General features: G+C 32.7%; 2 protein-coding genes and 2 long non-coding RNA genes across 6 annotated transcripts; 1 reads left to right on the forward strand and 3 right to left on the reverse strand.

Moving 5' to 3' along the window:
- Positions 1–2,578: 2,578 nt before the first annotated feature.
- LOC114756377 (uncharacterized) lies at positions 2,579–3,856 on the reverse strand. The gene is made up of 2 exons (XR_003741444.1): positions 3,627–3,856; positions 2,579–3,111 (listed from the first exon to the last, which is right to left on the reverse strand). It is a non-coding gene; the product is annotated as an uncharacterized LOC114756377 (long non-coding RNA).
- Positions 3,857–19,561: 15,705 nt separating this feature from the next.
- On the reverse strand, positions 19,562–37,218 carry LOC114756376 (uncharacterized). The gene is made up of 3 exons (XR_003741443.1): positions 36,784–37,218; positions 31,803–31,805; positions 19,562–19,572 (listed from the first exon to the last, which is right to left on the reverse strand). It is a non-coding gene; the product is annotated as an uncharacterized LOC114756376 (long non-coding RNA).
- Positions 36,785–40,036, forward strand: LOC114756375 (ethylene-responsive transcription factor ERF096-like). 3 transcript variants are annotated; one of them, XM_028945317.1, is made up of 3 exons: positions 36,786–36,861; positions 38,570–38,629; positions 39,602–40,036. In XM_028945317.1, the coding sequence occupies exons 1-3, from the start codon at positions 36,859–36,861 to the stop codon at positions 39,911–39,913; spliced, it is 375 nt and encodes a 124-aa protein (XP_028801150.1). In that variant the 5' UTR covers positions 36,786–36,858; the 3' UTR covers positions 39,914–40,036. The 3 variants fall into 3 exon arrangements, 2 of the variants coding, with proteins under 2 accessions (XP_028801151.1, XP_028801150.1); XM_028945318.1 differs by lacking the exon at positions 38,570–38,629 and having other exon boundaries at positions 36,785–36,861; XR_003741442.1 differs by lacking the exons at positions 36,786–36,861; positions 39,602–40,036 and adding an exon at positions 39,414–39,595 and having other exon boundaries at positions 37,739–38,629.
- Positions 40,037–61,595: 21,559 nt separating this feature from the next.
- On the reverse strand, positions 61,596–62,168 carry LOC114756365 (protein NDR1-like). The gene has a single exon (XM_028945308.1). The coding sequence runs from the start codon at positions 62,166–62,168 to the stop codon at positions 61,596–61,598; it is 573 nt and encodes a 190-aa protein (XP_028801141.1).
- Positions 62,169–72,089: the final 9,921 nt, after the last annotated feature.

The following is a 72,089-nucleotide window of genomic DNA, read 5'->3' on the forward strand; positions in this document are numbered from 1 at the left end:
TCTTCATTCTCTTTTCAGTTTCTTTTCCTTACAAACTCTCTCACACCAGTGAAGGGGGAAGGACAAAAAAAAAAAAAGACTTCGTATTTGCAGGCAAATGCATGCACATGATTCGCAATTTTTTAAATATTAAACAATTATTCTATTATCAAAAAAGATTATTTGCAAAAATTCAAATGCTCCATTCAGAAACGCGTTCTGTGCTTCATAGTAAATGGGAGGTACTTCCTGAGCAATCTGGGTTTCTATAACATGTTAGTCACTAGTCCCCTGAAGGTTTCTGAGCAATCTCATTTTCCTTTCCATTTCTAAGACTCCACCACATGATTTCCTTAATTTTATGCAGCAGCATCTTAATGGTCCCATTCTTTTTTTCCTCCAAATTGCTTTCTTTGATTTAATTCTTTAACGGAGAAACAGTGAAAGATGCTTAGCATGTGTAGATGTGTGAAGGTGAAAAGATTGAAGTTTGTGAGAGGGCAGGACGTGGGTGAAACAATAAATATTTTACTGTATGATATACCTCCATATATCATTCATTGCTGGTGTATATCGAAAATAAAATAATATTTTCAATGAATAATAATTAAGTATAAATTAAAAAATCGTCATCGTTACATTTTTTTAATTCTCTATACTGTTTCTTCTGATTTTCGTCCTGCTCTTTCTTTTTACTTTTATCTGTTTTTTCACAAGCTAAGTCGTCCTGCTCTTATATTTTGGCATAGCACTGTTCGCATTTGGTGGGTCTTTCCTGGCTGGTTCCTCTTGTTGAACTTGAAGCACAAAACTTACCTAAAAGAAGCAGCCCACTACTAAGCTATGGCTTAGCCTTTTTTCTACTCTGTAGGAGAGTTCTGAGACCATTCGATAGCTCTTTATGACTCTGCATCGCTTTTTTCTTTGGTGTGATATGGGGCAGACGCCCTTCCATTAATTCCTCAAAGCAACAAGTCTCAGGCTACTGAGGCTAGTAGCGCCTTTAGAATCTCCATACGATTGCTCTTTGTTATTCTGTATCTTTATACCTCTCTTGGTTGACGAATGTTCTGGAGCTCTGGCGCCATTGTATTAAGAGATCGGGAGAACATTGAAGCTTCGAATAAAAGGTAAATTTTCCTCTTTCGAAGTTAGATTGCCTGCAATTATTTTATTGTTTTCTTATCTGTACTTGCCACGGAGTTCTGCTGGTGCTGTGCTACTTTCTTTCAAGTGCTGAGGAGCAAAGTGTTAGCTATTAAGGATAGAATCCGGAATTCCAAGTGGAAAGCAATGCCTGGTGATTTCCCTCCAGAAATTCTACTGGAAATTCTTCAGACTTCCCAACAAGTCTCTTGCGAAATTCACTTCTGTTTGCAGAGCTTGGAATTCCCTGATCACTGATCATACATTCATATTTGATCATCTCAACCGAACAATTCAAGCCAGTAATGGAAATGGTTCCCTCTTTCAGCTCTATCATCGAACTGGAAGAGGCCCCTGGGAGTTCTTCGGGTTTGAGGAATTTTACTCACTATACTCGAATAACCAACAAATCGATCACTTCTCTGTTGAGGGATTTCCACTAACTCGCCTGTCTGCATCGCGTGGTTTATTAACGGTGGTTGGCACTTGCAATGGCCTCGTTTGTATTGGTAAACGGTGGTTGGCACTTGTGAAACGCATAATTATTATGGGCGTGGCCTCAGGCGCCAAATACAAATGTATTAGCTCTTGGTAGCGATGGAAAGGCGGTGCTAAGACTTGATAACACATGACCCAATGACACATTTGGTGAAGCCTTTAACAGATGGAAAATGCTTTCATGCTTTTGTTGGATCATATGTTGAGAGTTTGGTTCTCATAAATAAAGAACCAGACGTTTTGTCTTACTAATCCATCCAGTAAAGGCATGGTTGTCACATGGGGAATTAATTTTGCTAGCTGAATTCTTGCCATAGAAGTCTGGTGTCAGATTTAAGACTAAATGTTACTAGTATTATATTTCTAGTTCTCTGCTAATCAGAACTTTCCAGTATTTACTTCAAAGGCAGATTTTATTGTCGTTTGTTGTCGAGTTTCTTAATTTACCTTTCGTATGTATGAGTTGGTTTAATTAGTAGTAATAAGAGATGTGTTCAAATGAGATTTTGATAATAAATTAGAAATTAAAGTTTAAAGATAAACAGAAGTGAAAATAAAATGGTATGAAAAATGGACATTGTTTAATATACAAAATGCCACAAGCCTTCTTACAAGGGTAGAGCTAGAAACTAAGTACATATACGAGGGGGTCGAAGTTAAAAATCATGTATAGCACAAAGGTTTTAGGGAATATCATGCAGCCGGTGGCTATACTTTCTTCTAATTTTTAATCAATCTCTAAATGCTTACTAATTAAAATGACATCTTTTATAATCAGAGAGAGCGAGCCACAACTCGTTCACGTCCACTTCGCCTTCCACACTTCGTCTCTCCGCACGCACAGTTGTGCCATTTTTGGGGAAGACTACTAAGATCTGAATAGTAGAGACGGTTTGTGTCGTTGAGATTATTGGAACAAAAGTGGTCCTGCAAGGTGGGTTTTGCTCGGTACATGTAATCTGGAAAGTGCATTATGCTCTATTAGACATAACATCAAACACTTTGTATACAATCTGTTTCCTTTCCCGTGCCCATCAGGCACGCTGATTAAACAATGACTAAAAGAAGATAAACCAAACCAAAACAAAACTCTTCTTATATGATTTTTACCCTCTGGTATAATGCAAATTGCAGAGCTAAATGTACCATCCACTTGTTTTACATGATATTCTCATCTCTGTGTGAGGAGGGGGGGGGAGAGATAGGGTGAGTGAGATTTCAATTCTTTTGAAAAGCATCTTGAAAATAAAAATCATAAATGCATCAAGTGAGTGTAGGGAGTGAAGAGTAAAGAGATTTTTATTAACTAAGATTACACTAATTTACTTGCTACTCCTCATTCTGTCATGTCCCCTTTTTATCCCTTTTCACTGTTATTTTGGCCGTGCGTAGCGTCCTTTCTTGTTTGTACATTTCAAATACTTCTGACCACTTGTTACTAGTTTAATCAAAGAAATCACAGTCGAAGTCACCGACAACCAAGCGTATCTGAAAATCAAAATGCAAATGAGAAAAAGGAATACTGTAAGCAAGTCAAAGAAAAATCAGATCTTGAAAGGAGACAGATGCGAACAAAACTAAGAATCATATGGGAATATGGGAATATAGGGGTGGAATATGGAATGTGAACAAAAATCTTCAATATGTAAAACAGAAATTTTCTGTCTGATTAAAAAAAAACAGTACCAAAAAAAGGGATTCCTCAACTAAATAGGTGGCTTTAGAATGTAGTAATTCTGAAGTAAAGCTGAGCATCGTAAGATGCATCATCGCCCAACACATTTACACAAATAAAAGTATCACTACTCATCATCGCCTGATGGAATGAAGTAATTTGGAACACAAAAGAAGAGAAGGGGAAAGAAAAAAAGAATGAGAACGCGTCACAACATGAAATCAACTTCTCATAGCATAAAGAGGAGAAAAAAGAATATGGGTATGGATGAAGAAGAAAAAAATAATAGAACAGAAGATAATTTATGAAATCGCGAAGGAAACCTAACCTTCCCATTATCTTCGTGCTTTAGAGACTTCATAGTACCTGCATTGGACGAGTGTACAGCAGGAATATATATAGAGGCAGAGGAAGAGAGAGAGAGAGAGAGAGTGTGTTTGCAATGTTAAAGTGAGGGAATAATGATAATGCTGTGCTTCATTGCCATTGGATGGTCCTTTTATAGCAATTAAATGGATCCTCATTCTTTAAAAAAAAAATGTTAAATTACAAAAGAATCACTCTTTTAAAAAAAATAATGATAAATTAGAAAAGAAAACTATTGTTATGGTCATTGATGTTAAAAAAATTAGTTAAACTAGTTATTTGTAGTAAAAGTTTTTTTGTTTTCCTAAATTACCGTCTTTTATCATGTTAATTTGAACTACCCATTAATTAGGAGCTTTCTTAATACGTGGAATCAATAAGAATATTTTAAGATATAAATTTAAGAGATAAAATAGATTAACTTATTATATTGAAGACCAAAATAAACTTTTTGTCTAACTTCTATGCATGTTTCAGACAGTAGAGAAAAACTTGGTAATTTTAACATTTCAATTATTTTTAAGTAGCTTGCGTCTGCCATCTGCATAGAATCACCAAAGTGGAGTTCACTGGTTCCCTAACAATTAATGCCAATGAGAATGCTTGAAGAGCAGTAATTTTCTATTTTATCTGCAGTTATCGGTCCATTCTACTGCGCATATAAACCATAATAGCTAGAAGATTGATAGCTTTAACAAAATAATGGTATATTAGAAAGTTTAACGACAAAAAAGAAGTGAGAATAAAATGTTGTGAAAAATGGACCTTTTTTTAATATATATAATGCTACAAGCCTCCTTACAAGGGCAAAGCTAGAAACTAAGCATATATATGAGGTGGGTGAAGTTAAAGAGCATGCATAGCACAAACTTTTTAGGGAATATCATTTAGCCTGTACCAATGCTTACTAATTAAACTGACATCCTTTAATTAAAGGGAGGGAAAGGGAAAGCCACTACTCGTTCACATGCTATACAGCGAGGCCGTTGGTGCCATCTTAACAAAACTGGGCACACCTCCACTTCTCCTTCCACATTTTATCTCGTCGCACCCGCGATTGTGTCATTTTTTGGGGAAGACTAACATCTGAGCAAAAGTGGTCCTGCAAGGTGGGTTTTGCTCGGTACACGAAACCTGATTCATTGTACAAATGAGAAAATTAAAGTGCATTATTCTTTTTTTTTTTTGGTTGCCCAGAGTATCCTCTCACATGAATAGTAAGAGACTAATCTCTCAGGATACTGTTAGGTACCGTAACAGGAACCCCTCCCAATAATATTTTTCTCCATATACACTGCCCTAAGATACCCAGGACATAATGCTTAAAGTCTCTAAGTCCTTTCCATTTGAACCTTGGTAACGTGCATTATTCTCTATTAGACATAACATCAAACACTTCGCGTACAATCTTTCTTTTCCCGAGCCCATCTTCTTGCGTACTGATTAAACAATGACTGAAAGAAGAAAAACCAAAACAAAACAAAACAAAACCCTCCTTCTATAATTTGTGATGTTCCCTTTTCAGTCCCTCTTTTCTCTTTCTCCAATTTTAGACATTTCTCGCTAACTGTTCTAGCACGTCTCTTTCCTTGGCATCTTTACTCCTTTAGTGGACAAGCTAGCTGGCTTCCATTATTGGAGTCTAGATGTGATCGCCTGTCATGTAAATATTCAAATTACTTAACTAAATTAACCCTATATAGTATACAAGTCAACCTAGTTCGTCTCTCTCTATGAGGAGCTTTGTTAAAATTTTAAAAACCTTTTTAATTAAGAAAAAGGTGATGTAGAAAAAAGAAGAGTAGGAAAGAAAATTGATTGATTTGTTTAAGAAAATAAATTGACAAAAATAAAAGAAAATAACAATAAGTAAAAGGAAGTGAAAGGAATGAAGACTTTACCAGAATGATGTACTTTCCAAGGACGTTGATGAGTGGCTATCACGGTTCAAAAGGATGAGGAGTTTGTATAAAAATAATTACTAAGTTAACAAGAAAAATCCTAGATAACATCTAAGTCGTGATTAATTAATTAATAATTATACCTAGAGAATTAGCATATAATCACCTTTCAATTAATCATTTAAAAACCACTTAGTTGTGAATTCAATTAAACAATTATATCTTGTTCCTAAAGAGACTTATCTATCGAAAACCCTAAAGCATGAACTACTTGTGCAAATCAAAACAGAAATCTATAAAGATAAATACTCATAGAATCACGAGGAAACTGAAAATATATTTATCAAAAGCTTCAAAACATAATTGTTCAATTGAAACACAAATCAAATATTAGTCTACAAAAGAAATCAAAATCCTAGCCTAGGAAATTTATAAAAGCAATGTACTAGTGGATTGAATTAAGAAAACTAACAAACTCTCTAATATAAACAAGAACTCAAGCCATGTCATCTCATCCTCAGGAACAAAGAAGACTAGCCACACATATGGCTAGATGACACCATAATGATAAAAAGAAAATGATGAAAAGAAGACAGTAAAACAGCCGGACACAAGAGGAAGCCAAGTGTATGCTCGTGTTTGTGTAGTGTAGATGGCTTTGTTGTTTCTCCAAGGCTCCCTTGATCTCCTTTTATAGTTTTTGAATCTCTCCTAGTTGGATGAGAAAACCCTTGAGTCTTCTAACTTGATCTTTTATCTTCTTTTATCTTGTAATCTTAATATAACTTTGAATTTGAATTCTCTTGATTCGGTGTGATCTTCATGGCAACCATAGTAAAAGAGCTTTTGAATTTAAATGATATTGGATAAAAGGATAATATCTCAAATTTGAATAATGATATTGTGGCTGAATGAATTAGGGTTGGGGTTTAGAAAGAGGATAAAAATGATAATGTGGATATTTGGAAAATTAAATGGATAATGGAATATGAATAAAATATTTATTCAAATTCAAAATAAGATAAAGGAACTATCCACAAAAGAAACTAATTATTCAAGCTCTTTAATTTATGGTGGAAGATAAGAGATATTATGGCTAGATATTTTAAATAATTTCTAATTAGATAATTAGAAAATCCTCTTGTAATGTCACATGGCTACCACAAATGTAGTTTTCTAAGAGGTCCATGTTTTGCTTGACAGAATATTTCCTGGAATCAAAGCAAAGATACCTTTCAAAAGGGAAATCATAAAAATATAATAAAAAAATGCACTTTTAAGCAATTAATTCATATAATTTCCTTAAATCAAAATATGAGTATCTATTGCATTTTAAACCCTTCAAACATTATAAAATCTCTTAATTATACATAAAAATATATTATAAAATAGGGATACATCAACATGTATGCCAAACTCCTTATCCCTTTGGAGTTTTGACAAAAATATGGGAAATGGTAATTAGAAGTGGCTTATTTCTCAGCATTGATAAACATAGTCACCTATATTTCTTCGATCATCGTGTTCATTTTACAAGATGACCTGTGAACGTGATTGGTAAAATTTTCTTGTGGTCCAAAATGAGCAAAGTGTTTTGGGGTCAATTATGACGATTAGGTGTGAAGGGCCTTATTGTTTTGACAAGAAGTCTTGGATTACAACGTAAAAAACTTCACCTAAATAATACTCCTCTGGTCCTTAATATAGGACTCAATTCTTGAGTTGGTTTTGGTCCTAAATATAAAACTCATTTCTCATATTTATCAATTTTCTCTAAATTACCCCTATGGATACTCCCTTAACCATAATCAAGTAGAAGAGGGAAAGGGGTATTAAGAAAGATGATTATGGTGTTTTAGGAAAAATGTGTCACTTTTCTTATAATTAACTAACTTACCTAACTTCCTTAATCTAATCAAATTAGTTAAATGGATCTTATATTAAGGACCGGAGGAGTAATAAATTTCAAGTTGAATACTTATAAAATAAACTGACGCATCATAAAATCCATTCTCAATTACTATGTAAAAATCGTATTCTTTCTTTTCAGGTTTTACTGATACTCCTGTGAGCCGTAGGTCTGAGCTCATAGATTCATTTACCAGCGTAATCCTTTTCCCCGCGTCTTTAATTTCACAGTGTTATAAACTGTGTTTGTGGGGTAATGATTCTATGCCCGTTTGGATCAGCAATTAGAAAAATAGCTTATAGAAAAAGTAGCTTATGGAAAAGTGAAGTTGGTAAAAGTTAAATTGGATAAGCTGAATTGTGTTTGGATTTGAGTTCAGAAAAGTCAATTTGCAAAAGTGAGATTGGTAAAAGCTTGTTTGGATTATAGTTGAGTAAAAGTAAGTTTGGCTGAAAAATTACCAAAATGGGTATGAGTTTTAATAAATAATAAAACATGATAAAAAATTAATTTCAAATAATACAATAAAATTAAAATAAATTAATATGAAGAAATCAAATTTAATGAGTGGATTAAATTTTAAAATTTTAAAGAAATCATAAAAAATATTTTAAATATACATTGAAACATGGAGAAAAAAACAGAACTAAGATAATATAATAAAGAAGTAAAATTTGATGAATGAATTAAAATTGAAAACTTTAGAGAAATCATAAAAAATATAGGGAGGCAGAGAGCTTTTCTCTCCAGTGGTGAAGCTCGTCTTTTCGATAGGGAGGCACGAAAGAAAGACTGGAAAAGGAGGAAGGTCACGGGCAGGGAAAAGGCAGAAAAAGAAACAAATAAAAAAATGGAGAGAGAACTGACAAAAAATAACGGTCTAGAGAGCTTTGTGATCGGGTGTTGCAATATCAAAAAGCTTCTCCACAGAGCTTAACAGATGGGGGGGTGCAATCTGAATTTTGGCGGATAAGCTGGATGGCCCAAACGCCGATCCAAACTGCCTTCAATATGCAATCAGGCTTATTATAGCTTTTCATCAGCGTTTGGCCTATAAAACGCTCTCCCAAACACGCTCTCTATTTTTGGCTGGGCCTATGACTTGTACAGTGTGTTAGACCACAATTGAAAGCCCAAATGAGCTTCTTCACAAACAAAATATCTTTTTAGGTTAAAATACTATTTGGATTCACGTTTATAAAATCTGACTTTTGAGACGAAGCTCCACCATTTTTTTTTTGGGCTTTCACAGAACAGTGCGGTGAGCCGTGAGCAAGGCCATTTGGGAGCATTAATTACGTCTTAAATTTTTTACCTGCCTATGGCTCTCTTTCCACGTGCATATTTGTCTGTATTTGTGGCTTTAAAAAAAAAAAAAAGGACAGAGATGCTGCGTCACAATTCAATGTGATTAATACTCCATGCACATATTTTAATTTACATAAGTTTTTATCCATTAAATATATTTAAATAAATACTTTAGTATTTTTTAATTTCTTCTTAATAAATTATTTTTTTAATTTTTAATAAGTTTTTTTTTAATATTTTCTTTCCAGTTGCCACGTTATATACATATAATATTATATATATTACTTAATAAAATTTATTTATTTTAGTCATTTTACATCTAAATTTACTTTTCATTAATAATTCAAACAAGTTTCAACTTCCCTAATTAGTTTTTTATAAAAACCAATCCAAACATAAATTACATCACACTATTTGACTTTTACCTAATTTGACTTTTGCAAAAGTGAAATTGAAAAAAATAATTTCTGCCACTGTTAATCCAAACACACCCATAGTAGGCTTATTAGTTGGTGATCTTTTTATGGAACGCAAGCTGTGATAGCTACTCGACCATGTTTTTTTTTTTTTTGCTAATTCAATTTTTAGTACATTTTATGAATATACATCTTAATAATTTTGTTGGGAGCAATAAATTAATTTATGTGTATAGAAAGAAAATAATAAATTTAACAATTATAAAGTCTAAACAGATTGGGATTGAAAAGTAATAAAGAACATCAGTTTATAACCAAGAAGCACTGATCGTTGAGCTGGCTTCATTTATGCTAATTTTACTTAATACTAATGCTAGCTATAGTTGATCAAACTTCAGGAGAACACATGTAAATAATATTCCTGCTCACACCCGTTGAATTCAGATTAAAGCTTTAACTCACAAGTTTAATTTAGTTTCCATCTGATAAATTCTTTGAAAAGAGAAGGAACTTCTTGCAAGTCTGATAAATCCACTTCATTAGCCCAACAAACAATATAATAGAATGTCGTTGGCTGGTTGCAAAATATAAGAATTACATAATTAATTTGAAAAAAATTAAGTAAATGAAATAAATTTATTAATTATAATAAATATGATTCAACTTGCTTAAAATACCTATGTGCACATTAAAAAGGACAACTAGGTCTCATTTTTAAGAACGTGAGATATTACTATGTGAGGCAATAAGAGGTACACTGTCCCTTCTATATTCATCTTTATATAATAGTAATATGCTTGCAGAGTTGTTCTTTTATGCACTGTAAGCTTGTACGCACGCCAAGAATAGCCTTGCTATTAATGCATGCCTGGTTACATGAAAGGGGAAGAGGTAAAAGGTGAATATCGAGAAAATTTACTGACAATATAATATATATTATGATTATATATATTTCAAAATTTTGAATTTATCTAATCATCAAAATCTGTTATTTATTAGAGGAGTAAAATATACTTTTACTCCTCTAATTTTGCACAAAGTTTTGATTTAATTTTTAACTTTAAAAGTTATACTTTATAGTTTTTTAAAGTGTATGTTTGGATTGCTGTTTCCAACGGCAAAAGTGTCTTGAAAATGGTAAAATTAAGATTGCAAACTGAGTTAGACAAAAAACATTGTTTGGCTGGGCTAACTTCTCCAACCAACTTCTGGCCTTCAACCTCAGTTGGACTTACAGAGGAAAATTTGACTTTTCAAACTGCAGTTTCAAACGATTATCATTAAAAGTGAGCATCCCAAATTTACTCTCACATTTTTTCCTCTGCTTCATCTCCTTTGTTAGTATAATGAACTTTTATTCAAACCAAATGAATTTTAATTTATATTCATGTTTGTCCGTTATATATATTTAATTAATTATCTACAATGTGTTTTCAAATTTTTCTCCATAACAAATATTTTTATTTTATAATTTTACAAATAAACTATTTATATTTTATCATAATAATTTTATGTATTTTTTTAAACTATCATCACATTAAAAACATAAAATTTCAAACATTGCTATTCAATAAAATCCATATCCTTTGCAGTCATTTTACAACTAAACTAACTTTTCTATTAATCATGCAAATAACTTTTAGTTTTTTCAACTGACTTTTTAAAAGCACCTATCCAAACATATCCTTACTGACTTTTACTTTAATTTCAATTACAAAAGTCAGTTGGGTTCGAAGTCAGTTTTGCCCAATACCAATCCAAACATACCATTAACAAAAAAATAATAATATTGATATCTTGAATGTTGATAAAATATTTTCAAATGTTAACATGTTAAGTTTAATTTTCAAATAATTATGAATGTCACAGAAAAATCATAATTTAAGACTAATAATTTTATGATCAAAGGAGTAAAACCATGCTTTTAAAATTAAGAGGCCAAACTAAAATCTTGTATAAAGTAAAGGATTAAATGTATACTTAATCTTTATTAAGAACGATCATTACCAAATCTATCTTGAATTTTATTTCCCAATCAAAAAGTATTTTCTTCGTTCTCTTGGCAATTGTAATATTAATATCATATATCTAATTAGTTAACCTTTTGAAATAATTAAAGGTATTATTTATGATTCTTAATGAACAAATAAAAATAATAAATTTAATATTAATATTTTTTAGGTATTTGAAATTTAATATTGGGAAATACCTCAGTATATGAATTATAAATACCTTCGGTAAAGTCGTTCATAAATTATAAATTTTTCCAATAAAATTACAAATGAGTCTCTAATTTGTAAATTTTAAATAATTTTCAATTTTTTGAATAAGAAATTTAAAATTGTATAATCAAAATTTTATAAATTAATAGTGGATAAATTAAGTAAAAAGGACTGAATTTTTATTTGAAATTGAGAGTCCAGACTTTGCAGATAGGAAAAAAAAATATTTTTACTATCTTTCACATTAAATTTAAAAAAATTCAGATATAAAGTTTGTTATATCGTTGAAATATTTTTATTCTTTAAAAAATTGACAAAAAAATTTAAAAAATAAAGAGAGGGGAGAGAAGAGAGAGGAAGGGATGAGAATGAGAGAGACGCTACATAGATGTGAGAGAAAGCAAGGACAAAGCGGACTCCACAAAAAGTAACCGAGGTTTATGTTAATTAATGAAAATGGCATTTGTAACATCCTCCTTTTTTTATATATATATTTAAAAAGTATACAATAATTTATGAGAAATATTATTTTTAAAATCTAGTCTACATATATGTCAATAAGATATTAGAAAGGTTGTAAATGGATATCTAATAAAATAACTTACTTAATTGATTATTTTAGACATGTAGGTGTGAGGGTTTTATCTACAAATTGAATTAAGTGATATTATATTAGACAATAATAAGTAGGAAAAAAAATTTTAAGATTTGGAAAGAAAAAAAATCATTTAGATAATATTTAAATCTAATGAGATTTATAATAGAGAAAATCCCATAAAAAGAGAGCTAAATAATCTAAATTCTTATTTAGGTCGTTAAATTTGTCAAACCCCTAATCAAGTCATATGACCCAAAGAGGAATTTTAAAATTTTATGAAATGACTTTAATACCCTTTTTATTAGAAACTAAAAAAAATTTAAATTAGCATGTTTCATTTTACAATTAACACATTTCAATTGTAAACTAAAAACTTTTTATCTTTATAATACATTTACATGAAGCCTTTAATAAAATTTTATTTATTGCAATCCAGCTTAAAAAATTAAGAAGTTTAATTACGCAGTTAACAAATTTCAATTCTAAATAATTAAAAGCTTTATATCTCCATAACACACTAACAATAAATCTTTGAATAAAACTTAATCACAATATAATCTTTAAAATTAACATGTTCTATTTCACCGTTGATATTTTTTTATTCTAAATTAACAACTTTTTATCTCCATAAAACACTTGCAATAAATTTTTGAATAAAACTTAATCACAATATAACTTTGAAAGTTAACATGTTCCAATTTATAATTAACTCGTTTCAATCTTAAATTAATAATTTTTTATCCCCATAACACACTTACAGTAACACTTGATCACAATACAATCTTGAAAATTAACACGTTCAATTACATAGTTAATAAGTCTTAGTTCTAAATTAACAGTTTTATATTTGCATAACACGTTTGTAATAAGTCTTTAAATAAAACTTGATCACAATATAACCTTGAAAATTAACACGTTCTATTTCACTGTTAATACATTTTTATTCTAAATTAACAACATTCTATCTTTATAACACACTTGCAATAAGGGAGGAAAATTTAATATAAAAACTAACTCACTACTACTTACTTGATCGATTTTTCGATTGCAATGGTATATGTCAAGTTTCTCTCATTTAGAGTTCTTAGGCAACACGAGAATGATACATATTCTTATCTCTCTAGATTTCTAATGAAAAGGGTATTAAAGTCATTTCATAAAATTTTAAAATCCCTCTTTGTGTCATGTGACCTGATTAGAAATTTAACAAATTTAACAACTCAAATAAGGATTTGAATTATTAAAGCATCTTTTTAAGGGATTTCCCCTTTATAATATGTGGATGTACAATTCAGTTTTATTTTAGAAAGTAAATAAGATACACGTTGAATAAAATAAATTAAATATTTTTAATGACTTAAAGCAAACCTAGATATGTACGTATCCTTTTCGCTTCCCTACCAATGTGTAGCGGCCTTTCCTCCTCTTTCAATCTCGCTTTCTTTCTATCATTTTTCCCATCTCATCTGCTGTGTTTTCTCATTCCCATCAACATTTACTCACCCTTTAATTTCACCTTTAATTTCCCTCTCAGCCATGTTCTCCCTCCATCTCCATCAAATAAGTATATATAATGCCTTGTAAGCCTCAATGAATCAAATACCACATGGCATCATGCCACATTGGTTGAGACGCATAATATATATACACCTCCTTGGATCTTCTTTTGTTTTGCGGCATCACCCTTAACACGCATACAAATATACTACTTCGATCTTTAATATAAGAGCTAATTACTTGATTTGTTGAATCACGTGGTAGAGATAAAATAAGAGAAAGAAACCTGAACACTCAATGCATTAATGGAAACAAAAGAGGCTATCTTTATAGGTTTACAAATAAACAAATTCAACATGAATTTAGGGACCCACTGCTGCCCACTAAGTTAGATAATAGCAACTTATTTGACTATAAGAAAAAATCTAGAATAAACCTAGATATTTGCTAATAACAACCCACTGTGTAATTGACTCTAAAAAATAGGAACAATTTAATTAATTAGAATATGACTCCAATTTATACAGTTGACCCAGTACATTTTTTGAATCATGCTTCAACATTCTCTCTTGATTCAAAAACACATACACCGAGCAAACCTCTAAAATAAAGGAACTTCTCCATTGATAATGCCTTTGTCAAAATATCAACTATCTACTCCTATGTGCTATAGTATTTCAATGTTATCTCCTTTTTTGCTACCAAGTCACGAATGAAATGATAGTGGATCTCAATATGCTTGGTTCTGCTATGAAATGTTGGCTTCTTTGTCATAGAGATAGTTGCTTTATTGTCACAAAATATCTATGTTGGTCCCTTTTGCTCTTGTTGAAGATATGCTAATATTCTTCTAAGCCCAACTACTTGACAAGCTGCTAAAGTTGCTGCAACAAATTTTGCTTCTGAGGTAGACAATGCTATTGTAGCTTGCTTTTTTGAACTCCAAGTAATCACCCTAGAACTAAGAGTGAAAACACTTGCTAAAAAACTTCATCTATCATCCAATAAACTAGCCTAATCACTATCTATGTACCCACACAATTTGATATTGGGGATTTTAGAGTAAAAAATGCTATACCCCAAAGTTCTAGTAATGTAGTGTAGGACCCTTTTTGCTGCTCCAAAATGAACTTTTGAAGGTTGTTGCATAAAACTAGATATCACACCAACTAGGAATGAAATATCAGGTCCTAGTGTGAGTAAGATAAATCAAACTCCCAAATAAGCTTCTAAACCTCCTTGCATCTGCCATCTCTTCTCCATCTTCTTGCTATAATTTTTTTTATTTATATTCACGGGGTACCTACAAGCTTGCAATTAACCATGCCAAATTTATTGAGAAGGTTCCTAGCATATTTCTTTTGTCAAAGAAATATTCCATCTCTAGCTTGATGAACTTCAAGGCTAAGAAAATAATGTGATAACCATATATTTGACATCTTAAACTCATTTATCATTTGTAATTTAAATTCATCTATAATAGCAGTAGAGGAACTAGTGCAAATGATATCATAAACATAAAGGCAAACAATGATGAAATCATTACCTTCCTCCTTTACATTTAACGTGGGCTCATTTTCACTTCTCATATACCCCTTCTTCTAAAGATATCCATCAATCCTATTGTATCATGCTTGGGGAGCTTGCTTCCAACCATACAATGCCTTTTTCAGCTTGTACACCTTTGTTTCACTACCCTTTTTTATAAAACCTTTTGGTTGTGCTACATAGACTTCTTCTTGTAAGTCTCTATAAAGGAATGTAGACTTGATATTAAATTGATAAACTAGTCATTGCAGTTGTGCAACTAATGGTAGAACTAGTGTCAGTTTCAAACCGAGCTATTGGAGAAAAGGTTTCTTCAAAAGCAACACCATATTACTATGCACAGCCTTTTGCCACAAGATGAGCTTTGTGCTTTTACAAGCTTCCATCTATAACAAACTTTGTCTTGAAAACCCATTTCAAGGTAATTGCATTTTTGCCATTTGGTAAATATACCATCTCCCATGTTTCATTTTGTTCAATGGTTTCATCTCATCCGTCATTGCTCCTTGCCATTCTTCCTTTTTAGCTGCTTCTTCATAATATAATGGATCTGAAACAATAAGAGAAAATTGATAAGTATATATGTCATCAGTGAATTTGGGATTTGGCTTTTTTACTCTTTTTGATGTCCTCAATGGAATTGGCTCAGCCGAAACCTCTTCAAGAGCAGTAGATGAAGAGTTACCGCTGCTTTGTGTTATCAATGGTGATAAGCTAACAGGAGAGCTTGTTAGAGTTTGCTTTTCTCCATCATCTAGAGGAACTTCAATAGTATCACAAAGCTCGTCCTATACCTGATTTTCATTCCAATTCCAGCTTGTATTTTCACCAAATATTACATCCCTTCTAGTTAAAATCTTGCTACTAAGAGGGTTAGACAATCTATATGCTTTAGATTTTTTATCAAGCTTTTGTTGACCTTGAGAATTTGTCAAACCATAAGAAATACATCCAAAAATTCATAAGTGACTTGCATTTAGCCTCCTTCCATACCAGTGGAGTCTTATTTATGATAGCCCTCACTGGTGAGCGATTCAACATGTAGATAGATGTTGCTACAGCTTCCACCTGAAACATATTTGAAAGTTCTTTTGCTTGTCGCATGCTTTGTGCCATATCTACAATGGTTTGATTCTTTCTTCAAGTAACACCATTTTACTCTGGAATATAAGGAGTTGCTAACTCCCTGTGGATGCCATTTTCTTCATAGAATAGATTGAATTCATTAGACATGAACTCTCCTCCTTTATCTTTGCGAAGAACTTTGATATGACTACCACTTTGATTTTCTACAAAAGCTTTAAATTTTTGAAACTTCTCAAAAGTTTCTAACTTGTTTTTTAGAAAATACAACCAACTCATATGACTATAATCATCAGTAAATAGCAAGAAATAATAATTCCCACCCAAGGACTTGGTTTGCATTGGCCTACATAAGTCAGCATGAATTAATTCTAAACATTTAGAAGCTCTCCAAGCTTTTCCAATAGGAAATGACATCCTAGTTTGTTTTCCACAAATGCAACCCTCACATAAATTAATAGAATTAATTTTTAGTAGTCTAAGAACCATACCTTTACCACTCAGCAATTTCAAGCTCTTTAAGTTAAGATGCCTATACCTCAAATGCGACAACCTAGTCTTCCTTTGCACTTGCAACAAAAGCAAAATTCTCTGTATTGGTCACGTCTAGTAGAAACATCTTGTTAGGAGCCATATGGACATGAACTTTTTTGCCTAACTTCTCATTGGTAATGACACATGCATTGTCATTAAACAGAACAGAACATCTACTTGCCATTAGTTGTCCAATGCTCAATAGATTAGATCCTAAATCAGGTACAAATTGAATATTGTCCAGCATTTTTACTTTGCCATTGGTAGTGTCAACACTAATAGTGCCTTTTCCTTCAACCTACATGTCCCTCTAGTTTCCAAGCTGTACCTTTGGTCTTTGTGACTCATCAAGCTCCTTAAATAACAATATGGTCCTTGACACGTGATTTGAACAACCATTGTCAACAAACCACAAGTCACTTGGCTTATGGTTAGTGTCAATACAAGCCATAGACAACATGTTGTCCTCCTCATTCTTTACTACAAAGTTTATATTCTAATCTTTAAACGAGCAATTAGCTTAGATATGTCCATATTTACTATAATGATAATATTGAATGTCACTTTTGGTGTAACTGTGCTCATTAGATTGCCTTCCTTTGCTTATACCATTACCACGGCCACGACCTCAGCCACCGCGGAATCCTCCCCTTCTACGACCTCTGCTTGCTGGTCTATCATTTTCTTCCTGATTAGTGGCTGTCTCTTTTACTTGGAATGCCTTCTCCTCATTCCTTTCCATCAACTCATCTACTAAAAGAACTAACAAATCCTTGGCTTCTTCTATGGCAACCACAATATGATTAAACTTTACAGTCAGGCTCCTTAAAAATTTTGCAACAATCGTCTTATCAGAAATATGTTCTTGTACGATCGCATCTGACCAACTATTGCCATTGTTCTTGCCAAAAACACAGCAATTGATTCATCATTCTTCATTAATAAGGTTTTAAAATCATGTCTTAATGATTGTAATTTCACAACAATGACCTTCGAATCACCTTGAAGCTCCTTCCGCAGAATTGATCATGCTTCTTTTAATGTGGTTGCTGATGCAATTCGTGAGACAATATTTGAAGAATGAACAGCGCCTTAGCATCTCTTTGCTTAGTTGCGTTCAACCTCTCCTCTTCTTCTTTAGTGGGTTCTAATATTTTGATGAAGCCATATTTCACCAAGTCTGACAACTCCTCCTATTTGAGCAAGGTCTTTACTTTAATGCTCCACCACTCATATTTCGCTCCATTAAAAATAGATAAGAGTGATTAAGAAGAAGAAAAACATGTGAGTGTTGCCATTTTAGTAAAACTTTGCAAAACAATAAAAGAACTCTCTCTCTCTCTCTGGTGTTTCCCAAGACTGACCCAAATGGTGCTTCTCTCAAAAACCTAATGGACCTAACCTCACTTTTTACTCTATTGCCCCCAAGATCAAAGTAGGCTTTGACACCAACTTTGTTGGATCATGTGATGGAGATAAAATAAGATAAAGAAAGCTGAATACTCAATGCATTAATTGAAACAAAAGTGTCTATATTTATAGGCTTACAAAGAAACAAATTCAACATGAATTTAGAGACCTACTACTGCCTACTAAGCTAGATAACAACAACTTATTTGACCATAAGAAAAAATCTAGAATAAACCTAGATATTTGCTAATAACAACCCCCTATGTAACTGACACGAAATAAAAATAGGAACAACTTAATTAATTAAAATATGACTCCAATTTATACGGTTGACCCAGTATGTTTTTTGAATCAGACTTCAATATAATTTGAGTATATTAAAAAAAAATTAGTTAAGTGGTTATTTGTAATAAATATGTATTGTCTTTACTAAAATATCCTTTTTAATCAAATGTATTGGCTAGAACTATCATTATTACAAGGATTATCTTAAAATAATAAATAAATATGAGAGACAAAGTAGATTGAGGTTTTATATTTGTAACCAAAATAAAAATCAAATGGTCTCTCATATTAAGGACCATATGTAGTATTAAAGTCCTCATCTTCACCTTTGGACAAGTATACATAAAGTAATTTATCTATTCAATGGGAGTGTACCTTTTTAGTTTTAAGGTAGTTTGGAGTGTTTTAGAGTAACTCTAGAATAATTTTTAGGGCTATATCTTAATGTATGTTTATATGCATGATTCTTATAAACGCTCAAAGAAACACTTTGGAGTAACTTTGTTGTAATTATCTATGAACTAGAGTAACAGATAACTTTGAAAATTCTTTTATATACATGTGGATCATATGTAATGGTATTGTGATTGACATTCTCTTGATTTTATATCGAATTGTAAAAATACATCTATCTACTAAATCTCATTTAATACTTGTTTTATTTTAATCATGATTTATACTATTGAGAAACAAACTAATTATTTCATAATAACAATAGTTAAATTTCTCTGCAATTATAATAATTAGATTGTAACAGTATTATAATTATTTATACTATTAATCTTGGGTTAGAGCTGGGAAAACGAGCCTAGTCTGTTAGGTAGTCCTGTTTAGGCACAAAAACTGTGAGGGTCGGTTTTGAAATTTTTTTCTCTGAATAAAAAAAGAGATTAAAAAGGCTGGTCCTTTTTTTGTTTTTTAAAATTTTTTTGTATAATTCTAATATTATTAATTTTTATACTGTTCATTATGTTTCGAATATTTAGTTATTATTATCATTTTGAAATTAAATTTCACAAAATAATTTGATTTATTTGATTTTAGACAATAATTTGTCTAATTAAATTGTAAAAAATGGGTTAATTTGCCCTTTCTCATCCAATTAAATTTAATTGATATTATAGGTGTTGATATTTTTAAACTATTTATATTTGATAAAAGAGTATTTTTATACTTATATAACTTATGGTTCTATAACTTGAATTAAAAATTTATGAGTTTCAATGACAATACTTCTCAAACTAAAATAAAATAAAAGCTAGACTGCAAAATTTAAAAGTGAAATTCACATAAAGAAGAAGAACTTGATATTTTTGCCACGAAAGAAGAGCATACTTATGAAGAAAAGCAATTAATTATAGTGATGATGAAGTTTTAAAAAATTAATGATAGTGTTTGTTTATTGCACATTTGCACTACTAATAAATTTTTAAATGTTGTTATCTTGTTGAGTAATGTTTTAAATGTTCTTGGATCTTGATGGATATTTATATATGATGATATTTTGTATTTGTGACTTAATTTTATTCATATTTATATCTTTTATTAATAATTTCATTGGTTTATTTTTATTTTTTGATAAAAAATGTGAGAAATATAAAAAAATAATTTTTTTTCCTTTAAATGGTCCAAAAGCCCATGCACCGACCCTGAGCCTATTAACTTATAGGCTAGCCCTAGCAAATTGGAGTGTTTTTGAAAATTCAACCCTACAGGACTGACCCTTTTAAGCTTGTTGGCGTGCAAGGCCAACGCGTATTCCCACTTCTATCTTGGATCTCTCTACAGATGGGAGTTAGATAAGAAAATATGTATGTTAGACTTGTTTTATATATGTGTGATCTCTTGTCGTTCAAAGGTCAAATTTAATACTCTAGATTAGGTAGGAGATGAGTCAACTAGAGGTCAGTCTCAAGGAGCCTTAATGTCTTCTGGAGTTAAACTAGCTAGAAGTTACAAATTAAACTAACAGAGAATGAGGTAGCTTCTGGAATTGGTTTCTGTCATGAATTGTTATTTATGAAAACTGATTTTCAAAAGGAATGAGAGAAGAATAAGATGCAGAAAAGAGTTTGAAAGAGATATCAATGAAGTGAATTCCCTTGGATCTGTGATTTCACCTTCCTTGCAACCTAAAATCAGATTTCTATTTCTCTGAGGCAATTCATCAAATAGTAGGTCTGCAATCAACTCTAATGATGTAATTAGATAATTTCCAGGATGAAGATTAACCAATTCACCTCAGATTTATCACAACAATTAAGTTTCAGACTTAACCAAATCAAAAACTGAATTGAAGCTACTCAGAAAAAGGAAATTATAACCTCAAAACACATCACAACTCAGAAGTAGCAGAACCTAATGAAATCTAATATGAGTTATATATCTGAATTTCAAACAAAGATTTATAAGAAGATCCAAATTTGAAACATAAATACAAACTCAAGAAAAACGAAATCTCCTTAACAATCAGTGCTCTGGATCCATCACAGCTCCTCAGGAATCAATGGCTTAGTTGCTCATGTTGATGGAGGAAATCTGGCCAAATCTCCTCTGAATCTCCATGGCAAAACGCAAGAGAAGAGAAGAAGATGAAGAAGATGAATCTGGAAGTTGAGAGAATCTGGAGAAGTGAAGAAAAGAAGAGAATGAATGAGAATGCTGGAATTCAGTATCAGATCTGTTTTTCTCCTGAAGCTTCTGGACGTCCAGTTTTGTTTTTAAATTTTCCCTTCGCCTTCTCACCTCATTCTCCACCATTTGAAGGCTTGTAATGTTGTATTTTGACATGTGAAACTTCCCTGCCTTTAGCTGTGCGTTTTACTAAAGCCTAAGACATGTGTCACTTTCTTGAAACTCACTAGCCATGGAGCTATGCGTTTTACTTAGAGTTTTTCCTCACAGAATGCTACACTAGACCACATATGATTCCAGCTCTTAACCAGATTCAAAACACTGCGTTTTAACTCCTAATTCAAGATTTTTGGCTACATCTTTCCAGATTTTGTCCATTCTTCACCAATACTTCCAGAATTAGAGAAAATCCCTTTCAATCCTGCAATGATACATCAAATTCTCACAGCATCATTTCTTATCAAATATTAGAAATCTAAAGTTAATTCCACATGAAAGCATTTAAATTCAATGGGAAATCACATTATTTAGTTGATCAAAATGTGGTTCATCAATGTGTTAGTCTGGAACTTTATTCAGGCACGCTTGTGTGTATTCAAATCGTTTATAATGTACCTAAAGCTTTTCAAGTATGTTTGGGTAAGTCGCAATGTATGATTTGAATTGGAATTGTTTTATAGTGCTATGATCTGGAATGATGTCATATTTTGATAACAGTTTAGTATACGAAAGTCATTGCATTTGCATACATGATGATGGGCTTAGATTAGGAGGAGCAAGTGTATATGATAATAAATTCTTTTACCACGTAGTATGCTACTACTTAGTGCATAGTAGATAGCACTTTTTAAGACTAATTCTATTATGTTTTCTTTTGGTTGGAATTATATTGGAGCTGCAAAACACGCAACATCTCCCTAGTATTATCCTTTATTTTTAAGGAGGGAGGCCATAGCTCTAACTTAAGGTCTATGCCTTTAGTAGGGTACATCTCAAGTATTGATGAGGTTAGAACTGTTCAATCACATGGATTGATTCTTATTAGATTATATGTATTAGCCTATGGCTCTAGTCAACAGTATAAAGATGGACGGTGATATAAGAGATGCATATTATATCTCTTCATATATATAATGTTTTATATGGAATGTGAGATTGTGTTATCATTACGAATTAAAAATAAGTTTGAGATAAATGTGATGTGTAATTAACATAATTATGTAAACATATAGATGATTATAAATGACTCTATATTATGCTGTGTGAGGTCTGCGTGTATATGTGAGATTTTCAATATTATTGAAATGTCGTATCTCACCCTTTATCTGAGTTAAGGGGAGGCACCAGGAGATTTAGTTCTAAAGCTTTATTGTACTCATTTAATATGTGTGTTTTTATATTTAATTGCCATGTTTAGTTTTCTATCTAATTTTTATTTTTTTTAAGAATTCAGTTGATATTTTGGGTTATTTAGTTATAACTTGTTGAGTTGGGCCGGTGTCATTTTGGGGCGTAGTCCCTGAGCCCTAATGAGATGTGGCTAATAATTGAGTGCTAAGTATGTAATGCTATTAAATCCCAAAAGCCGTCTGCCGTTGATCCGAGATCCCTTTTCAGATTAAGTGTAAACCAATCCTTCAGGGGTGCTGAAAAGAAGGAGGAGTAATGAATAGGATTTAGAATTTGTTCCCACAAGTTTCGAGCATAGACGCAGTCACACAATATATGGAGGATATCCTCATGGCTCTAATTGCAATGATCACAAATAGGAGAGGAAGCTGCCCATATACTTCTCCATGCCTTAGTAGGTAGATGATCATGATAGGCAATCCACATAAAGACTCTTATTCTTTCAATGCCTCCCTATCTCCATATGGCTTTGTAAGTAGCGTTGCGAGTAGAATCTTTGCCCTTTTCAATCAAACAGTAGGCACTTTTGATATTAAATTCACCATTTACTATTTCACTCTAGGATAAAATGTCTTCTCCAGCCGTGGGCATTGGTGGGAGCTTGGCTATTAGGTTATGCTGGACGTGTGAAGGGAGTATTGTAGAAAGTCTTACAAAATCCCAAGAACCATAGGCTACCCAATCAGCAACTTTACTCTCTTCCTCTCTTATTGATAGTGGTCTAAGACATAAGTCTTTAACCATTTCATCGTGTATTAGCCACTTATCAGTAAAGAACTTCACAGATTGGCCATTCTTGATATTCCATTTTGATCCCCTGTCAACAATATGCTTTTGCTAAGAGATAAATTTCCAGAGATGAGAGTCACCCTTCTGTGCTTCTAGCATATTGGATTCATTCCTCATCATGTTTTTGTTGAATAAAACATCAGCCCACAAGCCTTTTGCTCCTATTCTAAGCTGCCAAGCTAATTTAGCTCCAAAAGCATCATTTAGACTAGTAAGTCTTTTAAATCCGAGTCCTCCCCGGAGTTTGGGTTGAAGAACTTGCTCCCAACTAATAGGATGAAATCCATGATTTTTATTAGAGCTACCCCAAATAAAGTTTCGTTGGAGTCTTTCTACCTCCAAACAGATAGAGACTGGAATTTTAGCCACTTGCATCGGGTAAAGTGGAATGGCATTGATGACTGACTTTGCCAAAACAATTCTACCAGCTGTTGTGAGATAGTTTGCCTTCCAGGCTGACAGACGAGATCTAACATTATCAATTATATATCGAAAAGTATCTTTAGGTCTCCTCCTTCTGGTGATCGGAAGCCCAAGATATTTCCCTATCTCACAAGAAATCTTCATATTTGTGATTGAATAGATTTTTCCTCTCAAGTCAGCATGCAGTTTCGGAGAAAAGAAAACAAAGGATTTATTAATACTGATTTTTTTCCCTTGATGCTGCATAGAAAGCGTTCAAACAATTCATCATATGATGGGCTTGTCTCTTTGTAGGCTCTCCAAAGAGTAATAAGTCATCTGCAAACATGAGGTGATAGATGGCAGGCCCTTCTTTAGTAACCAGGATAGGCTTCCAAGTCCCATTACTAACAGCATCAGCAATCATATGAGAAAGCCTATCCATGCACAACACAAATAGTAAAGGAGAAATAGGATCTCCTTGTCTAAGCCAAGGTGCCATTCCACGAAACATTATAGGAGACAGAAATGACACCATCTTCAACCCAGACTTTACCAAACTAGAAGAACCAACTATCATCGTTATGAATAGTTGGAGAAATTATGTGCAGATGGCAGAGGATTATGTGAAGAGATCATGTTGGCAACCACCTGACAGGGATTGGATTAAATTAAATGTGGATTGAGTTGTATCTTCCACAGCCTTGAGAGCCGGATGTGGAGGTGCTATATGGGACCACAATGGTACTTGGCTTGCTGGCTTTAACCATTTTATAAGATCCTGTTTAGTGTTGGAGGCCAAGCAATGGGCTATTTACAAAGGATTGGAATTAGCCTGGCGCATGGGCTTTAAAAGAGTAGTATTGGAATCTGATGCTCATAATCTCATTCATGCATTATAGGGCGAGAACAATGTGATTATGGAAAATCTTTTAATGTTGCGAATTAGAAGTCTTTTGGCACTCCATTGGCAAGTTATTTTGCATTACATCCCTAGAGAGAGAAACCGGGTAGTTGATTTATTGGCGAAGGAAGGATTAAACAATTCTGCTTTTTTACATTTTTGTCCTCCTCAACTAGGCACTTTAGTTGCTACTGAGCGTATGGGATTCAATCCCCCCATGAGAAATCTAATGTAGTTTCTGGGCTTTGCCCTCTTTCGTACCCAAAAAAAGAAGTATGTAATGCTGTTGAATGGGGTATTAAGGGTGTTCCAGTGTTTGTACCTCCATTTAAAAAAATTTATATGTATTTTTATATCCAAGATTTATTTATGGTGCCTAGTGTTCTTTTTGAAAAAAAAATAAAAGGTGTTTTTCACCTTCACCCATTATTTTATATTGTAAGATTCTATTTGGGAATGGAAAAATTCCTTAAAAAGATGCTTAAATAATTCAAATCCTTACTTGTATTAAATTACTAAATTTGTCAACAACTAATTAGGTCACATGACCTAAAAAAAGATTTTAAAATTTTATGAAATGACCCTAGTGCCCTTTTCATTAGAAAATTAGAGAGATATGAGTTTTCCATCATTCCCGCATTGCTTTAGAGCTCTGAATGAAAGAAACTTAGCATTTATCATTACAAAATCAGAAAATCAATCAAGGAGGTAACTTGGAGTCAGTTTTTTATACTAAAATTTCCCCCCTTAATCTTGATAGTTTCATAGTAACAAAAAAGTTGTTAATTTTAATTGAAATGTATTAATTGCGAAATAGAACATATTAATTTTTAAGGTTTTATTGTCATAAAGTTTTATTTAGAGAAAATCGAAACCAAAAAAAAAAAGACCGTCGAAATTGAAAAGTGCACACAAGGACCTATTGACAAAAATTATTATCAAAACATCTATTATTGTTGTTAAAACCCAAATTAATGTTGTAAGGGGTCCCTATTTACAATTTTTCTATTTTGGATGTCTTTTTTGTGATTTTTTCTTTTATTAAAGACTTTTTAGAGGTGTGCTATGGAGATAAAAACTTGTTAATTTAAAATTAAAATGTGTTTAATAGTAAAATGAAACGTGTTAATTTTTCAGGTTGTATTGTGATCAAGTTTTATTAAAAAACTTATTGTAAATGTGTTTTGAAAAGAATTTAGAATTGAAATGTATTAACTGTGTAATTGAATTTTTTAATTCTCAAGATTGTATTATGATCAAGTTTTTTTTTTATAGTCTTATGCAAGGGTTACAAAGATAGAAATTTGTAAATTTGGAATTGAAATATATTAACTCCGAAATGAAATACGTTAATTTATAACTCTTGTCTTTTAGTATTCAATGAAATAGGCATTAGAATTATTTTATAAAATTTTAGAATTCTACTTTGAGTCATTTGATCTGATTAAGAGTTTAATAAATTTAATGACCCAGTTAAGAATTGGGTTGCTTAAGCGTCTTATCATAGAATTTTGCCTTTGGAAACTGGTGCGCCTTTAAACGTTAGATTATACGAAGATATACTCATTGCCATCTGTTAGGTTATATTCAAGAAAAAAGTTTATTGAAATGGATGGTGCTAGTTCAGGCAAAGAACGAAGCCTCCTACAATTTCTTGCCACAAGAAATTCCAATCCCAAAATAAGATGGAGTACGTAATGCAGCTTCAAATCGTCAATGAATCCACGGTATTGGCTAGGCCCAAAAGTCTTGAGCCAGTAAAGCCGAATCAGTAGAGCCGGGAATCAGGAGGGTCGGCGGGCTTAAAAGGGCCGGCCCTCCTAGGCTGAAATTTTAAAAATACCTCAATTTGCTAAGTCCGGCCCTTAAGCTACAGGGCCAGGGCCGGCCCGCGGGCTTTTAGCCAGTTTAAGGAAAAATACTATTTTTTTTATATTTATCAAATTTTTTTATAAAAATATAAAAATAAACCAATGAAATTATTAATAAAAGACATAAATATGAATAAAATTAAGTCACAAATATAAAATATCATCATATATAAATATTCATCAACATCTAAGAACATCTAAAACATTCATTAACAAGATAACAACATCTAAAAGTTTTATCTATAATGCAATTGTGCAATAAATAAACACTATCATTAATCTTTTGAAACTTCATCATCACTATAATTAATTACTTTTCTTCATAAGTATGCTTTTCTTTCGTAACAAAAATATCAAGTTTTTCTTCTTTATAAGAATTTTATTTTTGAATTTTGCAATCTAACTATTATTTTACTTTAATGTGAGAAACATTGTTGTTGAAACTCATGAATTTCTAATTCAAATTATAGAATCACAAGTTATATAAGTACAAAAATATTCTATTATCAAATATATATAGTTTAAAAATATCAACGCATATAATATAAATCAAATCATTATTAAAGTCCAAATTAACTGATTTTTTAAAAATTTAATTGGATAAATTATTGTCTAAAACTAAATTTAATTTTAAAATGATAATAATAACTAAATATTTGAAATATTATTAACAATGTAAAAAATTAATAACATTAATATTGTATAAAAAAATTTAAAAAATAAAAAAATTATAAAAGGGCTTAAAAGGGCCGGCCCGCGGCCCTCCAGGGTCGGCCCTTTTAAGCCCTCGGCCCTTCAGGGCTTATTTCTCATTTTAAGAGAAAAATATCAAGCCCGGCCCTCGTAATTTCAGGGCCTAAACGGGCCGACCCGATGGGCTCGGCCCGTTTTCTCGACTCTATGAACCAGTCTTCTGTCTCTAAAATTTACATATCTAAATTGCACAATCATTTCTGTGAGTACAATACATTAGCCGTCCTTGTATTTTTATCTAAATTACAAAATTTTCTCTTCTATTTTAAAAATATATATAAACCTCTCATAAAATTAAAATATATATTGCATTCAATCATTAGTTGACCGTTAAATTTGACTTTTAAATTTTTGTTTTGACAAAAATACCCCTTTTTCACATAAAAGCTATTTAAACATTTATATTTGTTATACCGTAGAAAATAATTTTGATAGATATATTTTGAAAAATTTTAAAATGTAATTAAATATTTTATAATTTTAATTTTTTATCACATGTATTGAAACTTATTGATTTAGGTTTAGAAAAGATATTGAATAGATATTTTTTCATCATATAATATAAATGATCTAAGTTTAAGATTTTAAATTTATAATTTATAATTTATAAATAAATTAGAAACATTTATAACTTATTTAGTCAATTATATATTTATTTAAATAATTAATCAAATTTCCATTCAAGATTTTTTCCTAAATTAACTAAATTACTTAATTTTCTATCCCAATATGATAAAAACATAGAAAAAATAATTATCTGCAGAAAATAAAAAAATTTCACCTAAGCCTCACTGTCTGGATTTAATTTCCAATCAGACCAGTAAGCTCTAGAAATTCAAAAATATCAATGGATTGTATTGAGATTAGAATGAAATAAAAACTTCTATGGGCATTCAAATTAAAGTTGGTCTCAATATTCATATGCTTTTCTCATCGCTGTTATGGTAGTGATATGGAATTTCCCATCTAAAGCTCCTGTTGTTATCATCTTCTCTACTGTGTTTCGGGGCGTTCTTCCAACTTCACAGTATGCTTGATTAGAATCACTTAAATAAATATGTTTTATGTAAGTAAAGGTAAAACTCTTTTCATATACTTATCTAACATTTTATAAATTATGATTAAAAAGTTGCTTATAATTAGCAACATATTTTATAAATTGTGTAGACTGCGCATATTATAAGTCATTGGGAAATTAAGAAAGTAATAAAATGAAATACTATTTTCGATTCTTAATATAAAAACTTGTTTGGCTTTTAGTTTCGTCTTAAGTATAACATCTTGATTCATTTTATTTATCATATTTACCCCTTTTTTTTTTCAAGGTAGTCCTTGTAATAATAGTACTTTTAGCCAAATACACTTAATTAGTAAGAATATTTTAAAAAAAACAACACATATTTATTATAAATAACTAATTTAATTAATTTTTTTAATTTACTTAAATTAGTCAACTAAAAAACCAGAGCTAGTAAATGTATAATCTTCTTTGGCTAAGATGTTGTACAACACATCCCCATCCTCTTGTGCGTTGAAGATGGGCACCAAATTGTGGTTATTAAATTTTTTATGGGAGAACAATACTCCCTCCACTCTACAATATGAGTCACTTCTAAAAAAATGAGTTGGTCTAAAATATAAATCATTTGAAAAGTAATCGATGCATATTTATCAATTGTACAATTAATGCTTAAATGCAAGTTTTTATATTTTTCTCTGTCCTTCGCTACCCCATTTAATGTAGGTAAACTTAGAAAAAGTTTTCAATTTGAGACACATTTAATTAATTAACTGCCGCTCTTCAATGTTGATGAACTAGTTACAATAACTTGCTCCTCTTATTCTATTTATATAGTAAAAAGAAAAAATAATTTTTGGTCCTATAAGGAAAGAAAATTTTTATATAAATATACAATTTTATCTTTAATTTATTATTGTGTTTTGTTCTTATGAGGTATATTATATATAAAATAGGAAAAAATTTGAAAAACTATTAGTTTTTAAATGAGAGTTAATAAAATTTAAGAATTTTATTAGTCTATATAAAATATATTGAAAGAGCAATTTATAAATAGAAACATATAAGTATACTATGAACCTGAGAAAGTAATAGGAAAAATGACAAATAAAAACTCTCAACATGTGAAACTACTATTTGCGACTTCTAATTTGAAAAATAGCAAATAAAGACCTGGTTTATATTGCAAATATAAATTCTTGATAAAATGTCTGAAATCACAACTCAGGTATACCAAATGACAAATTGACTATAGGAAATAACAAGTTCACTTTAGCGAATGACAATTTCTATAGACTGAATCACAATTTGGCTTCTGACCAAATCATAATTTGACTGAACGGTATTTCAAATATTTTACTAAAATTTTATATTTACAATATGAAATTGGGTCTTTATTTACTACTGTATTTTTTAAATTATGAGTCTCAAATAATAATTTCACATGTTAGGTGGTTTTTATTTGTTATTTTTCAAAATAATAAGGATGATTAAAAGTCCTGTCCGTTGTGCTTGTCCCTTTCTCTTTTACCCTTTCCAGCTCGCACATCAGGCGGCCATCTCGAGGCTCCATCATGTGAACCCTCGTGGCCATAAAGAGACGAACCAGCCCGGGCATACCTGGGAAGGCGCGCATCAAAGCCCATCTTGAAGACGATGAAGATATGGGTCTGGGATTTGGAAATCGATAGTAGCAGTACACAGCCAGAGCCATGTGTGAATCTGTGATTTTCCCAGACAACGGGCATGCTTTGGCGTTACTTCGGTCAGGCAAGTTCATTACCAAATCCGACGCAATTGGATAGTGAAATTTGAAAATCTCTGGCAGGCTGCTTATTGTCGTATTATTGTCCGTGGAATTCTTTATCTAGCATAATATACACTTCTAGATTAAAAAAAATACTGACATATCCGCGCAGTATTTTTTTTTTGGAAAGAATCCAAAAAAAAGCTTCCAAATTTGCTACGTGATTTCAACTGTGATTTTTTTTAACTAAATTCAGGTGACAGTGAGAAATTCTTTTCACAGTTTATCTATCTGTTTTATATTTGTCATTGAATAATTTTCTTTTATTTTAATTATTTTTGGAGTATTATGAAGCTCCTTGAAATTATTCCGAAAACGGTTACCAGCCCATGTTTATTTTTCACAATTCTTCTCATATAATACTCTTTTTATTGCTTGCCCCATGTTAACTCATAGATAATTATTTTGAGAAATAAAAGAGTTTATGAGAGGGTTTATTTCCAAAAAAGGTTACAAATAATTTAAAAGCTGTTTTCTTAAATTAACAGCTTATTTTTGTTAAGAAATTCAAGAAAAATGGCTATTTATTTAAAATCACACATTTTTTTAAAAGTAAAATTGTACCCAATATCAATACCCTAGCTGTTTTTTAGTATTGTAATTTTAAGAGAATCTTTTCAAATCTGATACAATCTCACCTTTTCTTTACTTATTTAAAATCACACCTTTTCTTTTATTTATCTTAACAATTAAAACTAAATTAAAATTATATTGAAAATTAAAAAGATAAGTGAGGTTGCTTTAAATTTAATACACAAAAGGCATTACATGGGCCATTTATATTTATAATGTAATCCTAAAAAGAATAGAGCACTAAGTGAGATTGCACCAAATTTATAATGTAATCAATTATCCGAGCTAAGTGAAAAGAAAGATTTTTACTCATGTGGTAATTGCATTCTTATTACTTTACTGAGACTAGCGTAATAATAACAGATAATTTCTTTTTGGTTTTGTGGGTTCTTTGAGTTTCGTCAAAATCCACACATGAAAAACTCATATAGATGAATGTACAATTTTCTTTCCTTCTCAGTGGAATCAAACAAGTTGGCATGACTCCCCATGCACGTAGAGTATCACGGGACGCCCATATCAGATGCAGCGCGTCCTCCTCATTTCCTCGTTTATATCCCCCACTTGTGAGTGTATAGCACAATTCTAAGAACACCAATATCTAACTATTTAAGCACGGAGAAAAAGGTCAAAAAAAAAAAATCCTATTATTGTGAAATAATATACTCATTTTGTCTTTTTTATAAGCAACAATTATCATTTCTTTTTATTTTTAAATATGATAATATTTGCAAGTTGTCTTAAATTTTCATAGCTAATTTTTTATTTTGCCCCCATTAATTATTCATTTTACCACTCAATATATTATTTCATTTTCCAAACCATCATCTCTCTCCATCACACATTCTCTCTTTTTCATAATTCTTATTATTATAATAATTTTTATTCTTTTTTTTTACACTCCCCCCCATAAATAAGCATATTTTTGAGAAAAAAATTCCAATTTTTACCCATTTACTCCCTCCGTTCCTTTTTATAAGCAACAACTATTATTTCCTTCTTATCCTTAAATATAAGTAACATTTGTAAGTTGTCTCAAATTTTTGTAGCAAAATTTCTATTTTGTACCCATTAATTACTTATTTTAATACTTAATATATTTATTATCTTATTTCCTAAACCATCGTCTTTTTTCATCACACATTCTCTCTATTTCATAATTCTCTTTATTATAATAATTTTTTTGTTATCTTCCTTACACTTTTTTCCCCATAAATAAGGGTTGAAGAAAAAACTTGTAATATCTACCCATTTATTACCTTTAACCAACTTTTTAATATATGTGATAGAGTCTAATGTTACTTATAAAAAGGATAGAGAGAGTATCTAGCTTATTTACAAGTTAATCTTTAATTTAAAAGATCAGCACAAGTGATGTGGATGCATGCAGGAAGGGATCGGCCATATAAAGTGAAATCGGTCCAATGAAATAAATACTGCATAAATGAAACTGTGTTGAACACACCGCACAAAAAATGCCTTTTTTTTTTTTTAAATTGGAGAGAAAATGACCGTTTGGCTTGTTGAGGATTTTTCTTTGTCTGTGACTGGACAAGTGTAAGAAATAAGATTTTTTTTTTGGTTGCCCACCCAGTTCACCGGAGCTTTGCTCCGACTACATCTGGATCCGACCCGCGTCGCGCACCTGGCTGTGGTGGATGAGTCTCCCAACAGGGATTTCTGCATACGCTGAGGCTCGAACTCGAGACCTCGTTTAAGCGGTACCAAGCCGCTTACCACTTGGACCAATCCCTGTTGGTAGAAATAAGATTTTAACTTGCTCACCGTATTGTTTTTCTTACTTACATTTTGGCTTTCAAATTTGCTAAGTGATTTCAACTGTGATTTTTCTTTTAAATTAAATTCAGGTAACAGTGATAAATTTTTTTTACAGTTTATGTATCTGTTTTCTATTTTTCATTGAATAATTTTCTTTTTATTTTGATTATTTTTTGGAGTATTATGAAGCTCCTTGAAATTATTCTGCAAACGGTTACCACCGGAGAGTACGATGCATGTTTATTTTTCACAATGCTTCTCATATAATACCCTTTTCGTTGCTGGCCCAATGCCAAGTCATAGGTAATTATTTTGAGAAATAAAAGAGTTTATGAGAGGGTTTATTTCCAAAAAAGGTTACAAATAATTTAAAAGCTATTTTCTTAAATTAACAGCTTATTTTTGTTAAGAAATTAAAAAACAATAGCTATTTATTTAAAATCACACGTTTTTTTTAAAAAAGAAAGTAAAATAGTGCCCCGTATCAATACCCTAGCTTTTTTCTCAGTGTTGTAATTTTAAGAGAATCTTTTCAAATCTGATACAATCTCACCTTTTCTTTTGTTTATCTTAACAATTAAAAATAAATTAAAATCATATTAAAAAATTAAAAAATAAGTGAGATTGCTTTAAATTTAATAGACAAAAGGCATTGCATGGGCCCTTTATATTTCTAATGTAATTCTGAAAAGAATAGAGCACTAAGCGAGATGCACCAAATTTATAAAAATCAGTCAGCATCCGAGCAGCTTTCCACCCCTTTATATTTCTTCCCCTTCCACGACAGTTCTGCAGAAGGAAGAGGGGGTGGCGAGAGAGAGAGTGAGAGAGAGAGCACCTGTGAGGTCGTTGCCGGTGGAGGAAGAAGCCGGAATTCGCTTCCGATCAAGGTAAGCCACCTAAATCTCTCCGTGTTTTACTTCTCTGATTGGGGTGGTTTTTTTTGGGGAAAACGGTGAATCTTGGTTCGAAAAGCGGGGGAAGCAATGGTAAAGGCCTAAAATGGGATCTAAAGGCAGATTAAAACTTAGAGTTATGTTAATCGTTGCTTGGATTGCTCTGAATTGTGAAGTTCGAAGAAGGGGTTGCTACTTCTGTGTGTGTCCGTATTTTTCAAGTTGTTCCCTCCCTCTGATTGCTGTGCTGCTGTAATGTCGCAAGATGTAATATATGTGTGTTTATGATTTTGATATGGGTGAAGGACCGAGTTGTTTATTTCAGAAGTTTTTTTTTTTTTTTTGGGGTCAAAATTTCGGAAGTGGGTTTAATCGGTTTTCATTTGGGGACTGTGTTTTCTGATGCTAAATGAATAAAGGATGTCTACAGATTCTGAAATCAATAGTCTTGAAGTTCTCTGAGTTGTCGAAATCGTGAGAATTTGGTTATCTTTGCTATGGTATATCATCTTATAAGCTTGTGTGTCTGTGTTCATTACTGCTGGGGCTGTTGATGCTTGAGGTTGTGGGATTCAAGTTTTGGAAATTCAGAAGCTGGTACGGTGGTGTTCAGAGTCTGTTTAACGAATCTGAATTATATATTAGCATGTTCTGAAGGTAGAAATAATTTACAGATTCTACTGCTACTTGAAACGTTTTGAAGGTTAAAAGCTGATTATATACTTGTAAAATATGGGGAAAACAAGTGTATACCTGTATGTGTGTGAGTATGTGGGTCATTGCGTGTGAATTGATGCTTGTGGAATTAAATTATCGAGACATAAAACTGATTTTCAGGTTTTTTTTTTTTTAAAATAAATCTTATGGTTTGAGGATTGAAGAACTAGAGATTAAAAACTGATTTGGACATAATGATTTATGTCTCTAAGTGCTGAATTATGGTTGTGCTGTTTGAATCAGATTGTTTTATATCCTATGAGCTCAAAGTAGAAGCTGGAAAATCAGTTTTAAATTACTGTTTGATGCCTTCTTTGACTAATCAATTGTTTAGCTATCTAAACTATGCTTTAAGTGTAAATTAGAAATATCTTTTAGGTCATGTGGTGTTGATGTCTGAATGTTTTGAAGATTAAAACTGATTGAAATACTCATCAAATGTGAAAGATAAGCATATGTATGCTGATACGTGTGTACAAATGATATATATATGTGTGTGTGCTTCCCCAAATTGTTAAAGTTTAGAAATTATCTATAAAGTGCTGTTCTAGAACTATTAAATGCTAAGTAGGTGAATTAAAGTGTTAAAAAGCATGTTTATGAATGCTTAATGATCAACGAATCTGCTTGGAAATATTATAATGGTAATTTTGGAGCCAGAATTCCCTATATATATGTCGGGTCTTGTGATAAAGAGGAAAAGGTAGTGGAATATATTTTAAGAGTGCTATTGATGGTACTGAATGCTAAAGGATTATTCTAGATGATCAAATAAGAGTAAAGATGCTGGAATGGTAATTAAGACGTAATTGTTTGTGAATTTGTGAAGTTAGGAGCAGTAAAATGATTTGCAAAGTTAATGATTGACACTGTCAAATGTTAAATAATTATTTTATATGTCGTGAGTCTATGTTTAATCAAAGTTTGGAGGTCAGAAGCTGAAATACTCCTTGTTTTATACTGCCTCTAGTCCTTATATAAGACCCTATTGGCTAATTTGGAAAAATTAAGTTACCAAATTACTTTAAAGTTCATATTTATAGTTTTTCTTCAAACTACTTTCCTTTATAAATTGATATTTAGTCTAATGATATATATAAGTATTTTAGAAAGATCATGTAACATATATTATAATTAAGCAATTTAGTAACTTCTTTAATTTCCCTGATTTTGTCAATTGGGTCTTATATTATGGACCCGAGGTAGTGACTATATATGTGATAAAGCTGAAGGCAATGTTGTTAGGCGAACTGTACATTTACTGGTGAAGCTTGAAATTAATTATAAGTTGCTGTTTGGTGTTGCACATTTGTTATTTTTCGCATGAGTTTCCCCCTATATGCTAAAGATGAATCTCAATGCAATAGCTGGAAATGTCTTAATCCGGAGGCAATTTATTATATATGCATAACATGTTTTATATCCTTTTGTCTTAATAATAGAATATAGACACATACACATGACCGGAATAATATTTTTAATTTCTAGTTTTAAATTCATTGTTAATGTTAATACTTTTTAATCAACTTATTATAATTATTATAATGTTATAGGAAAATTTTTGCATTAAAAATGACATATAAGTGGAGGGGGAATCTTATTATAAATTCATCTACTTAAAAATGTTTTCATATTTTGGACTTGGCGCTGCCTAATTTTAATTTTTTACTTAGGGAAAAATGTGTAATTTTTTAGACTTAAAACAGTTGCTTCTACCTTCCAACTCATATATGGAGGGATATTATGAAATTTCTTATTTTTTTAGTTGCTTATTATGATGAGGTGTTTCTTTTAGGTTCTGCCTTTTAAGTAGATTTGTATTCTCTAAAATTTAAACTAAGGAAGATATAATGAGAAAAAACGCAATAGGCAAAGATATATAAATGTATATTATAGTCAATGAAAGATTCCATTTGAAAAAACTGAACAAAGGATTTTGTTTGTTACAGTAAATTATATTCGTTCAGTTTTTAATGTAAGATCTGATTAACTAATTTGAATAGACTAATGATACTAGTTAAATTAGTTAATATGATATGTTTTTTATAAAGCACCTTAAGTATCTTTCTTAATTTCCTTTCTTCCTCTTCCATTTAATTATTGTTGGGGGTATCAATAGAGTTGCTTGGAGAAAAAATTGATAAAATCGAAATTCTTGATCAATAGAGGAACAATATCACCATTTTTGTTCAATAAGATACCAAAGTGGATGATTGACTCATTCCATACTAGAAAGAATCGCAGGAAATCTTACATATAAGACCAATATTAACTGCCCAATTAGGTCTTACATTGAGGACCTGGGAGTATTATAATTCCTAATCTCACATTATGCGATAGTTATTTTGAATAGCTATAAATTTTTTTAAAATTTTTTGACTGTTTTGAATTAATTTCATATTATTGAAAAGGGATGTATTATATTTTATTGAGTTTCTGTCGTTAGGTTCTCATCTTGAAATCTTGTATTTATATGTAGGGCGTTCAAGTAAATTGGAAGAGCTAACAATTTAGACAACCCTAATCATTACTGTCAAGAATAGTGTGACAGAAATGGTGAACAAAATTTTGAAATTATTTTCATAGAGGATTAGAGATGTGAATGTTGAGGGAAAAGACATAGATCTACTAGCAGTAGAATATAGGCAAATGAAGGTATTCAAGTTTTTACACAAACAAAAATACCTATATTCGACTGCTAGTTTGCCTATATTCTACTGCTAATAGGACTATGTTTTTTCCCTCAGTATTCACATCTTTAATCCTCGATGGAAATAATTTTTAAATTTTCTCCACTATTTCTATCACACCATTCTTGACAGTATTCATTAGGGACGTGTCAGTTGTTATAGTACCAGACAGAGGTGTCGCAATTGACTGTCACTCCATCCGCCAATGCTGTTCACAAAATTTTTGGATTCTATTCGTTTATGGTACACTTATTCTCCCTCATTTCCACCATTTACTTTCTGTGTATGGCTGCTTCTCCTTCCCAATTTGCTCTTAGAGATACATTCCTTTCAAGCTTTACCTTGCTATGTCCTTTATATATGTTCGTCTCCATTGTTTATTTGGGGATCTCTTCTCGTCCTGGTGATTTAATTGCACAACACTTAACAGGATTATATTTTGTGGTCATTAGGCATCATCCTTTTGATTTTCACATAGCTCTCCACATTCATTGGTCCCACATTTTCTGCCATTAGTTGAAATTCACATGCAAAACAGCACTGTTAAAAAGTTTTTGGATGAAAATAAGTGCTTATATCCTAATACACACACATTCTCTGATTGTGATTTGAGTACTTTGGAGCCCAATTAAGGGCAGTTTTGCCCAAAGTGTATTTTACATCCACACGGACTCAAACTTGAGACTTTGTGGTTAAAGAGTCAAAACAAAGGATCGATTACTAATATATATATCATTGCATTTCCCATATTTACTGTTGAAGTTTGAAATTAACTATAAGCTGCTGTTTGGTGTTACACATTCATTATTTTTCCTATGAGCAGCTTGTAATTTTGTTTTTTTTCCTATATGCTAAAGATGAATCTCAATGTAATAGCCAGAAATGTCTCAAGAAAATTGGAAATATGGTGGAGAATCTTTTTCCTAAGGCAATTTGGGTTCTGTTTTTTAAATAGATTTGTATTCTCTAAAATTAATAAATAAATTTTTCCACACACATGTATCTTTTTGCCTGTTACATTTGTTCTCATTGTGTGTGTGTGTGTGTGAAACTTGCAAATTTTCTAATTTTGGAGGAAAAAGATTTTATGCGTGAAAGGCAATATATTTATTTGATATATGTGTGTCAATTTTAGGTGTTCATTGATTTTTTTTTGAACATTTTATTTTGTAACATTATTTAAACACTTCATATGTTGACGAAAGATTCCATTCAAAAAAACTAAACAGAGGAACGAAAGATTCCATTCAAAAAAACTATAGAGGATATTTAAATGATTTTATTCGTTACAGTAAATTGTAATAATAATTCCTAATCTCACATCATGCAATAGTTATTTTGAATAGCTTAATTTCATATTTTTGAAAAGGGATGTATTATATTTCATTGAGTTTTTCTCATTAGGCTCTTATCTTGAAATGCTGCACCCCTGTTGGGTGTTCAAGTAAATTGGAAGAGCTAACAGTTACGATACCCCTAATGATTACGGGCAAGAATGTGTAAGAATGGTGTGACAGAAATAGTGGAGAAAATTTTGGAATTATTTTTGTTAAGGATTAGATTATTAGAAATGTGAATGTTGAGGAAACAATCTAATCATACTAAAAGTAGAATATAGGCAAACCAAAGTATTCAAGCTTTTGCGCAAACGAAATGGCGACCTGAGTTTATTATTTCTGTTTGTGCAAAAACTGAATCCCTGCTTGCCAAAGTTCTAGTGCTGGTAGCATTTACATCTTTTATTCTCAATGGAACTAATTTCAAAATTTTTTTTTTCACCGTTTCTGTCACACCATTCTTGACAATAATTATTAGGGGTGTTTCAATTGTTATTGTACCAGAGGCTGGTGTTGCTATTGACTCCCACTCTATCCACCATGCAAAATGTTTTGATTCTGTTCATTTGCAGTCCGCTTCTCCCTCATTTCCACCATTTGCTTTCTGTCTATAGCTGCTTCTCCTTCCCAGTTTGCTCACTCTTGGAGATACATTCCTTTCAAACTTTGCTTCGGTATGTCCTTCATATATGTGATATGTCCGTCTCTGTCTCCATTGTTTATTTGTGGATTTCTTCTTGTGCTGGTGATTTATTCATGCTCGATGACTACAGTCAAGAATTGCACAACACTCGGGTTATATTTTGTGGTCATTGGGCATCATCCTTTAGGTTGTCACACAACTCCCCACATCCATTGGTCCCACATCGTTCGCCATTAGTGAACTTCACATGCAAAACAGCAATATTAAAAGGCTTTGGGATGAAACTAAGTACTTATATGCTAACACACAATCTTATATTTGAGTATTTTCGAACCCAGACTCAAACTTAGAACCTCATGCTGCAAGAACCAAATCCTTTCCCATTTGGATAAATCCTTGTTGATTATTAATAGGGAAAACCATATTGGAGGTACCTATACTTTTTTTCAATTTTCAATTTGGTACCTATGTGTTTTTTGTTCTTAACTAAATCTTTATTTTTCCTCTATTAACATTATTAATCTTTATGTAGAGACTAAAAATATCAATAGAACAAAGGTTTACAGAGCTAATGTTACTAAAAAGATAAAATTAAATGTTTAATTAAAGGGAAAAAACACATAGGTACCAAATTAAAAATTGAGAGAAAGTATAGGTACCTTCAATATGGTTTTCCCTTATTAATATATATTATTGCATTTCCTATATTTAGTGTGACCTTAGATTGTACATAGCTTTCTTTTGTGATGACTTCCGTTGGGATATCCTATTACTGAAATAAACTTCACGGCAAAAATAAACTTGACATGTGAAAGCCAGCTGCAGCATGGCGCTGCCTCCTTGTCTCCTCTGCTTCATTGCCTCATTCATGTTAAGCCTGCATGAATGACTTTTGCATTTGCCGCCAAAAATATATGAACACAACATAAACTCAACACGATGCATGGAAGTAAAGACAAATCAACAAGCTAAGTATATACTACTCCTGCGTGCACGGATAAAGGTGGGCGTCCGGTACCAGGGAGTGAAGGTGGCCATGGGGCAAGTTTGCGAGTCGCGATGGAGATTCAGGGGTCGACAATCCAAGGGCAGAGTGTGGTTGGGTACTTTTGACACAGTGGAGGAAACAGCCAGGGCTTATGACGAGGCCCGAGCTGCTTGCTGCATGAGAGGCTCATTCGCATTTCTCAGCTTCCCAAATGAATATCGCCCTGGTTCTAACATTGCAACGTCGTCTTCTTCAGCTCCTTTGAGGAGCCGCCATGAAGTGCTCAAGTACTTGGATGATAAACTCTTGGAGGAGCTTCTGGACTGAGGAGAAAAAGAATAAGGGGAAGTGATGAATCTTTCTGGGGAATTATTATCAAGTACCCTGCAGTTGTATATAATGTGTCAGTGAACATGTCCTCACTTATAATAAATAATTTTTTTTGGTGCAATTCTCTCTTTAAAATATTTTCTTTGTAACAATGAGCATCTCAAAAACTTACGACCCTAACTATTACTAGAAAAATAATCTTGGGTATTGGATGCTCTAAAAACTATTTTAGTATATTGAGTGCAACTAGAAAAATACTTTGCAGGGAAGATCCTGTGTTGAACAAAATAACTCGTGGTCTGATCTAGTCTTGCCTATTTTCAACCTAAGGTTGGGTTAGATCAAATTTGGTTCCCTAGACTGTTTGGGCTGGTTTTGGGAGTCTAAAATCTTGATTTATTTTTTTTCCTTCAGGAAAGGTTATATTTCAACTTGATAAATACAATTAAGGTAGTAAAAATATCTGTAATAATATAAACTCATCCTAAAACATTAAAACTTAGTAATAAATTCATAAGAATATCTAAATAGTATTTAACAATTGTAAGAAGCACTATCTAAATTACAAAATATTGGAAAGAAATTCACCCAAAAGCAGATTGGACTAGACCTAACGGTCTAATAACTAGGTCGATAACTTAGTCCAATTCAATTAGCCAATCTGGTTTGATTTGGTCCGAGTTCATTAAAAGGCTTATTGGGATTGGACTGAACTACATAATCTCATCAGGTCAAAAAACAAAAAAAAAAACAACTATACAATCTCACAGTAGACCAGATGGGATGGGATTGCTAGGTTTTTACACACCCCTACTCAAATTGTGGCATAATCATTTGCATATCAATGTTTTAATGCTCTTCCAGTGTTAGCCGCACTTAAACACTGGCTCCATATCGGCTACGCGCACAGTTTACTGTTCCAAAGGGATTTGCCCGCTCATGCTAAGCATTTTGAAACTTGGGATGGCTTACAATTAGCTTGCAATATTTTATGAGGCTTCATGTACGCCGACATCAAGTGCTCAGATAGTTGTGGGGATATGGAATTTGAAATTCAAAACGAGTGGGCTTTGCTAATTACCCGCCAATGTAAGGCCTATCCAACTTGATGCCACACTTAAAATCATCCATTCAGTTTTCATCCACTTCTTCAGCCGCCACACGTGCAGTTGAGATGTTGTAATACTATATCCTCCCACTGCTGTTATTGTCATATTTAATTTAATTAATTTTTTTTTGGTGAAAAAAAGTTTAGGTAAGTTGAGTCCCGGGAGCTCACCAGGGCTAGGGCATGCTTCCAGGCTCAGAGTACTTACAGAGGTACTTACAAATCGCCTACCAACAAGGTCCTTACATCTTTAATTTAATTAATTTATTGCAACAATGATATCATCATAATAACAGGAACTGTATAAGGATGCAGGGGGTAGGACTTATGCATCCCATTCCATGGGTGGAAGGCGTCATTTGGCGTTCCAGGTGTACTGTGTTGATGCATAGCTTCATCCACTGCTATGATGGTTCAAGGAGTGGTGAATCTATAAAAGAGACGAAGGTGGTCATTATGTTATGATGCACGGCTTCATGTTTGGTTTTGTTGATCATCTTGCGTTTTTCATTATGTTTTCCATTATTTCATTATACATTGTGTTAAATAATTCCAGGAAGAATTCGAAGCCGGGCAAGTTCATATTGCGATGGAAGCCGCGTCTTTGTCATTACTGATGAACCATACATGGAGCAAGCCATCAGGAGGGCAAGTTGGAGTTAGGGTTATACCATTTTTTTCCCTTCCAGTTGTTTTTTTGATGGAAACGGAATTGTTCTTCCATAGACTTCATGTTTCCCAACACATCTCATCCGCATACATATTTTAGACCATTCTATATTAAACATCTTCTGTATATATATTGCTATCTACTTATATATATAATGCATATTTCGTATTTATCTGATCATGTAATCATTTAATACTTTTTTTTATTTCGTATTTATAAGAGCGAAGGGTCATACCATTTGTTTTTTTAGATTATAGATCGTAGATATAGATATTATAGCACATTGGGCTTCATTTTGCATGGGTTGTTTATATTTTTCCTGATATGGCCAAGTTACGCTTAACATCCCCTATTTATTTGTTTTAAGATTTATTATCCATTATGGTTTAAAATTTTATTTAACAAAATAAAATGATTTAAAAATATTGTTAAAAAATATATAATAAATTTTTATTTCATAAAATAAAATTATAAATAATAAAATTTAAAATAAAGAAAATAATCATAGAAAGAAATATGTGAAGAGGAAATACTTTCATCAAATAATTAGTTTAGATATGTACGTGGAATAAAAATAATATTGATGCCACTGTTTTTATTTTAAAAAAATATTACATTATTTTTATAATAAGATTTTAAATAAACAAACAAAATCCTAGCCCTAAATCCGTCTCCTATAAATTTTTCTTTCTTCTCTACACACTCCTTGCTCTTAGGGGGTGTTTGGATGAAACCAAACCATGGTTTGGAGAATAGCTTCTAGAGAATAAATTTTGGGGAGAATAAATTTTGTGAAGAATATATTTTGTGAAAAAATGATTATGAGAAGTGAGAGTGTTTGGATAATTGTTATCAGAAGCACTTTTTATATATACAAATTACTAAAAAAGACATAAATTAATATGATAATTACATAAAAGATAGATTTTATGATATATTTTAATTTGAAGGAATAAAATTGTTAATAATATACTTTTTACCAACATAATTAATAATACATAAAATAATATAATTGATGAATAATTAATATGTGTATACATATTTATAAGATATAAGATTAATATGTTTATAAAAAATTAATTGAAGGATGTTAAAGTCATATTATTCTTGAGATCTACTCTAATAGGCACAATCATACTCTCTAATTTGAGCCAAAAGCAGAATAGATTCACTTCTCCTGAAACCATGGTTTCAGTCCAAACCAATGGTTTCGGTCCAAACCATGGTTTTAGATTATGGCATCAAAATTAATGCTGTTTGGGTGACATTCCACCCAAACCATGGTTTTGCCTCCCAAACTATGGTTTTGGGAGTCACCCAAACAGGCCCTTAGTCGCCACTCTATCTCTACTCTCTTGCAGGTCTCTCTCTCATCCCCTTCTTTTTTCTTGTTCTGCATACGCTTCATTTCCAATCTTATCAAAATTTTTACTGTTCATCTTTCTATTATGACTTCTTATTTTATACTTGTGTGTTGTGTCTTGTCAATGCTTATTAGATTGCCAATCGGAGTGTGTGTGTTTTATGTATATACGGTTCCTGACGCCACCTCTATTTCTCTTTTCTTACATATTTTATTTACTTCCTCATAGTTTGTGGTTAACAAAGTCTTCTAATTAGGGACTAGAGGTAATAATTCATAACTGGTGCCGTATATATATCCACACATATTTTATTTTATTCAAAAACCCCACCTACCTCCATCAATCTAATGCGACTTTCATCTTGTTGTTTTTGATCCTCCCTAAATGTGTTTATATAATATATTTATTATTTTACTTTCTTCATAAGCCACAAATTTCATCAATACACGATATGAATGTGTATGTCTGAGGACCTATTATATTCTTTTCACCAGTTATTAATTGTATCTGCTACCATTAAATATATACCTGTGTAATAACTTATAAGTGTAATTTCTTTCAAGATCATTTTCATTATTGTCACGCAGTTGTACCGATTTAACTAGTTCTGTTTCAATTCTTTTGTCTCTCTCTCTATTCTTTTTCAATCAATATTTTAATATTATATGTATATGTGTATAGTGCCTTGTGCCCTTTTCCTTTTTTTGTGGGGCCAAAAGTGCCCTTTGCCTTGATTCTCCGTCTTTTACTCCCTCCATTGTTCTTGCTTCACTCATTGTCACATGGGCGTCCTACTCAACATTATTGTGGGTGTGTATATAACTATATATGTGTGTGTGTGTATATATATATATATATTTGCATATAGGTATATTTTAGTCAAACCTTGACCACCCCGGGTCTTTTCTTCCTATGCGTGTGAGTGGATATATTATGCATATACTCTTATGTAATCCACGTGTCCATTCTCAGTTGAGCCAAGAGATCTTTTTCTTCTATAATAAATGTTTTCTTTATTAACAAGTATAAGACTAATAAATTATGGTTTTCTAATTTAAGTCTTATGTTATAAAAGCATACGATAATTTTATTCCTAGTCATCATTAAATATTATATATATATAATAGGCGGGTTTCGGAGGGTAGCTTTAGGATTACGAGTAACTTTTAGATGGCTTTTGAATAAGTTTTGAGTTATATATTGATAGATACTTGCAATTGTAATTTTATAGACTCTCTTGGAAAGCTTTGGAGTAACAATTGTGTGTTTACCTTAAGTTCAGGAGTAATAGGTAACTTTGAAATTTCTTTCATATACATATTAATTGTTTATGGATGTTATTATTGTTAGATACCTTATAAATTAATTATTTTAGTATGAAATGTATATATGTGTTATATATAATAATAAATAGAGTTTTAAAAAATATTCCTATTTCACTCATGACTTATGCTATTAATTAATATTGGTAATAACTATCTTCATAGTTATAATGATTGATTTATAATGAATTGTATTGTTGATGATCTATATTGGATTTTATTACTTTGAGATTAATAGTATATTTGTTGATATTTGTTGGTATTGTCTGTTATAACATTATTATCATGGCATATGCATTTTGTGATGGGTTAAGGTCAAAAGGAGATTTGTATGCTATTTAATTACCTTGTGATATGCTATCACTAAGTACATAGTGAATGACACTTTTCAAGGTCCCTTCTTTTATGTCGTCTTTTGCCCAGGATTATATTGCATTAGAATTGTGGAATATGTGACATCTCCTTAGTTTATTTTTTTTAAGGAGGGAAGCCATAGTTCAAACTTGAGCTTTATACCTTTGGCTTGGCATATCTCAAGTATTGGTGAGCTTTAGACAATCTAGTAAGTGGATTAATTTTGGTTGGACTATGTGTTAGCCCATAGCTCCAAGTAGAAGAATGAGGATGAGCAGTGATATGAGGTAGGCTACATAATACACTTATTGTTGCAAAATATGAATTGATTATGTTGTTGATTTAATGATAGAATTTTGGTACACTTTATGGCACTTGATGTACACAAATATATACAAATATATATATAGTTTTAATAAAATACATATGTGTTTTTGGTTTGTATATGTTAGGGATTTCAATTGTTATTAAGATGTTAAATCTTATCCCTTTTGTTAACTTCTACAGGTGATAGACCTGATAGGACTCAAGGAAAGACACCAATGGAGTGAGCCACAAAGGCTCTTTTGTATTTCTTGAGCACATGTTATGTTATTATTTACTATGATCCTAAGACCTCATTATTTTATTTTATTAAGACACTCCAAGGATTTGCTTTAAAACCATGACATATTTTGTTGTTTGGAGATACACATGCTCTTTGTGCTTGTTTTGGACATTAGAAATAACTATTTATGAAGTAATTTTGTTAAATATATGGATTATATTTTTGAGGTGTTACATTATGGGATGAAATTGGGTAGGTTACTATTCATGGATTAAATGTTATAGGAGTTCATAATTAGTTATTAATCAAGTGATATTTGTCTATCTGATACCATCTACCAATAAACTTGAAACCCTAAACAAGATAGTGATATTTGTCTATCTGATACCTAGTGTTCATCACGGAGCTATAATCAAAGCTAAAAGGAAAGCACAAATATCGAAGTAAACCAAGATATTTTTGAGGTGTTGCATGCAATTGCCTATTTTTGTTCCAACCCAAGGTTTTGGTAGAGATAACAGCATAGATCAGTTCATTAGGTTCATATTGTACCTGATTGATGCCCTTATTTGTAAAAGCTGTATTTTTCACTGACCAAAGGTTTTCTAGTTCCATACAGAGGCACATTTTGTCTAGCAAAAGTTGATTAATGTGCTCCACAAGGGCATTTATGCCAACCTTCACGCGTTTAGGCACCTTGCTGTTGTGCTATTTGTAGTATCCATATCCGTCCTACATATTTAGATTGGTGATCAGAACCTAGAGGTGTTGGATCATTACAAATGAAATGAATACACCTCAAAGTAGTTTGAACATCCATAGAATCATTTCTCTAGGTTTCTTTCTGTCCATGATGCCTAATGAGGGGCAAGAAGACCATAATGCCAGGAACTTTGAGGATCTTCATACTAATACTTTGTACCTTCCCCTAGCACTAGCCTTCGGAGGCAAGTGGTCAATGGTGGTGATCTCTGAGAATGTTCCTTGATGACGATATTCAATAAAGTTTCTATGTATTTAGGTTTCCACTTAGCTTAAAAGATGGGTATAGGTAAGGACCTTTTATATTAACTATCAGTATATATTACTTACATGTCTTGTTTAAGCCCATATGTTATGTGTAAAGGCAGTGTATGTTGTAACATCTTGGTTTTAAATCAAGAATTTAAGAGTGATTAAGCCTGACTGTAATTGGATCTTAAAGTGATAATGGTTGTTTAAGGCGAAGAAGGAAAAAGGGATAAGCTAGAGGTTACTTTGAGACAGTTTTGTAGCTTTTTGTGTTTTTTCCAATAGCAAGAGGAGAGGTTTGTTACAGCAAATGAAATAGAAGGGGGAAGAAAGATGCTCTTTATGTTCTTCAATGCGGTGACGTTCATGGTGAATATCACAAAGGAGAGATCTGATTGCTTTTATGAAGTTCATTGTGGAGAAATGAGAGAGCTTTACTAGGGCTTGTGATTTTTGGTCTTGGGAAGTGTTTTTGAGCTTCCAAAGCTTCTAGTAAGTGATTCTAACTTTTTTTTTAAAAATCTTTTTCTCTTTTTTTTCCCTCAGATTTGAAAGTTAGGATTTTTAGGGCTCTTGATTTCAAAATTTTTGAGTTTTTGACCAAATTTTTAGGTTTCTTAGAGTTATTTGTGTTAGATAAGAGGTTTAATTGGTTTTTGATTTATATGGAATTTGGAGGTTAGGATTTGATATTGTAAATGGGATTTGTTGGGTTTTGATAATGTGGTGATTAAAATGGTGTTTTTTTTAATTGAGTTTTGTTGATTAAGGATAGATAAGAGTATTAATCAGTTTAGATTATTGATATTGATGGTCTTTGAACATTGGGTATGCTAAATGTTGAATTTTCTAAGTATATGACTTAAGGATTGATTGAGTGATTATTTTTGAGGATAATCAAGGAGTCTAATAAGTTAATTAGATAGAGAAATTGATGACTACAACTTTAAATTGAAAGTTTTGGTTATAAGTTGAGAAAATTAGATTATGGGAGTTGTTGTATGATGTGAGATCTAAGGTTTCTTAAGTTTTGTATTTTGATTTTTGCTTGTGTTTGACTATAGTTTGCATGGTGATGTAGATTAGCTTGCGTCCCGATCGTGGGGAAGTACCTTGTGTCCAAGCCAAGTGTTAAGCTGGGAATTGAGCTAACCGATGTTACTTTGCTTTATATGCTCAATGTGGATTGTAAGGTTTTCTAAATCCTTTCCAACTATATTAACTTATTGGTAAAGCATTATGAAAAATGTATATTCTATTATATATAAACTATTGGTGAAGTAAGTAGTATTTTGCTCTTATATGTTTGTATTGGAAGTTGTGCCTTGTGGTGTTATAGAGGTGAATGTTTTGGAGTATACTATTTGTTATGTTGTTAATTGTATTCTTAATTTGTTATGTTATATCTATTCATGAGGTTCATATGTGGAGTTTAGGGTTGTATATGGAGGATAATTATTCTTAAAGCTTGTACAACATGACAAGACTATCATCGGGTATTTGGCTTCTTGTCAGATCCTTGTAGTTCTACCTTTTTCCTGACCTGAAATCAGGATAGAACTTTTGTGTAAACACTTGTTTGCCCCTAGTTAGACTACAGGGCAACGGGGACCTATTGAACCAATGTGAGTGAGTTAAATTTTGACCTGGTTATTCCACATAGATGGTTTGTGTCCATGTCAAGGAGTTATAAGGAGGAGCATGATAAACGGGAGGTATAAGCTACTATGTTGATTGTTGCATATGCATTTGCATATTTTTAACTTAAGATATTTTGTATATGGCATTATTTTACCTGCTTACCATCCTATTTGTATATATTGTAAAGTAAGCTTTGGCTATTAAGACTTTATGTCTTATCCCATTAATCTTACTAGTGTTAAGAGAACCTTTTGGTATAGCTTAGTAGGCCTCTTATGGCTTGGGTTTGTAATAACTTTATAATTTACTATGCTAGGCTCATGTTTTGTATGTGCTTATCTAACTATCTCTTTCATACTTTTATATTACTATATTTTGAAGCATATTTACTTAATAGTTGAAGGTCATAGGATTTATCATGTATGAATCTTGTGGATCCAAGTTTGTGACCATTTGGAAAAAACTTCTATCTCATTGATCGTTGTTATGATTTTGAGACTGTTTGAGCTAAACAAGTATGACTTACAGGTTGGGCTTAGCCCTTACTCTTTTTGTGCTTTAAGGCTTTGTGTGATAGATTTTTGGAATGGTTCTGTACGCAGTTCTTGTGCTTTGGGCCCTAATTATTATTGTTGTTGGTTTTAGATGACCTTGATTTGCAACGAACTCCTTATAACCATGGCAGCTTTTGATAATCTAACCAAACTCTTTTTCTATCATGGTTAAATTCTTAAACCATTACAAAATTGTGGTTTTAAGGAAGGATCTTTTCACATATGACCATTACTAAGCAGAAATAGAGTTTATATTACATGATTTATTGACATGAAACAATCTGGAATTAAAGTTAGAAAATAAAACTCATTGCTAATTCTATTGTATTTACCTTTTAATATGGACAAGTGAATAAGGATTAATATTAATAATATTTATATATTTATATTTATATACTCTTTATATAAGTAGTGACATAATAGACGAAGGATTGCAAGGTATATTTTCATAGCAAAACACATTCACCTCCTACTAATGACTAAAAATGGGTAGTAACATTAATGCTTCATAGCCTATATTTATGTTAATATCCTAATAACATTCTTCATTTGGGATAAAACACAAATCAATCCCCAAATCCAAAAACTTATGGCAGACTTGGAATAGATGCTCTACCTCTAAACTCAAGTAGGTAGGTGCATACGAGTTCTCTAATGTTGTGCTAGATTGATTGTAAGCAGAGTTATCTGATCATGATTGATGCCTTGGTATAATAGGGATAACCCTCATGTAGGTATAGGAAAGGAAGTCATGTACAGTTAGTGCTTTTGATAGTAAGGAGGGCATGATTGTAGAGATGTGGGGATTTTGTGTTTGAACATAGTCCAAGTAGTCATGGTAGTCTTTGGTGTTGTAAATGATAGCCATATCCCAAGCATGACAATTGAACTATTGAGCATGAATATGAGCTTAGATACACCTAAGAAGTACGTAATGTACTCTATACCATTGGACAGAGCCCACCTATGTATACCCTCATTCAATAGCATACAATAAGGTTGTTATTGTTGAATTCATACTTACAAAAATTGAAAGTGGACTACAAGTGAGTCGCAACCAATAAACACTGTAGCTCTTTCATTCAACTAGCAGTGCACCCACAGGTGTGTTGATATCCCATCCTTAGGTACTCATCACTTATGGTTTGCAATTAGAATGCTAAGGAAAAACTTGAGAGTCTTGCTAAGATATATAAGTAATAGCATATGGGTGAATGTAGTGAAATTTGTAAAATACTAACATTTTTCAAGTTTAATTTTTTCAAAAATTACATAAACTTTTAGTGTTTAATTTTATATGCATAAAATGTAACTATACATTATAAGTTGTAATTGTAAAAAGTTAAAATTACAAAATAATGGCCATCTTCTCTAATGAAATCAGCTATAGACCTCGACGAGGATGTCAGTAAAGGCCAAATGCTTGAGGGGTCCTACGTCCTGTATCCAGTTGTCTAACAAAAAACAAGTGTTCCTACCTGCACCTAGCTGCCAACATATATGCAGGTTTGTATCTTCCCATACTGCTGCTATACTCCTCCAAAGATGTGAGGAGGTTTTAGTCTTGAAGACCTTTGATTTATCTTGGCCCCAGCCATATTTCACTTGTAGGATTTGAACCCATAACATTTGTGGTTTTGCAACTATGTGATATGCCCATTTAGACAGGAACGCTTTATTCTATTCCTCAGTGTGTTTGATTCTACAACCACCATTAATCATTGGCTGGCACTAGAGCCGGGAAAACGGGCCGAGCCCGTTTAAGCCCGTTTAAGTCAAGGGCCGAGCTTAGAATTTGGGGTCTTCAAAAGAGACTTGGACTTAAAAGGGCTAGCCCTGGAGGGCCGAAAATTAAAAGGGCCGACCCTGCAGGGCCGTGGGTCAGCTTGTTTACACCCGTCAGATTTTTTTTAAAAATTTTTATTGTTTTCTTTTTGGACACAGCTTAGCAATTTACTTGTCTAGGCAAAACCCTAAATCCCTAATCAGTAATCATATTCTCACTGACCTCACATTCACTCAGACATCGCCACTCGGTCTCAGTCAGCTCACTCCCTCCCTCCCTGTTACACACGCACCCGGCCGGCCACATGTAGGGCCAGTCACCAGTCCCCAGAACGGCAGAAGCTAAGAAGCAGAATGCAGACGCTCGCTAGTCACCAGTCGCCTCTCGGTCTCGGCTATCAGTCTCGGAATCTCAAGACTAAGGCTCCGTCTCGCCTCGCCAGTCGCCTTCTCCGTCTCGCCTCTCACTCTCTCAGTCTCCATCTCCGGTTCCTGCGTCTTGCCTAGCACAGCTCTCCGGTTCCTGCGTCTTGCCCAGCTCAGCTCTTCAGCTCCCCTGCTCGGCAACTCTCGGTCTCGGCTCCTGCTCTTAGTCCTCTCACCTAATCGCCTATCGGTCTCAGAAGTTGGAACACAGTAAGCCTGGAGCTCAATTTCTTTCTCGCCTCTACTTGCCGAGTCACCGCCGCTCACAAGTCACAGCCTTGTGTCGTGTTTCAGCTCGGTTTCCCCTGCTTGAGCAGCGTCCAGCATTAGTAATTCCAGTATTCCACCGACCACCGTGAGTCTTGTTTGGTCCTGTCACTCCTGTGCTGATTGTTATTATTTTAGGCTTCTGTGTTTGTTTGCTTCTCTTTGTTTAACAATCAATTGCATGATTTTTCTGGTGTAAATCAAATCTAGGACTGAGATGTTGATTAAGTTTGACTGTGGCTTTAGTTTTGATCTAAGTTATGTTTTTTTTGTAATTGGTGTCCGCATCATGTCATCCCTACAACAAGAAGGACAACAAGAAAGAGAGCATGTTCAAGGAAATGATGCATCATTGGCTGTAAATCAGAAAGGTCAGTCATCTTCTCTTCAAGAGACAGAAGAATCAAAGCCTAAGAAGCCTAGAACATTGGTGTCTGATGTTTGGAAATATTTTAGTAGAGTTGAGGTTGATAGGGTAATAAAAGCAAAATGTAATGGTTGTAATAGTCTATTTGCATCGGGTGCAGCTAAAGATACTTCACATCTAAATCACCATGTTAAGTCTTGCAAAGGTCTAGACAAATTTCATGATATTGGGGTAATGATGATGGACAATGAAGGCAACATTAGGTCTAGAAAACTTGATCATAATCGTGTTAGAGAGGTTATGACTTTGGCCATAATTGAACATGGCCTTCCTTATTCATTTGTTGAATATAGATGGATTAGAGAATTACTTAGGATGTTAAATCTTGATGTGAGGCTCATGACTAGAAAAACAATTGTGGCTGATGTTATGAAGTTCTTCTGTCATCAAAAGGACAATTTGAAACAAGTATTAAAGAAAAGCATAAGTAAAATATGTTTGACTTCTAATTGTTGGACTTCTGAAGGATATATATGTTTGACAGCTCACTTTGTGGATAAAAAGTGGATTCTAAATAGTAAAATACTTTTATTTTGCAAGATGGAACCTCCATATTCAGGGGTACAATTGTCTAAAAAAGTATATGATTGCTTGAAAGAATGGGGGATTGAGAATAAAGTATTCTCAATTACTTTAGATAATGCATCTGCAAATGATAACATGCAAGATTTGCTAAAGGAGAAGCTACTTTTGCAAGAAAACTTTAACTTGATTTGTAATGGTGAATTTTTTTCATATAAGATGCTATGCCCACATCCTAAACTTGATAGTTCAGGAAGGTTTGAAAGTAACAAGTACTGCATTGTGGAAGATTAGAGAGAGTATTAAATGGTTGAAAGCTTCTGAGGCAAGAATGATTCAATTCAAGCAATGTGTTGAGCAAGTTGGTGGCATTGACACTTCTACGAGCTTGCGGTTAGATGTGCCCACTAGATGGAATTCTACTTATGCAATGCTTGAGAGTGCACTTAAATACCGTCGAGCTTTTGCAAACTTTGCTTTATCTGACTCAAATTACCTAATGTGTTATAATTTGACAAATGATGAGTGGAATAGAGTAGAGGCAATGTGCAATTTCTTGAGGCCTTTTAAAAAGATAACAAGATTGATTTCTGGGTCATCTTATCTGATTGCAAACTCTTATTTTATGCAAGTATCAAAAATTGAAATGTTGCTTGATACAAATGTGAAGAGCATTGATGATGTGATTAGAGAGACGTCAAGGAGAATGAAAGAAAAGTTTGATAAGTATTGGCAAAATTACAATGTCCTTCTTGCACTTGCTGTGATTTTTGATCCAAGATGGAAGTTGAATATCATTAAATATTGTTATGCGAAGATTGATCCTGTCACTTCTTCTGAGAAGATTGCTATTGTCAAGAGCAAGTTAGATGCTATTTTTAAAGAATATTCAGCTATAGGGACATTAATCACATCATCATCTAGACATGGAGTTGCAAGTGTTTCAACTTCTAAATCTTCAACATTTACGACTCATCATTCTTCTCACACTTCAAGTGCTTCAACAACTTCTTTTGATGATGCATTTGATGTATGTTTTATTTTGTCAATGTTCTATCTTGTCAATTAATTTGTTCTTTATTTAGCTTGTTATTTGTACTTGATTCAATTTTTAAATGATGCAGGATTATCAAGATATTTATGCAATCATGGATCATTCTTCCATGGACAAGTCTGAATTGGAAACTTATTTAGAAGAACCAATACTGAAGCCTGATAACTGGAAAGATTTGGATGTCTTGAACTGGTTGAAAAACAATCAACTTCGGTTTCTAATTCTTTCGAAGATGGCAGCTGATATTTTGAGTATTCCGATCACAACAGTTGCTAGTGAATCAGCTTTTAGTATTGGTTCATGGGTTTTCACAAAGTATAGAAGTTCCATTCTTCCTGCTAATCTTCAGGCTCTTATATGTACTCGCAACTAGTTGCATGGATTTACATATGATGGTAATATCAAAAATTTATGTCTATTTTGTTATAGTTCTTTTTATGCTTTTAATTGCTCAAATTGATACTGCTTGTCTGTGATTTTGGTTTATTATTTGTTGCAGAGAATGCTTGTTATATTGATGATGAAGAAGAAATCATTGATATTTTTAGAAGTCAAGAAGAGCCTCTTGCCATTGATGATAGCGAAGATGAAGTTTCAAAACATTAATGAATGTGTTTGTCTATGTTTTTTTAGGATGAAAGTGTTTGTCTAACTTTGATAGAACTTTTGAGTGTTATTAACTTGTTATGGACGTTTTAGGTATTTTGGTATGTTGATTGACACAAAAATATGATGTTGCTTTGTATTTGTGGCTTTGTTTAATTTATATTTAAAACATGTGAAAAATATTTTGAAAAAAAGACCTTTTTTCCTTAAACGGGCCAAAAGCCCGCGGGCCAGCTCTAAGCCCGTCCACTTAAGGGCTGGGCTTGGCAAATCAGGATATTTTTGCCTTTTAGGCCCTGCAGCCCTAGAGGGCCGGCCTTGATTCCCAGCTCTAGCTGGCACATATCCTCCCATTTCATTCAACTTGTTCTTTTTTGATTCTCTTCACTATCCCAAATGAAGTCCCCAACAATTCTTTCAATTTTGTTGCAGTAGTTATTAGGGAGCCTCGTAGTTTGCATGGCGTAGTAAGGGGTTGTGCAAAGAGCATTCTTGGCTAGGGTGATACGGCCTGCGAGAGAAAATGATTTGGCTTTCTAGTTAGAGAGCTTTTGTTTTAAGCGTTCAAGAAGGTAGCCATAAGTTTCCAAGGAAACGCACTCATGTAAAAGTAAGACACCAAGATACTTCCCTAGGTGGTTCGTTCTCTAGTACCTGAGTTGGTGACAGATGCTCCTTGCTTGATTAGATGGCGCATTTTTAGAAAAGTAAACTCTTATCTTGGCTTGACTGATTTTATGCCCAGAAGAGCAGCAGAACTCTTGAAGGATTCTTTAGATAACTGTAACCTGGTCTGGAGAGGTGGAACCAAATAGAATGAGGTCATCTGCAAAAAATAGATGGCAAAGTAGGAGACCTCTCCTTCCCAGCCTACAGAAAACAAGATATTGAATGGAAGAAGTGATAGGAAAAAAATAGAAGCTCTTAAACCCACACATCCCGATGGCTGCGCCATGAATGGCCAAGAACAGGGGAAGGTGTGATAGAAGAAAAAAGGGGAAAGGGTGAGGGATTTGGTTTTAGGAGCTACTTCTGTCTATCTTCCCTCTTTCGCTAAAAATGACAAGCATCGAGAGAAAAATCTGATGCTTTTCTCTCTATTTTTTTTTAAAAAAATACTACAAGTGTATTCAATTAATTTCAATTATACTAAAATAAAAATAAAATCACTCGAATGACACAGCTTAAGTTCAAACCTCGTACCCACCTTCTGCCACTTCCAAAGCCATTAGACCACATGATTCACTTTGTTGGCAAGCTACAATAAACAATAAAAATAATATTAACCCATATACTATTATAATAATAATAATAATAATAATAATAATAATAATAAATAATAATAATAATAATAATAATAATAATAATAATAATAAAATAAATTTCAAGATTGTTACATTTCACGTAAATTGTAATGTGTTTCATTGTCGTAATATTATGTCTGTTTTATGCTACATGCATATTACAGCTCTATCTATATATTACAGCTAAAAATGCGCATTTATTGTAGATAGAAAATATTAAATATCATGCTTTAAAGTTAATTAAAGTATGATTGATTGTATCAACGATATAAGCTGAAGAAAATATATCTCAATTTGCTTAAGGGGAAAAGATATTTGGCGTCAATCAAGATTATAAGTAAAGAATATTGATTACTCTACTTTATTAGTCTCTAGTAATAGTTGGGCACCTATTTATAAGATAAAATCATCCCATCCAATATCAATAATCACAAAGTAATTTATTAGGCTGAACTCTTAAAAGCCACACCCAGAGTAAAGTTTAGTTAATTCACGCTTAAAAATCATTGTACATATAAGTACCTTTGCACAGTTAATAACGCTAAAAAGATGGTTCCATAAATAATTACTTATTCCGTTGTCAATGGAAAATTCACTACTAGAAAAAAAAAACCATTTAACGACAGTCAAAATATGCTTTTCATGGAGATTTTGGAGTTGCAATGAATTCTATCAATATTATAAACAAAAAAAATTCATGGTGGTTTATAACCACTATGAAAGGAAGACGTTCCCCAGACCATAGCGGTTTCTTTGAAAAAGCACCATGGAAAGTAAACTTTCCACAATGGTTTTAAGTAATAAACACCCTAAAAAGTGTGATTTTAACAGTGGTTACAATATGTAACTGTTGTTAAAAACTCATTTCATGATGGTTATCCAAATAACCATAATGAAATGTTCTATGAATTTTTTTTTTTTTATATTATGATCAATTTCCTATACAACCTCCTTGCAATGCTAATTATAGACCAATTCCAACTAGCATAGTAGAAGAATGCATCAAAATCATTTCAAGACATAAACTTAATCCTAATACTACAATAACTAATGTTTCCAATTTTTATTCAATCAACTACACCTTACAATCAACAACTTAACTAGTCAATATTTGAACTAAACATATATAATAAAACAATGAACTAAAATGTGAATGACTTAACTGTTTCACATTTTCAAAAATGCTCAAGCAATGTTGTTAACAAAGTATCCCTTATTATGTTGATTTCCTCAAGGTCATACGACACACTATCTTGGAATGCCTATAAATTAAAAATAACATAATCATTAGTCAACTTGATCAAAAATGTGAAAAGAATTAAAGAAGTACAGTATAACTTATATTTACCTCGTCTAACTTCTTAGTAACCCATGTCTCAATTGTGTCATTTATATAGCGGATGACATGATATATGCATTCAACACTCCTGGGTTGACCACGGTACTAACAAAATGAAATGTAAAATTGAATATCTAACCTTGATCATCTAAAAAAGTTTATAAACATTAACTTGATTATTCAAAAAATTTATAAACATATACTTAGCTCAAGACAACATACTTGAGGGAGAATCTATGTTGGTGGCGGCTTATTTTTTCTACTTGGCCACCATGTTGAACTATCAGTAATCAGAAAAAAATGATATTAGAGCACTTTTTTGTAAACTTTACACGTAACAGATATATAAAGTTAAACTCACATGTCAAAGACATCTTTGGTTTTGTCTTGCAGAGCTCCATGGAGGGAATCAAACAAGTAGACATTGTTATGAAGGAGCAAAAACAATGAGGGTCTAATGATAATTGTAGAATACAAACCCTGTTAATTATAATCTTGTATATATAATTTGTATGTCTCAAATACAATAATATACTTACCCTTCCAGTAAGGCGTAAAATATAATTTCTTTTTTTATCTAAGTCATTGTGATCATCATGTAGATCGACTTCACTTCTGTAATATTTATTACTTTTTGCAAGTTTTGAGGACACATGAAGCCATATATGCCCTCAAGTCCTTTATCTTGGTAGACATGGGTAAAGTATCTATTATTCAAATAAGAAAATTAGAAAATGTATATGTATAACATGAAATAAGAAAATGATATTGTAACTTATAAAATAGCCAATTGCATGAAGGCTATATCTAGCTCCTGAAAGTTGAAGAACTAAACGATGTCCTTCTATCAATAGTGAAGTCTTATGTGAAATCTAAACTCACAACCCCCAGTGACATTTTGAAAGTAACCGGTTGCTCCATATTTTGCACCATAGAATGAAGAATCGCCAAGCTTCCATACATAACCTTAACATCGACAGTAAGAGGCTTGAGGACAGGAACTGTGCTCTTTGTCGCCTTCTTCACTGTTGCTTTCTTTGCCATTACTACTGGCTTTCTAACAAGTCTTCTTGGTCACAAAATAAAATTTTCTTTAGCCTGTGCCAGTAATCAAGCCTTATCAATAGGGTTGGGCACTGGTGTACTACTTGACCATTATGGATTTTATCCACTATCACCCTTACTTGATCCCTTGGTACTTTCTTGCCATTAATTGTTGTGCTCGAGAATGCTCGACCATTAGCAACATGGTAAGATGAACCTTCAGAGTCCACACAAAGAGCACACGGTAGTCTATTATCTCAGGCATGGTTAGGGCTAAGGTCAGGTCAAACACTGTCAGCTATTGCATTTGATTATTACTGCCCTTCCCTTTTTTAATCATAGGTGAACCTTAAAACATAGAAAGAAATTACTTAAGGCACGTTAATTAAATTTAAATGGATGAATTGAATCTTGAGAAGATGCGTGATTATTACCTGTGACAGTTTAGACACTCGAGGCATTTGAAATTCAATTGCGCCTATCATCATTATAGCTTGTTAAAACTTGACATCAAACTCTTCCATCTTTTGTATCTCTGCCTTATGTTCTTGACTGAGTTGAGCTTGAACTTTCTTTGTTTCTTCTTGTAATCGCTGACCAAGCTCCTCTTTAGATACCATGTCAGTGAAGGATAAACCAGTGCTTCTTTGTAAACTAGGGCTAAAAATTGTTTAATACCAATTCCTTTAGGGACCCCTCTAACTCTACTAGGATAGTCATCTTTTCAAATCACAGTCGCCAAGATATCCATCCATCTATGAAGAATGAATGTGCTTGGGATACTTGTTTCTCAAGTGTATCCTATAACATAAAAGCAACAATTCAATTTAAGATAACTGAAAAAGCATTTAATGAAGCATAATGTTTGATATTACTTACAATTTTCTCAACAACAACAGTGGCCTCTAAAGTGATATATTAACCCTTCTTAATCCTCGTCACCTTCCATTTTTCTTGGCTAGAAGGATGCTAGATGGGTGGAATGACTCCAATAGGGTCTAAAAGTAATAGCCATCTGTGCAGCTTCCAACTGCTCCCCCATCATATTTCTTTCTAAGCCGTTGTACGCTCCACGGGGCATGGTATGCGGTTAGACATTTAGCTTAGATATTAGCTTATTTTTCTTACTCAGTGCCTTTGATAATGAAACAAATTTAACAAAGTTAGTTTAGTAAAATAAAATATAAATTTATTAATGGCTAAGTGTGAAGAAACCAAACCTAAAATGTAGGGTCTTCGTGCTGCTTGACAAATTTCTCCCATGCCTCATCCCTAATAAAAGAGAATCGATCCTTGGGATGCTCACCCTTTTTTCTCCCACAGAGATACTCCCTTATAAGCATAGATTTAAAATCTCTCTACCGAATTCATCAAGTTGCTTTAATACATGGTGTTTCATCTCCTTTGTTGTAGAAATATCAAATGTGAGATACAATAAAATATAATAAAGTTAGACGAAGTAAATAATCAATTATAATTGAAACAAATATAGGAAAGATGGAATTCGTGAGGTACCAAAACATCCTCCCAAAGCTTTTCCTTTACATTTTTGTCTATCATCTTCCAATTAGAAATATCAATGCCAATCTTACTGCATACTAGATAACTCATATAACTGTTAAACTGAGTCCCCTCAGAAGCTATTCCCTTCAAATCATCATTAAACTGTATTGTTATCCTCGTGGGCTGTGTGGTATCATCATGCAAAGCTAACTTCTTCATATGGGTTAGTCTTCTACCCCTTTTCTTTCTAGTAAAAGAGTTGTTGTTGCCAGAACCCTTTTGATTGGATCCGTCCATTTTTTGTTCAAAGAAAAATCAACAAATGTAAGAATAAGAAACATCAAGTAAATTTAATAAGAAATATCACATTATGAATACATAATGGAAGATTTGGTGTGGCAGGCTTGATCCTCTACAAATTTGACATTTATTGTGACAAAATACTTTTGAAGTAAGGGAGAGTAAAATTTATAGTCATTTTGGTATGATGAATATCCTAAAAATAGGTATTTAATGGCTCAGGTTCAAATTTTCCTCTTTCATTGCGGTAAACATAGGCTAAACATCCGAAAACATTCAAAAGGAGATTAGTGGCAAGTCAAGCGTTTGGGTAGGCTTGTGCAAGAAGATTAATTGGTGTCTTAAAGTTGAGGGTCTTGGAAGGTAGCCTATTGATTGGGTGCACAACTATAAGGGAGTGTTTAGGTAGCAAGCAAAACCATATTTTGGGGATCCTACCATCCAAATACCATAATTTCTTGCAAAATCACTTTTTGATTGAAAACCATGATTTGGAAAAAAAAAAAAAAGCCAAACACCACAATTTTTTGCAAAATTACTTTTGATCTGTTGAAAACCGTGGTTTGGGGTATAAAACCGTGGTTTTCATGAAGTGATATTTTTCTTTTTTGCTTTTGTAGTTATAAAACCATGGTTTGGGATATAAAAATATATTTTAATCTTATATTTTTTTTAAAAAAAATATGTACACATATTAATTACTACCTCTGATTTTTAATATAAGAAATAGATAGCTAATTTATCAATATTAAGAAAATCATTTAATAAATTAGTTATTTATAGTAAATATGTGTTGCATTCCTTAAAATATTTGTTAGTCACATGTGTTGGAACTACTATTTGATGGACCTTCAACATGTGCAAATCAATATGAAGCCTATTTTGAAAAAATTAAATAAATTTGTGAGATAAAGTAGATTGGGATCCAATTAGTTATTATATTAAGGACCGAAGATAATATTAATTAGTTATATTTTTTCACATGTCATTAATTATTTACAAATTTATTATTTGAAACAAAAATACTACTATAAATTAAAATATATTTTATGTAATTATCATATTAACTCATATCATTTTTAGTAATTTGCACATAAAAATGATTCTGATAACAACTATCCAAATATTTTTACTTTATCAAAATGACTTTTTATACAAAATTTATTATTCCAAATTCTATTCTTTCAAAATCTATTATTCAGAAGCTATTCTTAAAATCATGGTTTGATTTTTATCTAAATACCCCTAAGCATTAATTAGGGTTACGGTTTTAAGCCCACGCCCAATTCTTCTTCAGTCGCGATTAAAAGATTATTTTTCCTATTTAATAGCCACAATTTTAAAGGTAGCACCCTAGTCAATTATATTGCTTTAAGAAGAAAACATCAAGAATGCCTATGTTTTTTTGGTACAAGAATGCCAATAGACACGCACACACACATATGTAACTATTTAACCACAAAGGAACATGTCAAAAAATTCCTATTGTGAAATAATATATCTAGAACCTGGCTTATCTCGTTTTCCGTTGGGGTCCTCCGCCGGTCTTTAACTCAGAACTACACCCTTATTAAGTACTACCTCCGGTCCTAATTATAAGAGCCAGTTAACTAATTTGAAGAGATTAAAGAAGTAAGTTGAGTTAGTTATTTATCCTAAATAGGTGTTGTCTTTTCTAAAATATCCTTGCTAATTAAGTGTATTGACTAGAACTATTATTGTTAGAAGGGCTACTTTGAGAAAAAATGTATAATTATGAGAGACAAAGTGGATTGTGGTCTTATATTTAGGACTAAAATAAAAGTCAAACAGGGTCTTATATTAAGGAGGTAGTAATAAAAAGAATTATTTAATACTGTTGTGCCGGAATGACATTTCAGTTCCGGGACCTTCTTTTTTTTTTTGGCGGGGGGGGTCACCGCCCGCCATTTTATCCAAGACGGTATAGTTTGGAGGTGAAAGAGGGCAGCCGGAAAAGGAGAGAAGCCAATCTAATATATATACTCGTAGCATACTTATATGGCAATATGTGTGTGTGTGTCTGTGTGTGAGGGGCGTACTTAATAGTTGAGCGAAATTGATATTTCCTTTACTTGGAAGCTTTCCTCTCCCCATTAATACAAGAAATCGTTACTGGAAAAAATAAATGGTCCTGTTTGGCCCTTCTTCATTTATGATGTTTTATTCAAAACTAGTGCTAATTAAAGTTCATCATCAGACTTTATTATGACAGCATAATTTGTTGTCTATCTTTCTTAGGTTTCAAAACCGATGATCAAGGTGGACACAAACACTTACAGACGCAGATGGCTAAAATTACAGGAATTAAAGTTGAATGAAGCCCTTGAGGGATCGAGATGCAGATAGAGAAAGAGCTTCTTTTATACACAGACACACACGCGCGCACGAGACGCTTTGATTAACAACACATGCTACTTTTTTTCCCTAAAACTTCCTAGATGTAAGACTTAGTTTGCAATGTAATTTACGCTATAAACTAAGTCCTATATATTTAGGACAGGTGGTATAAACTAAGAGAAGGAGAGAAATATGGCTAGAGAGAGAAACAAGACATATACGAAAGGACCCAGAATCATCATAGTAGAGCATCCGGCGAGCAGTGGTGCGCCGGACACGATCACGGGGACCGTGTGCCAGAGTATGATATGTTTCTTCCCTGCTTTGTTTCCGGAATCATCGACAGGGACATTTGCTCCTCCCCATAAGCTCTGTCGTTTTGTGTACGGCCCGGAGTTCTTGTACTTCACCGACGTCATGAAATCCACCCGGAAATGTGTTTTCCCTTCCACTTTTTTTGCCGTCCGGTTAAGTCCACTGCCATCAATCTCGACGGAAGCCCGCTTAAGCTCATTCATCTCGTAGCCCTGGTAGAACCCTTCGATAGTATAATTCCCTATCGGCCTGGTCCTACTCTGATCTAGGAAAATGCCGAAGGTGATGTTGATGTTGTCGTACTCGATCCCATATTCTGTGTTTACGTTATCAAACTCCACCGTGGAGACGATGGTGGGGTTGGAAGAGGTCTTCAAGGTTTCGTTCAGAGCAGGAACGTTGAAGATCGTGACATAACATTTGGGTTCCATGGGTTCCAGCGATGGCCAAAGAAACAATGCTGGGAGACACAGACAGATTATGAAGCCAATATAACACATGCAACATGTTAATCCTACTAGGGACGCCATTGTCTTTCCCGGCCGGTGACCGGCGTGTCACCCGCACTTTCCGACGGCGACTTGAAGTGTAAAGCAAGTAGCTAAGTCTCACCCCCCACTTTCCGAAAGCGATTTGAAGTGTGAAACAATTGTGATATATATATATATATATATATATATATATATGGAGATGAATGAGAAGCCGGTGGTAAGAAATTTCCAGGAATCAAAAATGGGATTTTTTTTGTTGTTGCCAGAATCAAAAATAGGATGTTTGCAGGAATGAGAGATACGAGTAATGCGGAAAAAGGAAAGATGAATGAGGTATTCGAACGAATAATTACTGATGATCGCCGCCCTTGGTTAATGGGCAAACAACTTACCAGCACATTTCTGTCAACATTTCTTCTCCATTTCCTCAAACATTCAATAGTTGAGAATTAATATATGCAATAAATATAACCATGACACCTATCAAATCGGCCACTTAGCTTGGCTTCTCAAGTACTCTTTTCGTCCCTTATTATAATATCTTTTTAACTAAATTATGTGATCTAATAAAACAGTTAAAATAAGTTAAAAGCAATTAATATGTAGCAAATACAATTTTTTTTAATTATACCCCTATATATAAATAGGTAAATGTGAGAGAGTAATAGTAAGATAAATGAAGAAAAAGAATGCATTAAATTAGGAGTAAAATAAATAATAATGCATTAACTACCTAGACAAACTTAAAAAGGATATTATAAAAAGAGACAGATCCATTCAAAGAATTGGATCTAATTATAAGCGACAGAGTAGTATCTAACTAGAGGTTTGATCCCGAGAATCTCGTGGCTAACAGTAAATTTAAATTTAAGTATTTTGACTAGATTTAATAGGTATTTTTCTTAAATATATTTGTTCTTTAATTAATATTATAATGATATTATGTTTTCGCCAACAATATTATAATGAGGTTACTGTAATATATTAAATCTCAACCATTGTATGTTGACTCAATGGTAGAGATAATAAATGGAGAGGAAGTTAAATAGAAGCATTCCTTCCCCGCAAAGTTCCCCCCAGTATCAACTCAAAATATTAGTCAAATCAAAAGGATTTGATTGTTTAAAAAATTAATTCAATCAAATAGTTTTTTTTTGCCTGCCAACTAATTAAACAGTTATATTATATATTGGAAATAAACATTATTTTTATATTTGATAAGCCTAGTAAAGTAAGTAGTGCAATAGCCTGATGATGCCCACACCTAAAACACCATAGCCAGACAACGACCCATATTAGAAACATATATACTGATGTAACTGTCTGCGTTAATGCTATTACTAAACAATCGAACCGACACATTCTAAAGGGGTAAAATGAAAAGGAATGTAAAAGTGATCTCAGAAAATAAAAAAGTAATATCATCTTGTTATTTTAAAAATAATAGAAATATTAAATAACGATTAATTCATACCCAAAATTATGATTTTTCCAAAATAGTTCCTAATGTCCCAACATTAATCCACACCCCAAATTTTCAACAACTACGATTTTTCCACAATATGACTAAAACGCCAATAGTACATCATAATTCAAATTAGCGCCACAAATCTCATAATTAATTAATCAAAATATTATTTAATAAATTCAAATTAACTTAAAATTACCATTAAAATATATGAATAAAGTGAAATAAAATATATTAAAATAATGATTTATCATCCAACATGTCTTTATATAAGGCTATAAGCTCCACATTGCGCAAACTCTTGTGCGTCTTAGGCTTTTGTTGTGGTACCAACCATTAATGCTTAAATGTCAAGGTAACGGGAAAAACATCTGTCATCATTAAATGCAGACAATAGTGTGAGAGAGAAGGGAAATTATGGATGTTTAGAGGGGATTGTTTTTGTGTATGTGTAATATAGATACGTACGTATTATTATGCTTTATTTGAAATTTAATAACTTTAGATGGTATAGTATATTAGTCAATTTTCATGTTTAATTTTTAATATTGAAGTGCAACATTACACTCCAATATAATTAGAACCATATTGAACTTATGTTGTTTAATTTTTATTAATTAATTTATTAATATTATTTCACGCAGCATAGTAAATAGTCATTGGATAGTGATATAGGAAAATAGGACCCCAGTTAGGATCTGCAGATCTCAAACGAAGTGCCTAATATATGCAATCTCAGTTTTAGGATTAATACTGCATTTATCGTATACTCATCATGTGTAGAATTGCAAGCATACATATCGATGCTTTCTTTTTTTTTTTTGCTGATAACATATATATGCCTTCATCTAAAGATGAAATTTACATATAAATGTAAATGTACTCAAATACCAATAATATATGATGACCATTTGGTCATATACTCAAATGTTCTTTTTCAAGCATTAAAAGCATATGTTAATTGCCTCAGTAAAGGGAATGAAATGGAGATGCCCATTTTCAATTTTAGTGTTGGTCGGCCATCGTAAATGCATTTTGAGTTGTGATACCTTGAAATTGTGTTAGGTGAGAGTTGCTTCCAAGCGGAAGCATATAAGAAAATAGTGGTTTTGATTTAAAGACGTATATAGAAGCTGAAAAGCAAAATCCTATTTCAAGTCACTAATTTTGTCACCAATTTCACCACGGAATTTTAAGTCACTAATTCTATTTCTTTTTTCGGCTAAACATAGATATTTTCTTATTGGGGCCAATCTTGTTTAAGGTACTATCAGGTACTAAATATAAGCAAATCTTCCAGTGAGGATTTGCTAAACCCTAAATCTGTCCTACAACAATTTATATAATAACATAATTAATAATATAATTATTTAAATATATTTTTAAATACAAAATAGATTGATATGTTTATGGGGTTGATGTTGACTAGGGCATCATTAGACGCTTGTTAAGACACAAAGATGAATTCTTTCACTATGTTTGGCTCAAAAGAGGAGAGGGAGGGATTTTAATGGAGGGAAATGGAGGTATTTTAATGACACCTTGTTTGGCATAGGAGGGGAAGGAAGGGAAGCTATCTTTAAATGGAATAAAGGGCTTAAATATCCCAGAAATATCCATGAAGAAGCATCTAGCACCTGAAAGTTTTTTTTTTTGCTCTTATATGTCCTAAAATTTTTATTTCATAGCATTTCTGTCCTAAATCGTTATTCACTGTTAAGTTTGACTATTAAAGACACTGGTCAAGCGCATAACTTAACAATTAAAATTAATGTAGGATAATGGCCACTATATTTTTGCTATGAAAATAAACTTTCAAAATATATAAGAGCCAAAAAAATTTTTAGGTACTAGGTTTTCCTTCATGGATACTTTTAGGATATTTACACACCTTATGCCATTTAAAAATTAACCATTTTACCCTTATAAAATGTAAATGAATTTTCTCTATTGTCTATTTTATCAATATGTAAATATGTATAAGGCAATTGATCAACTTGGGAAAAAAGAACACTGGATTGTGCTTTTGCGACAAGCACAACCCATTGAGAAAACAAAAAAAATCATATTTCTTGTTTGTTCTATTGGATTCTAAAGAAAAATCACATATTTACCTTTTTTTCTCTCCTTTTTCCCCCTTATTTTCAATTTTTAGTTAATTAAAAGATGCTTATTAATATTTTTACATAGCTTAAGTATTTTTATATAGCTTAAGTAGTTAAGTTAATATTATTACATATTCGTTAAAGAGAATATTAGTTAATATTTTGTATTTTGTTTATTTGTTTTCTTGTACATTTGGTTGTTGGCCCTTGGCCTAATGGAGCTTATAAATAAGGGTCAAGTCCCAGCTGTTAGGCATGTTCTCACAGTCCTATGGGCCTGATCATCAATAATAATCATTTCACATGGTATCCAAACCGTCAGGTTGCAAGGTGGGCTCAAGATGGCAGGTCCAGTTCTTGAAGCACACCATTTGCCCTGGTTCCTTCGTCCCTGCACTGTCATTTTGCAAAGGGAAAGTAGAGTTGCTACCTTGTTGTTTATCCTCTGGTTCTCAAAGCAAACCAATAAACCCTCACATATTGATTTTTGTGGTCAAAGGTCTCGCCACTCATTTAGTTCTCATTTCACCGATCAAGAAACCATGAATCTTGATCCATCATCACGTTCGCTTGTTCGGTTGATGGCGTCTTTGTTATTTTCTTTCTCCTTCTTAGTGTTTCATTCACAGCATGTCTGCCATCAATCAAGATCAATCTTTGTGAAGAATGGGAAAAGAGGAATGAAAGCGCTTTACCCTTAACATCTTGCATCGATTTCACACACCCTCTATATCTCCATCAGTCAGACACGCAGGCCGTCACCCTTGTGTCGCAGGTGCTTTGTGATTATGAAAACTATGAAGTCTGGAGTAGATCAATCCGTCTTGCTTTGTTTAGCAAGAACAAATTGGGAATAATCAATGGTACATGCCTTTGGGAGAAACAGGATCCAGACCTTTGTTCCTTATGGGATCAGTGTAATGCCATTGTTCTTTCTTAGCTGGTGAATTCCGTTGACAAATGTATTGCCAATGGCCTTGTTTTTTCAACCAATGCTAGGTCGGTATTGTTGGATTTAAAAGAATGTCTCCATAAGGCAGACAGGCTGAGAATCTTTGCAATTCATAAAGCTATCAGCTTGTTAACTCAAGGCTCTATGTCTGTTTCTGAATATTTTACAAGATTACAAGATCCTAGGGAAGAAGATAATGCACCGGCACCTTTGCCTTTGTGTCAGTGTCTGAGCACCCAGGAGTACACTAAAATGATATAATAGCAAAGGCTCTTGCAATTTCTTACTTCTCTCAATGATAACTATCAACAAGCCAAAAACCAAATTCTGTTACAATCTCCCCTCCCCATAGTCAACCAAGCTTATTCCATGATTTCCCGAGATGAATCTCAACAGATGATGTCTTCATATGTCCCTAATCATCCCATGGAAGGGGCTAATATGAATGCTAGAGGAGGATGTCAAGGAAGGGATAGAGGCGGAGGACAGTCTCAGGAGGAGTGTTCTCACTGCCATCGAATGGAACACAGGAGGGAGAATTGTTACCACTTAGTGGGATTTTCCTCAAATTTTTGTGGAAGATAAGCTCAACTCTCTACCTCTGCTATAGAACACTCCACCAACATTTCCTCATCATCTTTACCTCACTGACAAACACCAATTACTCAGTAATAGTATGACCAAATCCTCAACCTACTGCAAAAGGAGCAGATGAACATTGTTGTGAGCACAACCGATTTATTAGAAGAAACAATCTCAGGTGTTGTTAATGCTCTCCCTAAATCCTTCTGTGAGCTACATTGGATCCTTACTTCAGGTGCCACATGTCATGTGGTTAATAGTCTGGATATGTTTGACACTGTCATTGATTATAAAGGACATTAGAGTATCCCAAATGGAAATAAAATATTAATTACTCAGATAGGCACAGTTAGAATACTTGAAAACATAATTTTAAGGGACGTATATTATGCACCTGGTTGTTGTTACAGCTTAGTGTCTGTGTCTAAATTAACTGCCAGTGAAGATTTTGTCGTCTCCTTTTATTCTTATCATTGTACTTTGCAGGATATCCTTCATGGAAGGACCAAGGAGATTGGTAGGCTCGTTAGTGATCTTTACATCATTGGGAGGATAAAGAATGAGGATTCTGTCATGCATACTACTGCTAAGCAAACACAAACTCTTTGGCACCTTAGAATTGGACATACCCCTATAGATAAATTCAGATATTTGGATCAAATAAGAAAAGAGGTCCCTGTAGTCAGTCCTAATGAAAAGTGTACAATCTGTGCTCGTTCAAAGTAGACTAGGTTGCCTTTCCCACCTAGTGAGTCGAAGTCATCTTGCTGTTTTGAACTATCACATGTTGATGTTTGGGGGCCTTATAAGGAACCTAGTTACAGGGGTCATAGATACTTTCTTACAATTGTTGATGATTTTTCTCGTTGTACTTGAACATTCCTTATGATCAATAAAAGTGAATCTATTCATTATTTGAAAAGTTTCTTTGCCTATGTCGTTACTCAATTTTTTGCTATTGTCAAAAGGATTAGGACTGATAATGGATTAGAATTTGTTAATTTTGACTTGAAAATGTATCTAAGTGCTCATGGGATTGTTCATGAAACTACTTGCCCCTACACACCTCAACAAAATGGGGTTATGGAGCACAAGCATAGACATCTTTTGGAAGTAGCTAGGAGTTTGATTTTCTAGTCTGGTATTCCTTTGAAATTCTGGGGAGATGCTATTAAAACTCTCACTTGTTTGATTAATAGAACCCCTTCTACTATACTAGCTTATAAAACTCCTTATGAAATGATATATGGTCACTAACCTGATTTATCTCTTTTAAGGGTCTTTGGATGCCTAGCCTTCGCTACTAATTTGCAGCCACTTGACAAATTTCAAAACCATTCAAATCCTTGCATATTTCTAGGATATCTTGGGTCCCAAAAAGGATACCTCCTTTATAATCTTCAAACTCAAAGTATTACTATTAGTCGACATGTCACTTTTGATAAAACAACGTTTCCTTTTAAAGATGCTAGTAGTATCAATCAAGAGGGAGACAGTGCAGATATGATTGATCCTTTTAAATATGATAATGAACCACCTCCAGTTATAACAGTTAGGCAATAGAACACAAAAGATAATGGAATATATACAGAAGATAATGGGCATGAAGTTAATCCTGACAATGACTTAGGAAGACCTATCCATGAAAGAAAATCACCAGTATGGATGAAAGATGATGCTTGTGCTAATGATACCTTTTTCAAGGCTTTAGTAGGCTATGAATATGATGACCTGCTTGATGACATTGTAAGAGGTAAAGGAAAGGTAAAATACCCTATGCAGTCATTTCTTTCCTACTCACATATGTCACTTGATTATAAATCTTTTTTGTCCAATATTGACAATATCGTTGAGCCTTATGGTTATGAAGAAGCAGCTAAAGATCAGTGATGGGTTGATGCTATGAGGGCCGAAATGAAGGCATTGCAGGATAATGACACTTGGGAGCTTGTTGACTTGCCAAAGTGTAAGAGACCCCTAGGATGTAAAATGGGTCTATAATGTGAAATACAATGCTGATGGTAAGGTGGATAGATTTAAGGCAAGATTACTTGCCAAGGGTTATACCCAACAAGAAGGAATAGACTATTTTGAAACTTTTTCCTTTGTGATAAAAATGGTCATAGTGAGAATAATTCTTAATCTTGCAATGATTATTGATTGGGACCTTTTTCAGATAGATGTACATAATGCCTTCCTTCAGGGGGGACTTGAAGGAAGAAGTGTACATGACCATCCCTCAAGGATTTGGGAAGTTTGCACAAAACAAAGTGTGTAAACTAACCAAATCTCTATATGGTCTCAAACAGGCATCAAGGCAGTGGAATGCTAAACTCACTAAGGCTCTCTTACAAGGAGGCTTTAGGCAATGTATGTATGATTACTCTTTGTTCATAAGACAAACTAAATCTAAAACTACCTTAATATTAGTGTATGTTGATGATTTAGTGATTACAGGAAATAAACCAGAAAAAAGTAAAGAGGTTAAAGAGTTTTTGCATAACAAATTCAAAATTAAAGACTTAGGACAACTTAGGTATTTTTTTGGGAATAGAGGTAGCTAGATCAAAGAAGGGTTTGATTCTCAACCAGCGCAAGTATACTCTAGATATTTTATCCGATATGGGTCTAACTACAACAAAACCCCTTGGTGTTCCTTTGGAACGAAATGCAAGGTTAACTTGCAACCTCAAGCTGAAAACAATGATCCCCTGCTGCCTAAGCCAACATCATATAGACGTTTGATAGGTAAGTTATCATATCTCACAGTTACAAGACTTGATATAAGCTTTGCTGTGCAAGGGTTGAGTCAGTTTCTGAATGGACCTAGAAGATCGCACATGAATGCAGCCTTAAGGGTGGTTAAATATCTCAAGGGAACTCTTGGACTTGGGATCATTCTTTCTAGATTAGAGGGATGTCGTTTAGAGTGCTGTGTTGCTTCTGACTGGGGTACATGTCCAGACACTAGAAGACCTGTGACTGGATATGTAATCAAGTTTGGAGGATTGCCAATGTCTTGGAAGTCCAAGAAGCATAATACTGTCTCAAGGTCTTCAAGTGAGGCAGAATACAGAGCTCTAGGAAATGCAGTTTTAGAAGTAATTTGGGTTACTAGATTGTTAAGGGACCTACGTATTGATGGGTTAGAGCCTGTTGAGGTATTCTGTGATAGTAGATATGCAATTCATATTGCTAATAAAGTTACAGCATGTGAGGAGTAAAGAGTAGCAAGCAAACATATTTACAAAAGGATTGGGAAAGAAGATCATCAGAGGATTTTGAGCAAGTTAGGAGCCATAAATCTTTATGCCCCCAAACTTGAGGGAGAGTGTTAAAGAGAATATTAGTTAATATTTTGTATTTTGTTTATTTGTTTTCCTGTACAGTTAGTTGTTGGGCCTTGGCCCAATGGAGTGTAAAAATAAGGGTTAAGTCCCAGTAGTTAGGCATGTACTCACAATCCTATGGGCCTCATCATCAATAATAATCATTTTATTGAGAAAGTTTACAATATCGACTTTTTCAAAAATATTATAATTTTTCATGGTTTTTTTTGTTCTAATGGTTTTTGTTATTTCGTATTTTGATGCAGAATTTTAAGTAGTTTAATTTTTTTTTTTGGTTTAAATGGTTGAGTTATTAGAGTCATTAAAATTGCAATATTATGGGGAAGAGTGAGAGGCCCAAAGAGAGGATAAAAAGAAAATTATATTATTTTACTAAAACTAGTTATGAAATAAAATTTTTTTTTTAGTAAAATTAGTTATGAAATAAAATTTTTTCTATCATATCTCTTTTCCACAGAGAGGATAAAAGGAAAACTATGTATCACCAGTTGTTGGACTGCTTAACTTACTAGGCTTATTAGTTATTACAGATCAATAAGGACATTAATGGTGGGCTTATCACATTGTTCTTTACAAGAGAAGGCGTCAATATGCTTTGCTATAGGTTCACTTTGGCATCTGGTTTGTATCTGAATATGCTTTCTTTTCCGAATTACGATAGAAACGTTGGCGTGCCAACTTAAAAGAGGTTTCCGCAAGCCATTACTAGATGATTCCCTTTTTTCTTAATTTGTTATTGCCATTTAAACAAGACACTAACTTGCAAATTAAACTTTGAGACTCATTTATTTGCTTCTTGGAAACATCATATATATATTTTTGCTTCCAAAAAAGTTTCATAAAAATTTCTCATCACATAACAAATGAAGGTTCGAATCATCTTAAAAACGGTACCCACATTCTTTTGAATTTCAGCACATAATTCCCATGTTTATGGTGAAAAAAATCGCCATGTTTAAATTTGTTGAATGATCATTTTCTGTTAATTAATGATGGAAAAAAAATTTATTTCCAATATCTAAACATTCAATTAATTGTTTTTGGACACAATAAAATCATTTTGTTCTGACACATATTTAGTTGATAATAAAGAGAAATTTTACGTTCTTAAAAGAAAAATTAATTATATGCAAGTTTCTATACTTTCACCTCATTTTTAATTAAGTCTTTCCCAGTTTTTAACTATTGTTTATAGCTTTCTCAATTATACGTACTATTTTCTATGCTCATAATTTATAAGAGAAACAATGTTATTAGCTCAAGACATGACTCTCACACAGCATACATCTAGATTATTTTGATTTGCCACATGATTCTAAATAAAATCAAAATCCACCCAATCAGATCGTAGATTATATATAGATGCAAGGATGGATATAATTATGAACATAACAATTCTTTTCT

Source organism: Neltuma alba, unplaced genomic scaffold, assembly GCF_004799145.2.
Source record: "Neltuma alba isolate B1F8T4 unplaced genomic scaffold, ASM479914v2 tig00010389_pilon, whole genome shotgun sequence".
Taxonomy (NCBI): Eukaryota; Viridiplantae; Streptophyta; class Magnoliopsida; order Fabales; family Fabaceae; genus Neltuma; species Neltuma alba.

Bases quoted from the DNA above. Each gene is read 5' to 3' on its own strand.
- LOC114756365 (XM_028945308.1), bottom strand. From the start codon at position 62,168: ATGGAACCCAAATGTTATGTCACGATCTTCAACGTTCCTGCTCTGAAC.
- LOC114756375 (XM_028945317.1), top strand. The intron at 38,630-39,601 runs GTATGTCCTTCA...GCACGGATAAAG, and splicing joins TCCTTTCAAACTTTGCTTCG to GTGGGCGTCCGGTACCAGGG.